The sequence below is a fragment of the Talpa occidentalis genome, unplaced genomic scaffold, assembly GCF_014898055.3.
Source record: "Talpa occidentalis isolate TD23 unplaced genomic scaffold, MPIMG_talOcc4v2.1 talOcc4.3, whole genome shotgun sequence".
Lineage (NCBI taxonomy): Eukaryota > Metazoa > Chordata > Mammalia > Eulipotyphla > Talpidae > Talpa > Talpa occidentalis.
Window position 1 is genome coordinate 34,919,922 of NW_023603184.1, and position 72,089 is coordinate 34,992,010.

Sequence of the window (72,089 nt, forward strand, 5' to 3'; positions counted from 1 at the left end):
GATTGAGAAAAGAAACATGTTGTAGCAGATTAGATATCATTGGCGACCACTTATTTAAATTAATGTTACTTGCATTATCCCTGTATGAGACTGAACCATCTTTGACGTATTTCTTCCTTCCAACTGTCACCACCTTTGATGCAAAATCTAGCGAACTTGTCCAGTAGCAGCAATTTCTCCTTGGCTGCACTGCCTACCCTGTGCAAAGCACCATTGTAGAAGCTGAACATAAGAACATGTACACTGTTCCTCATGACCTCACAATGGGGAATGCAGGTGTAACTCCATCTCATTATAGCCATGAGAATGTTTACAACTGTAAATATTTCTATTAGCATGGCAGTTGCTTCTCTTCTTGCTGTACCACCACCACCTGGCATTAGTGCAATCATCCTCTGTGCCAGGCACATGCGTTATCCTAGGTAGCCCTCACACCCTCATGAGGGGCTGTCATTTTATAGATGAAGAACATAAAGCACAGGAGCTTGGCGAACTCATTCTATTTCACAGAGGCAGTAATGGTGGACATCCTCTGTAACATGAAGCCATCTAACATTTGAGATAGTGTTCTTTAACACTGCAAGCTGGTATTACCTAACTCTCCAAACTTGATCTATACTCACCAATCTATTCCCTTTAAGTTACCTTCTTTTTGCTTCCCTATGTTCAGTTTGATTGAGAGAACTTTTTTTAAATTTTTATTTTTTATATATTTCTTACATCATTTTTCATTTTTGCAGAATGTATGCATTTTCATCTTGGTTATATTCCCCATGCAATTGTACTCCCCTTATTTTGACTCCAATCCCTTCTCTCCCCCACGTCCCCCCTTCCCTCGCAGTGTGTCTCTGGTTTATAGTTTCTTGTTGATTTTGATTTTTTCTTTATTATAGTTATCTTGCTCCTGGTCTCTTATTTAGGTTTTCTAAACTCCTGCTATGAGTGAGACCATCCAGTATTTTTCTTTTTCTTTCTGGCTTATTTTGCTGAGCACGATCCCTTCCAGCTTCGTCTGTGTTGCTGCAAATGGCATGAGTTTATCTTTTTTGATTGCTGAGTAATATTCCATTGTGTATATATACCACATCTTCTTGATCCAGTCATCTATTTTTGGGCATTTGGGTTGTTTCCAAAGCTTAGCTGTTGTAAATAGTGCTGCTATAAACATAGGGGTGCAGGTGCCCTTTGGAATTGATGTTTCTGTATCCTTTTGGTAAGTACTTAGGAGTGGAATTGCTGGATCATATGGGAGCTCTATCTTTAGTAGGTTGAGGAATCTCCATACAGCTTTCCAAAGTGGTTGGACCAGTTTGCTCTCCCACCAGCAGTGCAGTAGAGTTCCTTTTTCCCCACACCCTCGCCAACATTTGTTGAGAACTTTTCTAATAAATCACTTATATGTGAATCTATCTCGATTGTGTATGTGAATTTAGTCTCAATTCTGACGTACCTAATACATGCTAAATAATGGTTAGGCCACTTTGTTAAATTTCAGTTTGATTAGTGCTTGAAATAGCTGTAAGTATTGATGAAGGACATTGCTATATTGAGATGCATTTGTGCTGTAAGATACAATCACACATAATGAGACCTTACTGTGTTCTAGCCCCACCTTGATGGCAGCTTTCTTCTGTTCAGCGTTATCACAGAAAAACCATTAATAATTGACGTATCTCTCTAGTCCTATTTAGTTCTTTCCAGTAATTTATTTTTTTTGATCTCTTGAGCACAGCCCATGGATATCATTTAATAAGTACACAGCTTAAATGCCTGTGGAATTAATCAAAGACCTTTTTTATTGATACACAATAATTTGACTTGAAAATCAAATTAATATATTGGAAACTTGTTAGTCAAAGGCAATTATGAATGCATTAAACATAAAAATTATTCAGCAAATGTTAAGCAAGCATTATAGTTTTCAAGAATACAAAAATACAGGTATGCTTTGCAGGGGCCTGTTTTCGTTCACATTTCAATCTATATCTTTAGGATATAGATTTCCAACTCTTACTGAGATTATTTCCCAAAGAAAAAAGGTAAAATGATACTGTCGACAACACCTGATTCTTTGTGATTTTTCTGTCTAAGATTCTCATGGAAACAGGGATCATTGAACTAAAACTGAATGTTTGCTTGACGCCGTTTGAGGGAACAAAGACAGCAGAGTCAGGACTCCCATCCCCAGCCCTAAAGTCCAAGTCCTCTAACTCCTTTTCTCTGGACTGTGAGTTTTCCCTGGAGGGGCAAGAGCACGAGCCTGCACATGGAAACCTGTGAACACCCGTATTTCAATGTAAAGGATTTGTCTCCTTCCTATTGGGATTCCTTTAGCTCATCAGCTGGGGACACTGCATACGTCACTGTTTCAGAAGGTGCGGGTTTGCCCGGTGTTGACACTTGCCCATATCAGGTCCTTGGTGGGATTCAGCGTGTTCTTCATTTTTATTCCAATCTCGACCACGTGGCAAAATAGGGTGAAAATCAAAAGCACACATGATTTGGAGATAGTATTTTCTTACATAAAAACAAATTCTATTAGGGGCCTCCCTGGTGGCACAAGGGGTTAAGATGCAACCTGTGACTCTGTCCACAGCCACTGCAGCATGAGTTCGATCCCCAGCTAGGGAGATACCCACATGGCGCTGCAGACCTCTCCTGACTCGCCAGCTCCTCCCCTCAGCAGTGTATTTCAGTCAGTCTGCCTGTTCTGTTCCCCATTCTGTCTCTGGTGAATCCTCTCACACCACACACCTCTGGCCTGTACACCAGCTCTTGTATGCATAAGTAAACAAATATTTTAAAAAAATAAATTTTATTAAAATATCAGAATCTGAGTGCCGAAGACCAGCTCCGGCAAAATGTCATGTCAGGGGTTCCTGAAAGGATGAGACAGTGTTAGCCAAACTTGAGGGAGGAGGGGCAGGGGAATGAGGCAGACACAGACACTCTATCTGGTGCAAGTATCTCCTGCTGAGGATCTCAGCGGCTCTTTATTTATACATTAAGGCAAGCAGTGGGATTACATCATCATATGCATAGAAGCAAAACAGAAACAATCGGTACATTCCTTTCCCATAGACATTTGGCACCTATGTGTTTTGAGAAAAGAGGTGACCTTTAAAGTTAATTAGATAATTAACTTTAATTAGATAATTAACTTTAAAGATAATTAAAGCTTATACTCATTATTTCAGCCTAAACAACTACCTAAGACAGCTAATAGTCCTTGGTACATCCCTATCCACCAAGGCTACAATAGCAGGAGACTCCTCTATCTATGTGGCCTGCAGCTAGAGACCACTTGCTTCCCAGTTACCAGTTATTAGAATGTTTTCTACCTAGAGACTCATAGCGCAATCAACTTTATGAATCATTAGAAGGCTTCTTTATGGAACTTCCATATAAGGAAAATTGTGGCCAGCTCTGGGTTGCTTACCAGGTATGCCCTTGCACAGAAATGATTACCTATTATCAAGTGGGCCAAATTATTCAGTGGTTAATTTTTAAGCAAGTAATCTTCTGAGCCATGTACTTACAATATTCTTATATGTATAATTTATTGCCCAATGTAGTTACTGAGAAGTTCTTTCTTGTTATGATCAAGAACAAAAAAACAAAGGGATGTTTAATCTTCAGCCCCATGGTGTGAGGCACAAGGAATCTTCAGACTATAAATTTTTGATATTTTATTCTTGAAGGAATCAATTTTTCAATCATTAATGGCTTACTCAAATTTGACCTTATCCACAGTCTTTATTAAATAGCACTTTTTTGAACTTTTTTAATTTATTAAGATTTATTTAATCGATAAATAAATTCATTTATTTTAAAAAAGCTTAATTTATTAAGCTTAATTAAAAGCTTAATTTATTAAGATTTATACTGTTGTCGACAGTATCATTTTACCAAGTTTAAAAGAATAAATATTTATTATTTAATAATAATAAATATTTAATAAATAATTTATTGTTTAAATTAATAAATCTTAATTTATTAAGATTTAAATAATCCAAAGGTTATCTTTCTCAATGTGTACATTGCACCAGGTTTCAAATACCTGTGCTAATGTGAGTCATTTTATTATTTTTTTAAGAAAAAGTGAGGTGAGAGGATTCACCAGAGATAGACTGTGGAGCAGAACAGGCAAACCCACTGAAATACACTGCTGAGGGGAGCAAGACAGGAGAGGTCTGCTGTGCCATGTGGGTCAGCTGCCTGGCTTTTCCTGGATCAAATTCCAGCTGCAGTGGCTGTGGATAACTTGATAGCACAGTGTCTTTAAGCCCCACACCACCAGGGAGGCCCTAATGTGAGTCATTTTAAAGATGTGAATAATTTTAAGGGCCTCCCTGGTGGCCTAGGGGTTAAGCCTCAGTACCATCATCCCTAATGTCTGAGTTCCAGCCTCATCCCCCGCCAGGGAGCTGGCCCACTTATGGCGGAGCAGACCAACTGCTCCCCTCACCAGTGTATTTCAGTCAGTCTGCCTGTTCTGTTCCCCACTCTGACTCTGGTGAATCCTCTCACTGCATCTAACCCCTACCTCCCCACCACCACCACCACATTTCTGGCTTACACCCCAGTTCTTCTCTGCAAATAAAAATAAAGTTGTGAAAAATTTTAAAAATGCACTGAGTACTGAAAATGCCAGGGAAGAAAGTGATGAAAGGAAAATGAGAATAAAAAAGAATGAAAAAAAAATTTGTTTTCTTTTTCACAGTTACTTGGTTATTTTTCTGAATTGTCACTGGCCAAGTCTTTGCTTACTCTTTTCTAGAACAGAATACATGAAATATGTATGGCCTGGGAAACAGGAAATTCCATGATTATTTTGTAATTTAAAGTTTAGAAACTTATATTCGCAATTTCAGAGGGTGAAAAAATGCACTCATTTTAAATGCAGTTTGTAATTTCAACCAAGAACTGTATCTTAGTTGAAATATTTTTTTTTTCATATTTAAAGAACAGGTTTATTAGGGAAAGGGACAGATTAAAGGACACTTGCATAGACACCAGTGGTCAGGAAGAGCCTCCCCAAAAGGCACAGGTTTGCTAAGAGAAGGCTGCACGGTTGCTGGCGGGCTGCCTTGAGGAGAGCTGCCTCTGCCGAGGGAAGTCAGTGAATGTGAAAAGAGGACCTGCAGAGTCACAGGTGGGCAGATGGAGTGCCTGAAATATTTAAATAATAAAAATTTGTCATGGTCAGCAATGATTTTGATTTCCCATTATGAACCTTATTTTCTATGACTTCATATAGTATTGTGTATTTTAAAATTAAAAGCATTCAGAATAATTTAAAATATGCAGTAAGATTTTAAAATGAATTGATGATATTTCATGTATGTCTATATATATTTTAATGCAGAAAGAATTAAAGTAAATAAAAATGAGCCGTCACAGAAAATCTACTCTTGAAATGTTATTTTCATATGTATTATTTGAACAATGGAAATAGCGAGGATTATGATGTGAGGTGGAAGTACATCAGGATGGCTCAGGCACTGTCACTCTAGCTTCTTCATATCTTGAGACTATGTTACTAGTCGTCGTTTTTATGGATTCTTCATCTTCCACATTTAAGTGCTTTCTAAATCCAAAAAAACCCTTCATTTGGACATGTTTGTTATGATCTATTTGAAATGTCCCCCCAGAATTTTCTTTCACTATGTTCACCACATTTTTCTCCTTGTTGAAATGTTGCAAAAGGATATTTTCTGCATCCACATCAATTTGTGGCTCTGGAATTGGCTGGAGTGTTGAGGACACTTCAGAGACCCATTTTTGCCAGAGTTCATTGAATTTTTCACATAGCTCCTTCTCACTCAATTGTTGGCCCTTTACAGTTAAAGCCAACTCTCGACTTCTTTTTAATAATTCCATTTCATAACTTGATTTTTTGTTATCCAGTTTTTCTTGATTTTTTTTAAAACTGATAAGTTCATTCACTTTTCTTTCGCTCTCTAAAATAAGTTTCTCTTTAAGGATTATTAACTTATTCTCAAAATTTGCTTTCCACTGAACCAGTATTTCGCTATCTGGATCTTCATTAAAATATTTTTCAAATTCTTGCTTGATGGCTTCACATTTTGCTGCGACAGGAACATGAAGTTCTTCTGTCATGAGTATTTTGGTTTTCCCATTCTGAATCTGGTTGATCAGCTTGTCCTGCAAGCCCAGCACATGACTCCTCAGCTCCCAGGCCCAGGAGTTGTACATGGTGTCAGGATTGTTCGTGGCCATGACCTCTTGGGTGTTCCTGAAACTGCAAATAAAGTTCTCACTCACGAGTGCTCTCCACAAGTCTTGAACTCGCAGTTTTACATCCGATATCTTCATGATGCTTCCCCTGGCCTCCTGCTGGGCAGTCAGGAGAATTCTGCTCTTCAGGTCCTGGACGTCGTGACTGTAAAGAGGATTCGGAGGGGCCATTGGGGGGTTGCCATTCCACAGGTGGGCGAAGTAGCAGACATGAGTGTTGACGTCAAGCTTAATGACATCGCTGAAGCGGGTCACATCTGAGCACTGTTCGTGCTCAGCAGCTGTCGCCGCCATCTCATCCAGTCTCTGTTGCAGCCGCCTCCGCCCTTCCATGGTCTGGTCTTCAGCTGTGACTTCTCCCACATTCTGATGGACAAAGAGGCAACTTGGAGAGATTTTCACTTGTTTCATCCTCAGAAAGGCCTGGACAACTATCTGTAGAATGTCTTGCATTTCTGATGGATTCTCTCCAAAAATATTGATCAGAGTCAAGTTTGCAAGTCCAGTGACAAAGTTTGCCAACTCATTGTCCCGATTCTGGGATTTGTTGTTGAGTTCTGGGGCTCGAAGTCCTTCTGTGTCCACCACCAGGACAAAATCAAAGCCAAGTTCTTCTGTGAATGTCTCCTCCACCCTCAGGAGATGCATGTAGGCCCCTCGGGTGCACCTCCCTGCACTGACCGTGAACTGCAGCCCAAAAAGGGCATTCAGCAGCGTGGACTTCCCTGAGCTCTGCAGGCCAAGGACAGAGAGAACAAACAGTCGTTTGTCCCCTAGTTTCTCAGAGACCTTGTCAAACACAGCTGCCACCCACTTCAGGGGCACATAGGAAGCATCTCCATCCATCAGCTCAATGGGAACCCCAGCGATCATCAGATCCGCAGCAATCTGGGGGAGAGACCGGAGAAGATTATCTTTTGTGGAGGAAGCTTCTTCCAGAGCTTCATAGATCTGGCCCACCTCTCTGAGAAGTTGCTCAATCCCCAGGGAACAGTCATTAATCTCTCTGGAGAGAGCGTCTATCTCATATTCCCAGTCTTTCAGATAGCTGTTCTTCGGTACATTTCGCTTTTCTGTTTGTATCCATGACCACAAATTCTTTTTCTTTTTATTCAATTTTTCCAAGTGTCTGGCTGTCATATTGTCCAAAAGCACACTCATCCATTGGAGGAAATAGACTTTGCTATCAGTGTCTGTATATTTTTGGAGATTTTCAAGGACAGATTGCATCAAATCATTGAGAGGAAAGTCTTTGGTCAACTGTTGATGCTGTATTCTTTGCTTCTCTGCCTCAATTTCTGTCTTGTGTTGTTCAATGCTCTGATTCCCCTTCTCTCTCAGATGATACAGTTTTCTGTCTTTCTTACACGATAGGAGCCAAAGTTGTCCCTGAAGGGGCAGTAACTTTTCCTTCACCTGAGATAACTGCATCTCCCTCAGTTGGGCCATTAGATCCTCTGCCTTTGCCTTGGCCTCCTTGCAATCTCTCTGGTCCTCATCAACAAGGAATCCCTGCTGGCGAGCAATCTGGGCACAGACCTGTAAGCTGAGAGCAGCATTAGATTTCTCTAGCAAACACCGGATTGTATTTGCGAGCTCTTCTGTTAATTCAGCCTCATTTCTGTTTCTGAGTCCGATTATTACTCTTGGGCCAGAATTATTATTCACAGGTTTTTTTTCTTTGTCATCAAGCAAAAAGATCAAAGGTTTTGAGGACTTCCAAAGGATTTTTAAAATTTGTTCATTTTCTTTGTTGTCATCAGAAGATGACATGAGGACTACAAGGAGGGAAGAGACCTTCTGCATGAAGATGAGTTGCTCCAGGTGTTCCTTTGCATCTCCATGGAGATTGGTGAAGGTCAGGCAGGTGTGAAATCTGTCCTCCTCTTCCCCCCTGGGACAGAACCAGCAGATTTCCACCACACCTCCCATCAAGAGACAGTCTTTGCTGCTCCCTCTGCAGTGTCGGTGAAAAAAGACATCATGTTTATGTTTACTGACAAGACAGTTCATGATCTGAGATTTGGAAGCAGAGAGGCCATTTCCAACTCGAATAAAGGACACAATGGGGGTAGAGACCCGGCACATCTGCTGATTCCTGTAATTGCTCTTCTCGGTTGCTGAGGTCCTTGACTCTTGCCATGTTTTCCTAATTTGCCTGAGAGACCAGAGAGAGAATTCAATTTGAGAAGTGCAGGGGTTAGGTATTAGAAGGGGAAGGGCAAACTGACAAATGGCAAGTTTGCCCAAAATATATTGTCTGGCAAAATCGTCTGCACAGTGAAGAATTGCCATCTGAATATCCATAGGGTGGATGTGGGGCCTGGGACTAGTGGTTGATGGAGTAGTGGGGCTAAAATTGTCCTTTAAAAACTCTTTAAAAGAATCAAATGCCGTATTTTCCTGATTTGAGTCTCTTGGATGAACTTGATTCTCTGTGTTTCCAACATCTTTGAAGACCAGGTATCTCAGCCCATAATCCAGCATGAGCAGCTTCTGCAGGAAATAGAAGGGAAGGTCCTGTTCACAGCTGGGTTGGGTGCTATATACAGAAGCTTTGTAGATCAAATGGAAGTTAGCTCTGCTCATCCTCCTAGGGTATTAATGCTCTAGGCCTAGACGCTGGAGTAATTCTCTCAAGACTTCATTTTCTGTGACCTCCCATTTGCTCTTTTCATCATCATGTGGATCATGGAGCTGTTTCTTTTCATGGAAGACACTTCTCAATTGTTTTCCCACCTCATCCATTGGCAACATAATCATGGTGGTTTCATCATCCTGCTCGGTGAGCAACCTTAATTCTTTCTCTAGATTTTCCCACTCATGATCTGCTCCAGTTTTGGTGAGGACTTGTACAACTTCTTCAGACAATGATTGTTCCATGTGCTGTTTTATTAATGCCAAGCGTTGTGTTTTCTCCTCAGCAGAAATAGGTATGCCGCCTGCAGGGGCCATCAGTCCTGTGAGCACCAGGAATGCATGAGCCCTGTAGCTGCAAATAGTTTTGAGTTCCTGGTATTTATCATGTGCTCTTTACATTTCAGTCAGTATAAAATGTAACTCACCACACCCCAAGAGATACTGAAAAGTTTCGTGTACTGCATGGTATCCTGCACCCATTGCAATGCAAAGTAGCAAGACTTGTATGTCTGGCTTTTCAGTTTCTTGGAGATAACGCAAGAAGAAGCTAAGAGACATGCTGACTTTATCAGTCGCCCTCCTTTGAACTTCCTGCACTGCTTCTGTGGACTGAGATTTGCCCTTCAATCCCATGAGATCATTCTGGGATTCTTTTATGGTATTAATTAAATCAGAAAATTGGGAGATGTTGATGTGCTCTTGCACAGACTCTGACTCTGAGATCCATTGCATGATGGAATGAGCCTGAGGAAAGTTTGTCACTTGGTGGATATGAGGGTCTAGGAGGATACGCAACTGCAATTTTATAAACTTAGTGTTATAAATGGAAGAATTTTTGCAATATTCAAAAGTGTCTACTAGAAAATCCTGTAGACCCCTATCCATGAGGCATATGTGAATACAAGTGTCATAATTTTTTACTTTTTCATTCAACATTTGCATGAAATCTATGAGTTTCTTTAGTTGCTCTTCAGGATGAACTACCTCCCAGGATTTCACATCCTCTAGAAAAGCCCTAGCCTCTGCCCCAGCACTCAGTAATTCTTCCCCATCCTGGATTTGGGCTGGGAGGCCAGTCAGTGCAACATAGCTTTCTTTCAGGCAGTGAGCTACCTGAACTGGGTCCTTGAAATCACTCCTGTGGCTGGAGAGGATGATGTCCCAGATGGGCACCAGCTGAAGTCCCCTGTCAATGACACACCAGGTTTCATTACTGGCCACGAGGCCATATTTCCACTGAATGAGGCCGTTTGCTTCTGGTGGGCCACCTTTCTGGGCTGTAGATAATAGCACATGGGTTTCAAGGTTTTGGTAAGTGGTTTTCTGAAAATCTGTGCTTGAATGAGAGTCTGATACATCAAAGCCCGAGGCACCTTGCACTCCAAAGCCACTGTAGCTGCCCCTTATGTAACCATCCAGGGCCTTTGTTACCTGCTGTTTCACCTCTGCCAGCTGCTCGCTCTGGAAACCCTCTGCAGTGGCTTTCCACCAGTAGATTCCTCCCACATGCAGAGGGCCCTGGTTAGCATGAGAGCCAAACCCGCGGAAGAAGGCTTCCGCCCTGCACCTCAGCAAAAGGAGTCTGTCTGGGCCTGCAGGCTGACCCAGAAGGCCTTCAATGCATTGCAGTTCCTGGAGAGCAGCCTTGGAGAACTGGAGCTGATCAACAGTAAAGTGGCAGGAGGCCAGAGGGATATAGTTGAATCTGATTGAACAAAAATAGGAATGCTGAGAATGTGATTGTCGGATTTCCTTGGATTCTGAATGTTTGCTGTGATCTATACCAGCTTCCAGGCTTTTCCCCCAAATTCCACCCTTGGCTGCAGCCGTGACACTGAAGCCCCATTTTTCCATAGTCTGGGTGAAGGTGGATTCATCTTCAGAAGATGTAAATTCTTTTGTTTCCATGCGCGTGTCCTGCTCAGGGCCAGAAAGTGTGAACTCCATGGGGACACTGAGTAGCTCTTCTCTCTTCTCTAGCAGGCCTCTTTCAGAGCTGGTTTTGTAAATTCCCCGCAGGGCCAGTCCTCCGGATGCCCTTCTCACCAGCTCTCTGTCCAGGAGGTTTTGTCTGTGGGTCAGTGTCCCCTCCGTGAGGTGAAGCTGTCTCTGCATGTTTTCCATGACCTCTTTTAGGGACGTTTGAGGCGGTGGCCCGTACTCTTTGGGGATGTCCATTGCTTGCCTCAGCTCTGCCTCTTCCCTCCTCACTGCCTCTTCCTGTCGCTGCCTCGTTGCTGACAGGAGGTTTGTCAGCTCCTGCTGCAACTGCTCCGCCTCCTGAGCCTCCTGTGACTCTGAAAGCCTCTTTGGGTGTGACAGGTGCAGCAGTTTCTCCAGGGCCCTTGCCTCCCAGAGATGTTGTGCCCAGGAGTGTAGCCTCTGTAGGTCCTTTTCTTCTAGGTGTGGTAAGGCCTGGGCACAGGTGACTCCGAGGTGTTCCTGAAGCTAAGGCAACCAGTACTCAGCTGACAGCCCCACTTCATTCAGCATCTGCTGGAGGTCTTGCTCTTTCTCCCCTGGGTGCTGGGAGTCCTCAGGGGTTGTCTGTGCTGTGGCTATGGCTGTGGGAAGAGAAAACTCTCAGTTAAGCTGGATCAGGACCTTACACATTACCAGCCACATGGTCAAAATGGTGAGTGTACTAAGGATGGAGTTCGGCAATTTTTTCATTTCCACCTGTCATTATTTTAAGAAATATATTTTATAGCATTGATTCATTTCTTTTTTGTGGAGGGCATCTTTGTAGGTTTTCTCAACATGGATCTCTGTATGCAGCCTGGCTTTTATTACATGCTTATGCTTTATTATGTTTCTTATTACACAGAATCAAGTGGAAGGAGGACATTATGCCAAGTTTTCGCATTTGAAAATATGCATGAGTTTGGCAACTATATTTATTTGAACATAAGAGTGGTACCAAGTACCTTTTTCTCGATTAGTTTCTACCAGCCTATGTTGATTGGTGCCCCTCCTATCTCTGCCATTTAATTTTAGATCACTTCATAATGTTATTCATTCTCCCATAAATCCTTTTTCTCTATTAGTTTCTACCAGCCTATGTTGATTGGTGCCCCTCCTATCTCTGTCATTTAATTTTAGATCACTTCATAATGTTATTCATTCTCCCATAAATTTAATTTTTAAATTTATTTTATTTCATAATTTTTAAAAAATGTTTGACATTAGAATCCTTTCCATTAGGATTTGCCATCTCTGCTACACTTTAAAATGTCCTTGGAGTTACTCTTATTGTGGTAGCATAAGCAGTTCAGTCTTTTTAGTTTCATTGCCTTTAAATAACTAAAAAATTTTATCCACAAGCAAAGTGTCCCTGTGGGAGATGTACCCTTAGGTACACCAAGTGCCTAAGGGCCTGGAAGGAATCATACCCCCTGTTGATCCCATAATAAGCAGATGAACTTGCCAGAGGCTGTAGAACCAGAGGAGTAGTTAACCTGCCCCAGCCTCTTTCATTATGGCTGGAAAAATGTGGGTAGTGGTGACCTGGGCAGAGAACTACAGATGAGAGAGAATTTATAGAAGTCCAGTCTCTCTAAGAAGGTATTCCAGCATGAGTTTGGTGACATGCATGAGACTGAACTGGTTAGTGCCATGACCTTTCCAGTGGGGCAAAAAGAGTGGTATCTGAGTGCCTGACCACCCCATTTGTGTGGTTCATGGCTGGAGGAGAAAAGGGATCGAACAGAGGCAGATGAGAATATCAATGGTCACTGAAGAGAAATGATTTCTATTGAGTGAGCCAAGGGCCTCAGCAAGGACTCCACCCTCGAGCTCTGGAGAACCTCACCCATGGATTTCTCTAGTGAGTCTATGGGTGACTCGAGTCCCCTTCCTTTGGGATCAGCTGCTGCTACTTGCGTTGAGTTCAGTGGGGAGAGCTATTATGATGAATGGACACTGTCAGAAAAACAGACCAGTATCTGTGTGCTAGGGAGAAAGCAGTCTTGAGCTATATCGCCATCTTCTGGAAAGGAAAAGATAATCTTCCAAATGTCAGATAGTAGGTTTCAAGAACTAGGGAAGAAATGAAAGTTAAATAATACTACAAGAGACACTTAGGTTGTTTCCATAGTTTAGCTATAGTAGCTGGTGCTGCAATAAACTGGGAGCGCAAATTTCCCTTTGATTTAGTGGTTTTGGAAAGATGCCTGGGAGTGGAATTATTGGGTTGAATAGAGATCCACATTTAATGTTTTGAGACACCGCCATGTGGCTTTCCATAGACTGGCTGGACCCGATTGCATGCAATGTAAAACCCGTTGCAGCAATGTAAAACTATAATACAAGAACATGAAAATTAAGAAAACATCATCAAAAGATAATAATTCATCAATAACTAGATCAAAAGCATAGAATTTTGAGACCTGGGTGATATATAATTCAAAAATAGTTGTGTTAAAGAAACTGAACAAGTTATCACAAATCTCATGATAATAATATAGGGGAAAATTCATGAGCAAAACAAAGTACCCAAGAAATATGAATCATAAAATAGAAAGAGACACCAATTCTGGAGTTGAGCAATTGAATGATGAAACAAAGAATGCAGTAGAGAACATCTCAAAGAAGAGCAAATGAAAGAGAAACCAACAAGTGGGTTAGACAGCAGATAATTTTAAATAACTGAATAGATGAGGACAAAGAGGGAAAAGTTGAAAAGTGAAAAGAGAGGCTATATGAACTATAGGATTCCATAAGAAGAACAAAGATTAGAATAATCAGGATCCAATGAAGTAAATATTTACAATATTCTTATTCTGTAATAGGTATAGTTGTTAACCATGTAATTATAGTATACTGGTTAAAGGTAAAGAGTATAAAAACAGCCATAGTTACTATAATAGTTACTGAATACACAATGTAAAGGAGGTCAATTGAACACTTAGTTTTAAAAAGGGGGTGTAAAATGGTGGAGACTTTGTATGTGGTCCAGGTATGCTGCTATAAGCTTAAAATGCATAGTTTACTCAGTGAGAAACTATGTAAGCCTCGTGGTAAGCAAAAAGCAGAAAACTACAGTAGATTCACAAAATATAAAGAGAAGGAAAACCTACAATCAGGGAAATTCACTAATTTAGAAAAGTTTGCAGAAACAGAGGGAAAAGTAGAAGTACAAACAACCAGAAAGTAATTAATAAAGATGACATTAGTAAGTCCTCACCAATATTTATTCTCATTGTAAGTGGATTAAAATAGCCAATCAAAAGGCACCTAGTGGCTAATTGGATAAAAATATCAAGACCAGCTATAATGATAATACAGGAGACACATTTCAGCTTTAAGAAAACATATAGTCTCAAAGTCAGGGATAGAAAAAGATTCCATGCAAGGAGAAAACAAAAGAAAGTAAAAATACCTAGAATGTAGCAGGCAGGATAGACATTAAGCCCAAAGTGGTAAGAACAGACAAAGAAGGTTAATATATAATGGGAAGGGGGCCTATTCCTCAGACGTCATAATATTTATAAATATAGATGAACTCGGTATTAGAACTCCTACATATATTAAGCAAATACAAACAGGTTGGATAGACAATATAATATAGTGGAACCTCAGCACACCATTTTGACTAAAAGACAGGTCACCCAGACAGAAAATCAACAGGGAAATGTTGGATTTGAACCAACAATTAGGCCAAATGACCAGAGACATATATAGAACATACCATGCAATAATAGTACACGAATTATTTTCAAATACACAGAACATTCTCCAGTGTATATCATGTGAAATGATACACTATATGTCTCAACAATTTACGATCATAGAAATTTTCCCTCTATTTTTTTCCGATCACAATGGTACCAAACTGGAAATGAACAGAAAGAAGTTTGGAAAAATCTACAAATAGTTGGAAATTATACAACACAATCCTGACAAACCAGGGCATCAAAGAAATATCAAAAGGGATACAAAAAATACTTGAAACAGGTGAAAATACAAAATACAAAGCATGTGAGTTGTTGCCAATTAGCTCTAGAGGGTTGTTTACCATGATTCATGCATATATGAAGAAAAAAAACCTCAAACAACCTAATTTTACACCTCAAAAAACTAGAAAAAAAAGAACAAAGTGAGCTTAAAGTTAGCAGAAGGAAGGAAAGAAGAAATCACAACATAAATAAATGAAATTGAGCTTAGAAAAGCAACAGAAAAAATGTTTACTTTGAAATAGTTTTTCAGATAGATAAAGGAAAATGATGAAACTAGCTAGAGTAAGAAAAAAAGAAAAGACTCCAATGGAATCAGAAATCAAAGAGGAGATTTTACATGTTCAGCAAAACAAATATAATTGAGATAGACAAATACAGGGTTTTTTTTCATTCATGTGGAATATAAAGAAACAAAACAGACTAAATTGAATTAAAAAAACACATAGATATCAAATTGCTGAATTGAAGCTCCTAGAGGGCATTGTGGGGAACAGTACAGTGTTTTACGTTGGGGGATTATGGGGGCTTTGGTGGTGGGTGTGGTATGGTCACATACATTGAAGAGGTGCGACCTAATCCCCTAAATCATCAGCAGTGCTATAAACTTGTTACTGCAATAAAAAAAAGTTACAAAAAATAAAAGACAAAAGCAATTAAAATATGTATAATAATATAAATAATATATCAACTATATAGAATAATGGAACACTGTAATATTACATTATTTATATGCTATACGTCACATATATAATTTTATATATCATTTTACATATGATATATAATGGAATATTATTCAGTCATGAGAAAAATGAAATCCTACTATTTGGAACAACATGGATGAACCTTGAGGGTATTATACTAAGTGAGATAAATTAAAGACAAATACTGTACATCTCTTACATATAGAATCTCATAATAATCAACCATGTAAGAGCAGAGAGTATATTGGTGGTTACCAAGGGCTGATCAATTGGGGATCAGTATTTTTATATATTACTTTATTTTTATTATGTATTTAGTTTTTGTGTGTAGAAGAACTGGGGTGGAGGCCAGGGTTGTGGGGGTTGAGAGGATTCACCAGAGCCAGAGTGGAAAGCAGAACAGATGGATTTGTAACAGGATGGTCCCCAGGAAAAGGGGAAGTTCCAGGTTTCCTACCCCACCCAAAGGAGGGTGGAGCTGAGCAGGGAGAGAAGAAACTGCAGAAGAGACTGAGGAAGGAAGGAAGCAGGATGGAGTCAGATGAGACCTGGAGGAGGCACATGGAGCAGAGAGACATGTGAAGAAACTGCGCTTGCTCCTTGGTCATGGACTGGGTGACACAGACATGGGTGAGAGACCCATTGGGAGGTGACAATGGCAGCTTTTATCTTGGTTTCAATTTTGTTCTTTTCCTCCAAGATTTGTCTGGCTGTTTCTGACCCTTTTCTGTGGGTCCCCACTAGAAGTTGCTTCAGTGGCAGGTTTTCAGCCTCACTCTGGGCCAATCCTGTTTGGGTGGACTTCTACCCATGAGGTTATGGGTAATGATATTCTTTGTCTTTTCTGTATTGTTCACTAATTGTATCAAAGTTCCTTCCCATTAAAGTCTTACATGTTTTGTGTTGATGCGGAGGATGGCAGAACCTATTTAGAGCAGGCAGATTTGGGGGTTCTAAGGTACCCTTCTCCCTGCCCTGTAACAGATTTGCTGAAAGGCACTTCTAAGGGGAGCAGTGGGTGAAACAGGAGAGGTCCACTGCACCATTGGGTTAGCTCGCTGGCCAGGGATTGTACTCAGGCCCCGTGGTGACAGTGCTGAGACTAACCCTGAGGCCATTCTGGAGGCCTGCAGGATTTTTTTTTAGGATCACAAACTTGGAACCAGGAGATAAATAAGTCCTGAACACCTAATTTACAGTGTAGTTATTATGAACCACACTGTCATATTATAAACATGGAGGTTACTAGAAGCATGTATCTTATTTGTCTCACCACACACAAAAAATATTATGTGATACGATAGAGGTGTTCACTAAGTCTGGTGGTAACCACATTGTAATGAATAAATGAATGAAATTAACACATTGTGCACCTTGGAATAATGTGATATTATATGTCATTTATATCTCAATAAAAATATATAATCTTAACCTTTGTCAACATTATCTTTGTATTATGAAGAACCATGTATGTTTTATGAGCTGTGTATGTATACTGAATTACTGTGTATATACTCATGTGATCTTAATTTGCGTATGTAGACCCAATGGCTCTCTTTTATTCAGTATTTCATCAAATTTTCTACAGTTGCCTTCACGCTATATCCTGGATAGCAGGTGAGATGAGAGTTCCCATGTTTCAACCTCACAAGTGGCTCATCTTCCCTTCTTCCTATAAACCCTGTCCTCCTGAATGTCCCTGCCATACTTCTAAGTCAGTGGGTATCCAATTCATTCCTTTTTCTCCTTCATAAAGTTCACAAATATTTTCAGTCTACCCAATGAGACTTCTTTCAATTTCACTTCTTGTCATATGCCACCAACTCTCCCTTTGATCTTGCCTTCATCATGTTTTTATTGGGTTGCTGTAATCATTGTCTCATTTTCAGTTATTTTCTTTTTTCTTTTAAAAGATTTATTTTATTTATACACAAACTGCGGTACACAGTCAGTGGGGCTTCTCTTTGTTTTGGTTATAGTCTCTTTTGCTGTTCTCAACCTACTAAAGATAGAGCTTCCATATGGTCCAGCAATTCCACTCCTAGGTATTTACCCAAAGGACACAGAAACATCAATTCCAAAGAGCACCTGCACCCCTATGTTTATAGCAGCACTATTTACAATAGCTAAGCTTTGGAAACAACCCGAATGCCCAAAAATAGATGACTGGATCAAGAAGATGTGGTACATATACACCACGGAATATTACTCAGCAATCAAAAAAGATAAACACATGCAATTTGCAGCAACATGGATGAAGCTGGAAGGGATCATGCTCAGTGAAATAAGCCAGAAAGAAAAAGAAAAATACCGGATGGTCTCACTCATAGCAGGAATCTAGAAAACCTAAATAAGGGACCAGGAAAAAGAACAACTATAAGAAAGAAAAAATCAAAATCAACGAACAACTATGAACCAGAGACATACTGTGGGGAGGGGGACAGGGAAAGGAGGGATTGGGGTCAAAATAAAGGGTTTGCAGTTGTGTGGGGAATATAAAAATAAAAGAAAAAAAATAAATATGCAAAAAAAAAAAAAAAGAACGGGGGTACAGGCCAGATGCACAGGAGGGTGAGAGGATTCACCAGAGACAGAGCAGGGAACAGAACAAGCAGACTGATAAAACACATTGCTGAGGGGAGCAGCTGGTGAGACAGGAGAGGTCTGCTGTGCCATGTGGGTTGCTCTGAGGCTAGCAGGGATCAAACTGGCACTGCAGAGGCTCCGGACAGCTTCACAGCGCTGCGCTCAACCGCCTGCATCACCAGCGAAACCCCTCATCAGTTATTTTCATCTGTGCTTTCCATCTTCCTCATGCTCACTAAAATTTGTAACTAAACTGTAATGGCATCTCAGCAACTGAAGCTGTGGACGGCAAAATAGGCTGCTTTCAATGTCACTTTGGGCTATTGTTTGTTTTGATTTAAGGTTAATTAAGAACCAGTCAGTATAAGAAGGACTGTGATCTTCCTTTGTGTCCTTGAGCAGGAGATAGAGCCTGGATGAAATATACCCTCCTGTAACAGAAAGATAGAAGGCATTCTCATCACCAGGTGTAGGGAATTTATGGCTGAGAAGGCAGTGAACAAAATTCGTTACTTCTTTTCTAGTCTATAAACCCAAATCTTTCTTTTTCCTGTCAATTCTTTGTCTGAAAGTTATACAAGCTGGATGTTTTGTTCGTTTTGCTGGTTCCCATAATTCTGGGAAACCTGTACATGTAGAATCAAATTTCCCCAGGCTGGGGCCTCCCTGGTGGTGCAAGGGATTAAGACACAACCTATGAAGCTGTCCCCAGCCTCTACAGCACCAGTTCGATCTCCTTGCCAGCCAGGGAGCTACCCACATGGCGCAGCAGACCTCTCCTGACCCTCATGCTGCTCCCCTCAGCAGCGTACTTCAGTCAATCTGCCTGTTCTGTTCTCCACTCTGCCTCTGGTGAATACTCTCACCCCCCCACACACACACCTCTGGCCTGTACCCCAGCTTTTGTATGCATGTATAAATAAAACTTTGAAAAAAAAAAACAATCCCCCCATGCCCAAATCTATTTATCTCCCTAATGTCAATTTAATTGTTTTATTAGCCGAAGAACATAGATTTGGGAGAAGGTAAACGTTTCTTTCCCCAACAAGGCCAAACTTTCCAACTGAACATACCTATAATAACCAGAAAAAAAAAAGTTAGAAAGGCTCAAAGAATTACTCAGTACTGAAGAATATTTATTGGATAGAACATAAATAATTGGAAGCATTAGTGACTGAACATTCCCATCACAAATTAAAGCAAAATTTAAGACTTCACAAAGGACCAAACAGGACAGACAAAAGAAATCCTCATTCAGGCATATAGTGAAACCATAGAAACTATAGAAGAACACCAAGAGCAAAGCATTCAGAGAACAGTTTATCTTCAAGCAACTAACAATCAGAGAGCGAGCTGAATCCTCAATAGAGTGGGTGGAAGTCAGGAGACAGTAGAATAAAATAATTTATTTTTTTTGTGATAGCATCAATTTCAATTCTAACACTTGAAAAGAATATAAGGTTAGTCTGGTAAACTTCAGGAGACTGTTGTACACATGCAGTGAAGTACAGCTGTGCAGTACCACTACTCATTGTCCTGAAATCAGCAACATACTTTTAAAATGCTTAATCACAACATCAGAATTAAAAGCAGAAGCAGAGGCCAACCCCTGTTATACCAACAGCAGTGAAAGGTTTTACTTTTCCTACTTGCCATAACAGTCAGAATCTTGTAGGGGAAGTTGGAAGTAATTTCAGATTCTCAGCCTGTTGTACTCAACTGGGAAGTTTTCTTGAGAAGATGTGACCTGTCAAAGGTGGTACAACTGGACCAGAACAGCAAGTAAAGTTTGACCAAGTTTCAGTATTTTCTCTTTTTGTTTCTGTTAGTTAAAAGTGAACAGTGAACATGAAACCCTTATCTTTACATATACACAAGGTATGCTGTGAAAGCATATATGCTTACAAACTTTATAAAAGTACCTGTTGGGGGCCTCTATGGTGGCGCAAGGGGTTAAAATGCAACCTATGAAGCTATCAGCAGCCACTGCAGCTGGAGTTTGATCCTTGGCCAGGCAGGGAGCACCCAGATGGCACAGCAGACCACTCCTGACTCTCCAGCTGCTCTCCTTGGCAGCGTACTTCAGTCGATCTGCCTGTTCTTTTCCCCACTCTGTCTCTGGTGAATCCTCTCACCCCTCACACCTCTGGCCTGTACCCCAGTTCTTGTATGCATAAATAAATAATTTTTTTAAAGTACTTGTTAAGTAGTTTGATAAAAAAAGAAATATATAGGGGACTCCATGGTGGCACAGAGGGTTGAGTGCTGCACTGTGAAGCTGTCTGCAGCCTCTGCAGCACGGGTTTGATTATCAGCTTACCAGGGAGAAAACCCATATGGCACGGCAGACCTCTCCTGCCTCGCCCGCTGCTCCCTTTAGCAGTGTCTTTGGTCCATTTGCCTGTTTTGCTTCCCACTCTGTGTCTGGTGAATTCTCTCATCCTCCTGTGCCTCTGACCTGTACCCTAGTTCTTATATAAATAAATGTTAAAAAAAAGAAAGAAAGAAATATATAAAGGTTGGGCCTCCCCGGTGGTGTGGGGGATTGAGTGCAGTGCTGTGAAGCTGTCTGCAGCCTCTGCAGCATGAGTTCGATCCCCCGCCAACCAGGGAGATACCCACATGGCACAGCAAACCTCTCCCGTCTCGCCCACTGCTCCCCTCAGCAGTGTCTTCAGTCCATCTACTTGTTCTGCTCTCCACTCTGTCTCTGGTGAATCCTCTTACCTCCCATGCCTCTGGTCTGTACTCCAGTTCTTGTATAAATAAAAAATAAATCTTTTAAAAAAAGAAATATATAAAGGTAATAGTAAAAACATTAATCATCTTTGACCCTAGAAATATCAACTCCATATTTCATTTTATAAATATACTAAGAACTAAATATACTGAGAACATAAATATACCCAAGTCCTGAATGAGTCCAAATATTGGGCTACTTAGAATTATTATCATTTAACAAGTAGGAGTGATAATAAAGACTTTTAAAGTAGTTTTTAATCTTTAACTTGAAAGATATGTCTGCATTGTGGGCACTGGGAGACAAAGGTGAAGGATCGGTACAGGTTAGATGTTTCTCATGTTACTGGAGTCATTTCAGTATATTTAAGCTTAACTAAAGTTGACAACAAATTTTAATTAAAATTAATCATTCACATTATCGAAAGCTCCCTTATGTTCATATAAAAATCATATTAAAAATTAACACAAAACTGCCTATGTTTGTAAGCAGAGTAACAGTAGGTAATAGGAATCCAGAAGTTAAAGAGTTCACAGCCTAAGTCCTGGGCTTGGCAAACAACTGTTCAGTCATAACTGGAAACTCTCTTGTCCTGCGGTACACAGATTATCTTGCTGGGCTCTGCTCTATCACTCATCATACACAAGATCCTATGGTTGGTGATAATCTGTCACAAGAGAGACCTGAAAGAACTGGATGGTGCACAGCCACTTGTCCATGCCGCCTCCACCAACCAACAGAAGCTGGTACTTCTGATCAGAACTGCCCTGACTATTGGTTGTCTCCGTGGGGAAGCTGTCAAGCCCAGTCTGGTTGCTCTGTGCTGCTGCCTGCCCAGGTGGGGCTCTGGGGCCATGTTTGGCCCCAGCACAGGCTACTGGGGCTGGCTGGTCCCATCCCACAAGCAAGGAAGTGCGCTAGAAGGACCAGGGGCACCAGTGGCAGGGGTCATGCACCTCTAAAGGTCTCTGCAGTGCCTGCTGAATGCAGCCTCCAGCACTGCCATCTCCCATGGAATCCTCAATCTATCGAAATAAAATTAAAAAATTAGGATTCTATCAAGAGAGATGTCCTTAAAGAACTGCAGTAGAAAAACAATGATTAGAAACAACAAATTCACAATTTGCCACTAGGTGATACACACGGAAGCATACTAAAGTGTGTTTTTCAGAAGGAAAATGTCACCAATGAAATTGAGAGGTGAAGGAAGAAATGATGAGAAACAAAATGGATACATATATAGAAAATTACATAAATCAGAGGGTTTGACATATTTGATATTGTTGAATGCAAGTGGGAATGTGTGGAGAAAATTTGTCTTGCCTCCAGGTCCATATAATTTTAGGGGGAGAGGTCAGAGATCTTATTGACCTCCCTTATTGATATCTTTTGTCAAGATGCAATTTCACATGCAATTCATGTTGCAATATTTAGTATAGTTTCCAAAAAGAAAAGAATGTATAATTATCAGAGGAAAAATGAATTAATAAAAAAACTTAGTTACACAACTTATCAAAACTTCTGTAGTTTAGTTAAACAGTGTGTAGAGGGAAATTAACAGCAGTGAACATACTTATTGGAAAAGAATAAAGATATGAAATCAATATCCTGAGCTTCCACCATAGGAAATGAAAATTAAATTAAAACAATTAGAAAAAGAAATAATGAAAATTAAGTCATAAATCAATAAAATTGAAACAATAAAGAAAATCAAAATCAAAAAAGAAAAATAACAAAAACAAAATCTGGTTCTCTGAAAAGTTTGCTGATAAGCAAACTAGGAAAAAAATGCACAAATTATTGTACTAACATTAAAGGATAGCATTAAAGGCACTATCCTAGAGACATTAAGAAGATTTTTAAAAAGTGGCTCTAGGAACCACTCTCCATTATGAGATGATCCAATTCCTTAGACTCTACCAAACTTTACGGGAAAAGAAAAATAGCTTGAATAGGCCTGTGCCTACTTAGAATTTTGAATAAATGATCAGCAACTTTCAAAACAGAAAGCACCAGCTCAGATGAGTTCACTAGTGAGTCTACCAAACCTTCACAGTAGAAATTGTACCAGTTATCTACAATCTCCTTCAAGAAGAGAAGTGGAGGGAGTGTGTACTAAACGTCTCTGTGAAGCCAACATTACCCCAGCACCAAAGCCAGACAAAGACACTGCAGAAAAAGAAACATAAACCTGTAATTTTCATGAGCAAAGTATTTGCAAGTTGAACCCAACAGTGTATAGATGAGTTACACACCAGGACACAGTGAGATTTGTCTCAGGTAAACAAGCTGGTACCACATTTGAAAATCATTTAATGCAATACATCACAACATCAAGTTAAAGAAGAAAAATCACATGGTCATATCAATAGTTGAAGAAAAAAAAATCTGACAAAATCCAATACCCATTCATGATGAAAACGCGAACTAGAACTAGAGGGGAGATTTCTAATTCTGATAAAGATTTTACAAAACCCTCCAACTAACATTTTAATCAATGGTGAGAAATTAAGAACTTTATCCCTAAACCCAGACTGTCCCTTCCCTCATTCTATCAACATCCAATTAGAAGTCCAACTAAACACATTCTAAGACTAGAAAAGAAAATAAAAAATACACAGAACGAGAAAGAAGAAATCAAACAGTCTCTGTTTGCATATAACATGCTTGTCTATGTAGAAAACTCAAAGTATTATTTCATGTACAATAACATAGCAAGGTTCAGAATCAAAGGCTAATATTCATAAATCATTGTTTTCCTATATACCAGCACTAAGTAAATGCAATTTGAGATTCAAAACACAGTATTATTTACACACACAAACTATGTAGTTAAAAACTTAACAAAATGTGTACCAGATCTATGTAAGATTAACTACATACACTATATAAGGAAAGCTACAAAACTGATGGAAAAAAATCAAAATTGTACATAAATGGAGGGAAATTTCATGTTGAATAGAGTTGTCAGTTCTTTCCAACTTGATCTAGAGTCAATGAAATCTCAGTCAAATCCCCAGCATGGTATTTTCTGGCTGTCAGCAATTTGATTCCAAAATTTTTATGGAAAAGCAAAAGGCCTAGAATAGCCAAGAAAATAGTGAGGTGAAAGACAAAGGCAGTACCGATACTCTTGGACTTCAAGGCTTACATTAGTCATAAAGTTATGAAGACAGCGTGGTAATGATGAAAGAATGCACAAGCAGATTTGTCACATAGCACAGAGGATGCCAAACTAGACCCCCAGTGATATAGTCAACTGATGTTGAGAAAGAGTAAAGACAAGCCAGTGAGGAAAAGGAGTTTTTAAACAAATTGTGTGAGGATAACTCGTACGTGGAAAAAAAAAAAAAAACCTAGGCGGACAATCCTTGTGAGCAAGCTGGCAGTGGTCCTCTACCCTGCATTATCTCTCCTTTCTAATTAATATGTAATTAAAACTATTGGAAATAATAAGGAAAAGCTGTCTATATGCAAGAAAAGCAAGGTATATGTTTCCAGAAAGAGAAGGGATGTGGAGCACATTATGTTAAAGGAAAAGAAGGTGGTTTTTGTCCTATATAGGTACATAGGAAAAAAAATGGGGAAAATCTGAACTTGAGAAAAAATTGAAGAGGGTTTACGGAAAAGGAATTATATATATTGCCAAAGTGAGTAAGATTAAATGAGTTTGTTATAAGGATTTAAAAAGTAAATTTTAATATCAATAGTATACTTATGTAAAATTACTTTAATTTCTTTCATCTGTTGAAGGGCAAGGTTTTCTTGGGCTGTGGTCTACTCTTTTTTTTAAAATTTTTTTTATTTTTTATAGAGGCATGTTTGTTTATTTGTTTATTTGTTTGTTTGTTTGTTTTGTTTACACATGCACTGGGTACAGTCAGAAGCACGGGAGGGTGAGAGAATTCACCAGAGCCAGAGTGGGGAGCAGAACAGGCAGAAGGACCGAAGTACACTGCTGAGGGGAGCAGCGGGCAGCAGGAGAGGTCTGCGCGCCATGTGGGACCCTCCTCTGGTGGCCGGGGAGCAGCCGGGGATCGAACCAGCGCCGCAGAGGCCGCGGGCAGGTTCGCAACCCAGCACTCAACCGCTGCGCCACCGGGGAGGCCCTGGTCTACTCTTGATAACATATTGTGAAAGGTTTTTCCTTACTTTTTTAGGTAATCAGCCTAAAAGGCAAAGATTTTGTGTTTGATCAAAATAATGCACTATTCTATTTTTATCATCAGGTCTTTGCTTATTTAGGTAGACCTAGTGTTCTTAATATCACAAGAGCCTTGTGATATGACTAAGCTTTAGCTTATCTAAACAAGTTACGTTTCAACAGGGTTGGGTAGCAGGCCAAGCTGGTCTGTCTCTCCAAGGCCATCCCTGAATACCTGCGTATTTCCCCCTTTGCCTGTCTCCCCTCTCGCCCTCCCCCCTTGTCTGGGGACTTTGCAGCAAATGGGCAAATGGTTGTGCCTGCTGTAAAACTATGAAGACAGTTTTTTTAATGTATAAAAGAAACCCTCTATCTTGAAACCAGGGCTCAGACAGCATGGCGTTCCCAGGTCTGAGACCTCATGCATGGGTATATAATAAAGCTTTTCCTGACCTCACCATGCCTGAAGTACTGCTTGTTCTTCCTCTGCCTGAGTAAAAGGCCAGAATTTCTGTAACATTGTTACAGTAGATTTCACTCAGGGAAGCAGGCATCACTCAGAGGAGGAGGGAAGCTCTTCATTTACACTGGTGGGCTGGCTGGTGGGCTATGCACTGCTGGCCCAGAGGAGATAGCTCTCTCTCTCAAAGTCTGAGCTGTGAGCAATTAGATTACAGAGTATTTATTGACTAAAGCAGTGGTACTGTCAGCAGGGACACAGGAAACAGGGTGCATGTGGCCTTGAGGGCACTTACAGCTGTTCCCTGAAACTGTCAGTCCACAGTCCATGTCCCAACTTCAGCTTCTCAATAGGTCAGCCTGACATTTTCTACTTGACTCCCACCCACCCACCAACAGTCTTCTGAGATAATCCATTTGTTTTGTTCTTCAATGAAATTCATCATATTGAAAGGCCTCTGTTTGCTTATCTAATTCTTTTTTGTTTAGATTCTTGGGTTTTGAAATTGCTGAAAATGTAAGTGTTGGATGAAGCCAAGACTGTTGTGGGTGGTGTCCCCTGGAGGGGGTTGCTGGTGAGGACAGATAGCCCCAGGAAAAATGCTAAAAAGTATTAAATTTGGTGGTGGGACAATGGATAAGTAATATAAGGGCCTGCAGAAGGGGAAGTGGATTCATTCAGTCTTTGGGATTTATTTTCTGCTCTTCAGCATCTGGGGTTGGCAAATTTCAGCCCCCACAGTGCTGATCTTCCAGAAGGCTCTTGAGGGCCTCTGAAGGTGGAGACCTCCAGCAGCCAATCTCAGAGAGGAAAAGTTCAGAAGCTTTGCAATTAGCCAAGCCACTGAAACTGTTCCCGGTTTTTGTGCTGTCACAGCCTGTCCGGAAAGGCGAAGACCCAGAGCTGGGCACCTCGCCAAGTTGCGTGAGTGTGGCTATTAGTCAGGTTTCAAGATCAAATGTGTGAGAACATGTGCAATTCGAACCTCCATGATTTTCTGTACAAATGCCAATCTCTTATAGCTTTAGGGGTTTTTCTTTTCTTGTTTCTTTTGCATTCTGTGCTAGGTGTTGTATCTTTTCTGTGTCCCCTCTACTGCTGTGCTAGAGTCTGCAGAGGACAGTCTATCTGGTCCACCTCAGACTCACTCACGTGAGCACATTTTCTCTATAGTAGTTTCCCCCATATCTTTGTTTTTAGCCTCCTGAGGTCAACAACAGCCCCAAAATGGTGTGTACAAGAACATATTTCAGAGAGGGAGACACATCCCCATAACTTATATTACATATATTGCCACAATGGGTCTATTCTATTACTAGTCATTCTTGGTTAGCTCTGCATGTGCCTAATTTATACATTAAACTTCATCACAGGGTGTGGATAAATGATTTTCAGGCTTTTCTGCCCTCCCACCATTAGGATTGCCCTGCCCTGCATTTTGTTACATTGTTATAGTTATGTTGTTTACTTCTGTGGGCCATGACTGCAGTACTGAGATAGAGTCATCAGGAGAAGCAGACACCGGAGGGAAGAAAAGAAGGACCCAACGCCAGGAGAGAGAAGCCCAGAGTGAAGACTTTCTGGGGGCTTGGAGGCTTCCTGGCTCCCTGGCATCCCTGCCTGCCATGTACCTGGCTATACCTGTGCCTTCTTTAAAACAAAGAATAATAAATGTCACAACCTCGGCAGGAGGGCAAATAGACCCTTGGATATTCTTGAGAAAGATGTGATGATTGTTATCTTCCTGCCTTAATGCATATGCTTATGCACTCTCACGGTTTGCTTGAAATGTATAAATAAAGGGCTGCTGAGACCCTCAGCAGGATGATGCCTGCACCCTGATCGAGTGTTTGCGTCTCCTCATTCCCTCTCCCCTGCATTCTCTACAATTGTGCTGATGCCATCCCATCCTTCAGGAACCCCTGACACGCAGGCTGCTGCGGCTGGCTCACAGCATTCCATGACTCAGGTTCAGGTACCTTGCCATCTTGGCTCACAGAACTCAGAGGACACTTACTTATTGGGTTAGCATAATGGATTAGCATAATGGGTTACTTTAACCCATTCATTAGAGGATATGATAAAGGATACAGATGAACAACCAGATGAAGCACTGCCTCAGTAAGTTCTAGGGAAGGGGACCATGAGTGCAAAATCTTCTGTTGTTAGGGGAAAAGGATGTCCTAAAGCTAATTCCATACAGGCTTTGTGGACTCCACCCCACTCCAGACCAAAGCTATCAAGACACTGGGAACTACAAATCCCATCACCACTGAAGGGAAGGTTGCTGGAACCTGAGGGTGGAATTAGGTAGCCAGGTTTGTTATAAACCAGACATGTGGGCTTTGGGGGGTTCCCTTTTTGGCTCTCCACCAGTTCGCAGCGCTCGGCCAGCTCTGGGAGTGCCTTTGGGTTTCCAGGTCAGCGGATCAGGTAGGATGCATTAAAGACTTTATTTCCCTATTTTTTCCCTGAGTTCTACATTTCCTAATTTCCCTTTCCCTTGTAAATAAACCTTTTATTAACCTTTTGTGTGTGCCTGTAGTGGAGTATTAATAAGTCCCTTTGAAGCGTGCGGGTGAGGACCCACAGCCAGGCAACCCGTTCAGTATCGGGGCTGCTCCATAACAGTTTGGCGCCCAACGTGGTTTCCAAGCCACAGCCATGGTGGACTAGCCCAAAGTAATTTTCCTTGCATTGGTCACCATAACACACTAGGTTTGCAGGACTTGCAGTGAAAATCTTTGTTTCACGTCTTGAAAGGTCTGGTTTTTTTTTCCCATGTGTGCGTACAGCTTTTGTGGGTGTGGTTTTGACCCAAACGTGGCCTCAACCATGAGCTTAAGTGGTTTTATCCCTAACTTGAGTTCTTTCAGTTTTTTTCCGGCCTTGAATTTAAGTTGCCTTTTTCCGTTAAATATTACCACCAGTTTTATAAGTGTAAATAATTGGATTAAACCTAGTGTATGGCGCATGATTTTACTTCTGTATACATATGTGGGTGGTTTTCAAGCCATCCCTTTACAGTCTGTGCTTCTGGGTGTTTTTCTGGTAATGTGCATAGGTGCCATTTGTTACATTCTTGTTTCTATGAGAGGTAGATGTTCTGCTTCACATACTGAGAATGTGCTGCAACAAATTCAAGCTCTAAGCTATGCAACAACAAAATTAACAGGCTTTTGATATAACTATTAAGAGTATAAGGGATGAAAACCGAAACGTTGTTGAGTCAGCTTTTAAAAGCATGCAGGATCAAGTGCAACAACAAAATCAGGCTTTTGATTTAACTATTAGGAGTGTGAGGGATGAAAATCATAACGTTTTTGAGTCAGTTTTTAAAAGCATGCAGGACCAGATACAGGCCGCCCTCCATAAATTGGATATGGCAGAGGCTCAGCTGATGGCACAGAGAAAGGATAAACCTTCCCTTTCCCCTGAGGACTGCAGGAGGGTGGAGTTAGAAGAGGAGGAGCATCATTTGCTAAATACCTTAAACACATCAGGACAAAGGCCTTCTCCACATGACGAGGTGCCCCCTGACGCCCCTCCCGCGCAGACTCCTGAGGCTTCACAGCCTCCATTGCCCTCCGGGGAGGAAACAAAAATGGCATCTCCTCCCCACACTAGAAGCAGCACCCATTTTGGCAGGAAGGATCACCCTGAGGCAGGACAGTTTCCTCTCCACCAGTTGCCAATGGGTGGCTTGAATGAACAGGGGCGACCTGCTGGGTACTTTTGGTTGCACCATCCTTTTAGCACTGGAGACCTCCTAAATTGGAAGAGCTCGGTCTCCCCATACCGGCAGGCTCCTAAGAGGATGGTGAACTTGTTTGCCTCCATCTTCGTCTCCCACTGCCCTAACTGGGCAGATATACAGTCAATGTTACATACTTTACTAAGTCTAGATGAGTGGAGGATTGTAGTCAGGAAAGCCAGGGAGGAGGCTGACCATCTCTGCCAACAGGATAGACAATCCCCAGAGCCAGAGATTGCTGTCCCAGAGGTAGATCCTGAATGGGACCCCAACAATGGAGGAATGGCGATGTTGGACCTGTATCAAAAATGTTTATTGGTAGGACTGGAGCAGGGAATCCCCAAACAAAAAAATTTTAACAAAATATTAGAACTTGCACAAGGGGCTAGTGAGGACCCATCAGAGTTCCTTGAGAGGATTATTCAGATGTATACAAACCACATGGATATTAATTCAGATGCCCCAGAAAATGCTCATTTGATCACTATGGCGTTCATCACATATAGTGCTCCAGACATAAGGAAAAAGTTAATAAAGGTGGACGGCGTCACAGAGATGAGTCCGTCCCAGGTGGTGGACTTAGCATTTAAGGTTTATAGTAATAGAGAGAACAGGAGAGAGGACAGGAGACTGAAACCTGCCACTTTTTTCATACAGAGAGCACAGGACAGGGTTTTGGGGAAACAGTAATGGACTGAGACGTGAACCCCTAGGAAGAGATTAGTGTGCTTTCTGTAGGGAAGAGGGACATTGGAAGTACAGTTGTCCCAGGTTACAGGGAAGTGGCAGATGCAGTAATTAAAGAAGGCAGGATAGAAGACTGAGGACACCACGACAGGATAATTCACCCAGGGGTTACAGGAGGGAATATAGAAGGAGAACACAGAACCGGAACCAAGGAGAGAGGAAAGAAGACAAATGTTAGCAAAGAGTAGAGGCTCAGATGATGATAGGGAATACAGACAGAGAAGGAATCAAGAGCCCAGCACAGAGGACAGGAGACAAGTGATAGCACAGAGTAGAGCCTCAGGTGAAGATAGGAGGGAATAATAGACAGAGTAGAAGGAATCTGGAGCCAAGTATGGAGGAAAGGAGACAAATAATAGTTCATGGAGAAGGTTCAGATGATAAATAGGGGTGCCTGGGGGCTCCACTAGATCTTAAGCCCATTAAAATAACCCCCTCAGAGCCCTGGGTAACCCTCACTGTCAGGGATCATCTGATTGATTTCTTGGTGGACACTGGAGCGACATACTCAGTTTTGAATTCAAAGTTAACTAAAATGAGCAAAGAGACTGTAGCAGTCACTGGGATTACGGAGAGGTCACAACAGAAAGCCTTCCTACAACCTTTGGAGTGACGGCTGGGCACCACACAGCTCCAGCACAGCTTCCTGTACATGGAAGAGTGTCCATTCCCTCTACTTGGTCGTGACCTTTTAAGTAAGCTCAATGCACGAGTTATATTCTTGCCCAAAAAGCAGAGGCTTCATCTATAGTTACCTCCAGAGCATGCTCTGCAGTTCCAGATATTACTTACTTCAAGATGCTCCACCAAAAGGTGAAATTTTACCTCCAGAAATTGTTGAAAGAGTAAGTAAATGGGTATGAGCTGATGGTACCCCAGGATATGCATGGAATGCAGAGCCTGTAAAGATGGACATGATAGAGGGGAGCAAAACCCCGAGGAGGAAACAATACCCCTTAAAGAAGGAGGCCTTGAGGGGAGTTGAGCCAGTATTGAAAGGTTCCTTCAATGTGGACTTATTCAGCCCTGCCGCTCACCGCACAACACTCCAATTCTGCCAGTGAAGAAACCCCATACAGGCGAGTACCATTTTGTCCACGATTTAAGGGCTTTTAATGACATTGTTCAGGATTTACATCCCACTGTGCCTAATCCGTACACCCTATTAACTGCCATACCTGGTGACTTTGAGTGGTTTTTGGTATTAGTCCTGAAGGATGCCTTTTTCTGTATCCCAAGAGATGTCCAAGATCAACTGCTTTTTGCCTTTGAGTGGGAAGACTCTAAGTCCAAGAGCACTCTCCAGTATTGCTGGACTGTGCTTCCACAGGGGTTTTAAGAACTCCCCAACTATTTTTGGGGAAATACTGGCCAGGGATCTCAGGAAGATTCAATTAAACCAGGGTGTCTTATTGCAATATGTAGATGATTTATTGATTGCAAGTCCAGACTACGAATCTTGTCTGGAAAATACCATAGTGGTACTGAACCACCTGGCAGAATGTGGCTACAAGATGTCATCTAACAAGGCACATATATCTAAACAAACGGTGACATACTTGGGGGTTAAAATTAAGAAAGGCAGATGGAGCCTGATGACAGAAAGAAAACAGGTAATTTCAGCCCTTAGAGTCCCCAGCAACAGGCGACAGTTGCGCGGATTTTGGGGTATGGCTGGGTTTTGCAGGATTTGGATTCCTAATATTGGATTACTACCAAAACCCTTGTATGATGCTCTCAAAGGCCTGGACTCTGAACCTTTGTCTTGGACTCCGGAATGTCAAAAGGCCTTTGATGAGATAAAAGTAAAGTTGATCTCAGCACCAGAATTAGGGCTTCCAGATCTTAGGAAGCCATTCAGACTTTATGTACATTAGAGACAGGGGTTGGCCTAGGAGTGCTAATCCAATTGTTGGGGCCATTTCCCCTAACACTGTCAGAATGGAGTTGGGGGGTGTCTGAACCTGGTACATGGCTATGTGCACCAACCTGGAAGTTCTCCAAATCCCATGATATTGACATTTTATGGAGGTTTCCTCACACATGGGCCATCTACTCTGAGTTCCATTCTTAGCCTCTCCCCCTTTTCTGTAGAATGGAGAGATGTAGGTAGGACTGAAAATACCAGGCCTGTCATCATGGCTTTGTCTCTCTGGTGACTGGGATGCATCGAAAGCAGTGCTTAGAAGAAAATATTTTACATTGTATGTACAATAGCTATTAGAAAAGAATAAAAATTTAAAATCACTATGCTAAGCTTCAATTAGGAAATGAAGAGAATGTTAGATCCAAAAAAGCAAAGAAATAATGAAAGTTAGAGCAGATGTCAATGAAATTGAAGACAGGAAATCTTTCACTTACAGGTGGAGCATGGGAAAACCAAACAAAGGGTCAAGAAAAACAGAACTCACAAGCTGACCATAGACTTGAAGCAAACAGCAGGGGAGGAGGAGGGAGAGTGGTCAAAAAAGGGAGGGAAGAGCACAGGGAGTGTGGTGATGTGCACGGGTGCTGTGGTGGTGGGAGAACTACGGGGACGACACCTGAAGGGAGAATGGTGATGTAAGAAAATAAATTATATAAAAAAAGAAAGTAGGAAATTGATAGACAAAACAGTGAAAATCATAAAATCTGGTTCTTTGAAAAGATGAACAAAACTGATAAGCCAGACTGAAAAAAAGAGGGAAGACACAAATCACTATTATCAGAATAAAATAGGGTTATGAAGAATCAACCTATAGACTTTCAGAGGATAAAAAAAAGGAGCAATATGAGTAACAGTGCTCACGGAATTGACCAACGGGGTGAAATGGATCAATTCTTTGAAAGACACACTCTACCACTCTACCAAGCCTTAACATGAGAGGAAATAGATAACCTGAATAGGCTCATTAAGAATTAATGACTTTTCAAAAGAGAATGCCCCTAGATGGACCAGATGAATTCACCAAATAATTCAGGAAGAAAAATGTACCAATCACCTGCAACATCTTTCTGAGAGTAGAAGCAGAGGCACGACTTCCTAATATGTACTATAAGGACAGTATTAGCAGATAACAATATCAGAAAAAAAGGTATTACAAGAATGAAAATTATAAACCTTTATCTCTCATGAACAAAATGTTAGCAAATCAATGCAACAATGCATAAAAGAATCACACCCTATCACCAAATGGGTTTTATATCTGATATGCAAGCTGGTTACACATTTGAAAATCAGCTAATGTCCTTTATCACATTATCAAATTAAAGAAGCAAAATCCATGGTTACTACATGTGATGTTATAGATGGTGAAAAAGCTTTTGATAAAATCCAGCACCCACTCATGAAAAAGTCTAACAAACTAGGAGTAAAAGAGTACAGTGCTAAAATTGATAAAGTACTTTTGCAAAACCCTACAGCTAGCATTATTCTCAATAGTGAGAAACTAGAAGATTTCTCTCCCAAACAAACAAGACTATCCAGCATCCCTCTGGAAGTGCTAGCTAATGGTTTAAGACTAGAAAAGAAAAGAAAAAAATACACAGATCGGGGAAGAAGAAATAAAATTGTCATTGTTTGCAGATGACATGATTTCCTGTCGGGGCCCAGACCTGGGGCCCAGACCTGAACATCCAGGTTCTTGCCTGAAGCAGGTACTGAATGTTAGCTCCAGTGAAGGTTTCAAGTTTCCTATGGTGACTGAACCCTTCCCCTGCTTGCTCCTTGTGGCTTGTTTGCATTGGTGGTCTCTCCTTGTTCGAGATAACGAGAGACCTCCTCCTCTGAACCCTATATAACCTTGTACACATTTCTGAATAAATGAGACTGGCGATGATCCTGGCTTTGTCTCCACTCCTCACGTACCCCTGTCCTATACCAAGCCCCTGCTTCCTTCCCCGGGTACTGCGTTGATCTGCCAGGCTGGCCCGGACATTTGTAGCCCAGCGTGGGGCCCGGGTACGAGGAAGAACTACAGAGGGAGAAGACGCCCGAAAAAGAAGCTATAGCTCAGGAGGAAGCCTTACCGACGTGGGACCCTGCTGCGTCGTGGATAAGGTAAGCTCAGGTACAGCGTCTGAATCATGGGACAGGAATTAAGGCAGCATGAAATATATGTGAAGCAATTAAAAGAGGCACTCAGGACGCGAGGAGTCAGGGTCACAAAAAAGGATCTACTCCACTTTTTTGATTTTGTTCAAGACCTGTGTCCTTGGTTCCCTCAAGAGGGCACAATAGATCAAAAAAGGTGGAAACGGGTAGGAGATGCTTTCAATGACTTCTATGAAGCCTTTGGCCCCGAAAAAATTCCGGTGACAGCATTCTCATACTGGAATCTAATTAATGATTTAATTTCAAAAAAGGAAGCCTACCCTGATATTAAAGACACCATTTGCCAAACAGAACAACTGCTTAGAAGTGCTTCCCCCAGCACGGCAGGGGCCCCATCCCCCAACGATCGCTGTGAGGACTTAATTTCCTTTCACAGTGATGCGGAGGACAATCCATCCAAAGAAGAACAAAAAGAACCCTTAGGGGAAAATGAAAGGGCCTCTCCCGACCGCCCCAAAATAGAAAAGAAAAACAGAATATATCCTTCTTTAAGCATGTTTACCTGTGGCTACAAACCCTCCTTGCTCATCTGAAGAAGAGGGCAGAGTGGTTCCACTGCTTAACTCCAGTAACGACACGTAAGTTGCTTTGCAACTCGCTCCGCAACTTCTCCCCCCTCCCGCTAAAGGGGAGGATCCTGAGGCAGGCGAAGCAGATTGGAGCAACCTCGAGGAGGAGGCTGCCCGTTACGATCCCCACTCTCCTCCTTATTACACGGCCGCTGTTGCCTCTGCGCCCTCACAACTCGCTGACCCTAATCTCTACCTTAAAACCAAAATCGCCCACCTGGAGGAGCGCATGCGCCTACAGGCTCGTTGTCATAATCTTTCCCTTCAGCTTCAATAGATCCAATTAACTTCTTCATCCAAATCAGATCCCGCTCCGCCATTACAGGGGAGGGGTGACGCCGAGGCCACTTCAAAGCCGCCGTTAAGGGGCGGGCTTGAAGCTGACGTCACCTTAAAGCCGCCATTATGGGGCGGGGTTAGCGCCGACGCCATTTTATCTCCTCCCCCCACGGCTCCCGCCGCTTTGTCTGCTTTCCCGCCTCCCAAAAAGCCCTTTTCCGCGGCTTCTGTCATTCCTGTTATTGAAGCTCCAGATGTTCAAGGCCACCTCCACCGCTATCACCAGCCACATAATTTTCAACATTTAAAGGAATTAAAAACCGCTGTTACCCAATATGGTGCTAGTGCCCCTTTCACTCTCACAATTCTTGATTCTATCGCAGAAGGGTGGCTCACTCCCCTAGAATGGCAAACCTTAGTAAAGGCTGCCCTTGACGGCAGAGATCATTTACTTTGGAGAACTGAATTTCAGGATCTCTGTAGGGACCTGGCCCGAGAAAATAAACGGGCTGGAAACCCATGGACTTTTGAAATGCTCACAGGCTCCGGGGATTTTCCTAAGTCGGAGGCTCTACTTGTGGCCGATCCTGGCCTTTTTGCTCAGATCTCTTCTGCAGCCACCAGAGCATGGCGCAAACTTCCTGCCAAAAACAATACTGGAATCCCACTGATTAAAATAAGACAGGGTACTGGGGAGTCCTTCTCTGATTTTGTTGACCATCTGCAGATTGCTGCAGAGCGCTCCCTAGGCTCCACCGCTGCCACTGCTGACTTAGTGAAGCAGTTGGCTTTTGAAAATGCCACTCCGGCTTGCCAAGCGGCTATCAGGCCCATAAAAAAGAGATGTTTCTGACTACATCCGCATTTGTGCCGACATTGACCCTTCATATCAACAGGGTTTGGCCATGGCGGCAGCGTTTAGCGGTCAGACTGTGGCTAATTATATTAAATCAAAAGCGGAACGCTCATGGGGTTGTTATAAGTGTGGCAAACCTGGCCATTTTTCAAAGGCTTGCCCTTTGAACCCCGCACAAGCCCAGCAAAGAGTCCCTGGGCTGTGCCCCTGCTGTAAGCGCGGCAAACACTGGGCACGAGAGTGTAAGTCAAAGATAGACATTCAGAGACAACAATTCCCGGCCCAGTCGGGAAACGGGAAGAGGGGCCAGCCCCAGGCCCCAAAACAAGCTCTTGGGGCAATCCCCTTTGTTCCAGCGACACCCACAAATCCTTTTCAAAACTCTGCAGAGCAACACCAGGAAGTGCAGGATTGGACCTCTGTGCCACCTCCTATGCAATATTGACCCCTGACATGGGGCCCCAGGTCTTAAGGACAGGGGTTCGTGGCCCTGTATCACAGGGTATGTTTGGCCTTATCATTGGCAGAGGCAGTGTGGCCTTACACGGTCTTAAGATTTTCCCGGGTGTTGTTGATAATGACTTTAAAGGTGAAATAGGAGTTATCGCTGAGTCAAAAAAACGTTCTTTCTATCGCTAAAGGTCAAAACATTGCTCAGCTAGTGCTGTTCCCCTTGGTGCCCACAGATCATGTCAGCCTCTCCCCCTTTAGAGGGAATAAAAATTTTGGCTCCTCGGACACTTTTTGGGTTCAGCCCATTACTGCTAACAAACCCTCACTTACCCTTATGTTAGATAATAAGCCTTTTACAGGAATAATTGACACAGGAGCAGATGTCACCATCATTAGGCAGGAAGACTGGCCATCTACCTGGCCAACTGTTGCCACCATAACCAACCTTCGGGGTATAGGCCAAAGTCATAACCCTTGCCAAAGCTCAAAATATCTTTCTTGGAAGGATCCCGAGGGCAATTCTGTTCTTTAAAGCCTTTTGTTCTTCCACACTTACCAGTCAACTTGTGGGGAAGGGACTTGCTTTCTCAGTTGGGGATGGTTATGTGCAGCCCTAACGACATTGTCACTGCCCAAATGCTCAATCAAGGTTTTGTCCCAGGACATGGATTAAGGAAAATGGGCCAAGGTATTCGACAGCCCCTCCCTGCCACTGGACAACAAGACAGGAAGGGACTAGGAAATTTTTAGTGGGTGCCACAGACAAGCCTGCACCCTTTAGACATGCCGATCCCATTGTTTGGCAGTCGGAAGACCCTGTCTGGGTTGATCAGTGGCCCCTATCTTATGAAAAGTTACTTGCAGCCTACCGGTTAGTGCAGGAACAAGTGGAGGTGGGTCATGTCGTGCCCAGTTCTTCTCCCTGGAATACACCTATTTTTGTTATTAAAAAACAGTCAGGGGCATGGCGACTCCTCCAAGATTTAAGAGCTGTCAATGCAACCATGGTTCTCATGGGGGCTCTTCAACCGGGCCTCCCTTCCCCGGTTGCCATCCCAAACTGTTTCTACAGGGCGGTGATCGACCTCAAAGATTGTTTCTTCACCATCCCTCTCCATCCTGAGGACTAAAAAAGGTTTGCATTTAGTCTTCCTTCAATTAATTTCAGAGAACCATTGCAACGGTTCCATTGGACAGTTTTGCCCCAGGGCATGGCTAACAGCCCTACTCTATGTCAAAAGTTTGTGGCACAGGTTCTTCAGCCTATTCGTGATTCTTGGACCCAAATGTACATAGTCCATTACATGGACAACATCCTTGTGGCTGGTGCCGATGGCCAGTCGGTTCTGCAATGCCTAACCCAACTGCAGGATCATTTGACAGCTGCAGGACTACAAATCTCTCCTCATAAGGTCCAGCTTCAGGACCTGTTTACCTATCTAGGTTTCCAACTTTCCAGGCCCATGATTACTGTCCGCAAGGTGGTTATCCGCAAAGATCACCTTAAGACTCTTAATGATTTTCAGAAACTTTTGGGTGACATCAATTGGCTGCGGCCATATCTAAAACTTACTACAGGTGACCTCAAGCCCTTATTTGATGTTTTACAAGGGGACTCTGACCCAAAATCCTGTAGGGCCCTCACCCCTGCAGCAGATCGGGCATTACAATTGGTGGAACAGGCCATAGCTGATCATTTTGTCTCAAGCATTGATTATTCTCAACCTTTTGTGTTGCTGATATTCAACACTACCTTTTCGCCCACTGGATTTTTTTGGCAAGACAACCCAATTCTCTGGGTTCATCTACCCTCTTCCCCTAAAAAGGTTCTCCTTCCATATTTTGATGCCATGGCAGATCTCATCATTCAAGCTAGAGAGAGCAGCCGCAGGTACTTTGGGAGGGAGCCTTCCTCGATTGTTCAGCCATACTCCCGTGCTCAGGTGAATTGGCTCTTACAAAACTCAGACTCCTGGCTCATCGCATGCGCTTCCTTTTCAGGCGAAATTGACAATCATTACCCTCCCAATAAGCTCCTGCAATTTTGCAAGTTGCATGACTTCATTTATCCCCACCTGGTTCATAATGAACCCCTCAGTGATGCGCTACTCATCTTCACTGATGGATCTTCTACAGGCCAAGCTGCCTATGTCTGTGAGGGTAAGGTCACACGCTTGAGCACCCCCTTCTCTTCTGCCCAACTGGTGGAATTGCAGGCCATTATCACGGTGTTGTCCACATTTCCAGATAAATTACTTAATATTTACACTGATAGCGCCTATTTGGCGAACTCTATTCCCCTGCTTGAAACAGTCTCCTATATCAAACCAGTTTCTTCAGCTGCACAACTGTTCTTGACCTGCCAACAACTTATTCAAAAAAGGTCGGTTTTTCTGGCCCATATCCACGCTCACTCGGGTCTGCCTGGTCCCCTGGCAAAAGGAAACCTGTTGGCAGATGAAGCCACACGGACGGTAGCCACAGTCCTGACTTGTAATTTCAGCAAGCCCAGGCTGCTCATGAGCTTCACCACCTCAACTCTCACTCATTGCGACTTTTATTTAAAATTACTCGTGACCAAGCCAGACAAATTGTAAAAGCCTGCTCCACCTGCGCGACAGGCCTTCCTATGCCCCATCTTGGTGTTAATCCCAGGGTCCTTGTCCCTAACGCCCTCTGGCAGATGGATGTAACCCATAATTCTCAATTTGGTAATCTTAAGTATATCCACGTTATTGTGGATACTTTTAGTGGGTTTCTCCTTGCCACCCTTCAAACAGGTGAAACCTCTAGACATGTTATTGCACACCTGCTCTACTGTTTCTCCATTTTGGGGATCCCAAAACGTATTAAAACTGATAATGGCCCATGCTACACTGCAAAAGCCTTCAAGAATTTTTGCTCTACCCTGTCCATTCACCACGCCACGGGCATCCCTTATAATCCTCAAGGACAAGGCATAGTTGAGCGTGCCCATCTTTCGTTAAAAACCACCACCCAAAAGATTTTACATGGTTCCTGGTACCCCTCTAAAGGTAACCCCCGCAACACGCTAAACCATGCTCTGTTCATCCTCAATTTCTTGAGGCTTGACGCTCTGGCGAAAAGTGCGGCTGATCGTTTCTGGCATACGGAAACGCAAAATCAATTAGCAATGGTAAAATGGAAGGACCCTTTGGACAATGCTTGGTACGGCCCTGACCCAGTTCTGATCTGGGGAAGGGGATCTGTATGTGTCTTCTCACAGACTCATGATGCAGCCTGATGGTTGCCTGAACGGCTTGTCAGACAAATTGATCACAAGCACCAACCCAGGGACACTCAACCTCCCTGAGGTATCTTTTATTTTTGATTTGTTACAGCATGGTGACCGCTTCCTGGCTCATCCTCTGTGCTGAGGTGTTACTTTTCTCCTCGGCCTTCGCCGGCTTTGGAGACACAGGCCAACTGATGTCCTTGACTGAAGCACTGTACGGTAAACCTTGTGATTGTAAAGGGGGTTACATGAAAATGTCGCCCACCAGCTATACCTCTCAGGTGACCTGTACTGGTGCCATTGCCTACTTGGTAACCGCTTGCTATGGGCCCACAAGCCGTCAGGCCTGTTACAAGTGCCTGAAAACCTCCGTGAACCTCTCTCCGGGCGGGCGGTGCCCCTGCACCAGTTTTCTTTCTTCAGTCTGAGACAGGGCAAGCTAGGGTTATTAGGCAGTTTTAGGGATAGTGCAGGAGGGGACCTCTGAAAATTCAGGAAGGCTTCAGAGATAAGGACGAGCAAGGAAATGAAACCAATTCCACTGGGAAAAACAAACATCCTAGCACCACAGATAATCTTGTTAAGGATGGTCCTGGTTTTCTTCAGATGATAAGATAAAGTGTAAAGATGCTCACCGGGAGGGCTAGACCATAAAGATAAAGATATAACAAATGGGGAAAGACAGACCTGTTAGATAAGGAATGTGAAGATCTCCCACTCAGTAGCAAATTAAGTAAAACAGCCAAAAACTGACCAATCACAAAGAGACTGGTAGAGCTTTAGAATAATCAGGGAAAGAAAGTATATATTCCCTGAGATACGACTTCACTTTGGCTTCCTTGCCCCTCCCAGGCCTGGTTCCCTGGCCTGGGAGTCCCACTTTATTTCTGTTCTTTTTTCTCTTCAATAAACTTTTTCTTCTAAACAAACCTGCGCTTCTCGCTTGCTTGCCTGAGCGTCTGCGAAGTTCCTGCTGCGGCTTCGTGAGACACCAACCCGTGGGGGGGTCTAGCGGCTGGGGCTCAGCACTGCCCTGCAGCCTGAAATCCCATCCTGGCTGGGAGACTAGGCCTGACAATTCCAGCATCAAGTCCACTCCTTGTGTTACAAGACTTTTTCTCAATGCACGGCCAATTATAATAATAATGTTATAGGACAGGGAGAGGGGCAGCCCAAGCCCCGCAAACCTGCCTATTCTAAATGGGTTCTGCCATCCTCCGCATCAACACAAAACATAGGAGACTTTAATGAAAAGGAACTTTAATAAAACTAGGAAACAATACAGGTAAGGCAAAGAATCTAGTTTCTAAATCAAGCACCCAAAGTTACCCATCCCCTCGTGGGTAAAAGTCCATCCAAATGGGATTGGCCCAGAGCAAGGCCCCAAGGCCTGCCACAAGTCTAAAGCATCTTCCAGTGGGGACCCACAGAAAAGGGTCACAAACAACCGGACAAGCCCGGAAGGAAAAGAGCAAAATCAACATCAAGATAAAAGCTGCCATTGTCACCTCCCCATGGGTCTCACCCACATCCGTGTCACCTAGTCCACGACCAAAAGACAAGCGCAGTTTCTTCACGTGTCTCTAGGCTCCATGCGCCTCCTCCAGGTCTCCTGGCTCCATCCTGCTTCCTTCCTCAGTCTCTTCTGCAGCTTCTCCTCTTCCTGCTCAGCTCCACCCTCCCTTGGGAGGGGCAGGGAACCTCCCCCTTTCCTGGGGACCACCCTGTTACAATAAGACTTATTATACTGCTGTTCTTATCAGGAAATCCCCTGCAAGTCGGCCACTGGCCTCTACCTTGCTGACCACCTGTGGTGCTAACAAAAAGGAGAAATGCTGTTTCTACGCCAACAAATCAGGAATCGTCCACAATAAAATCCGACAGTTACAAGATGACCTGGAAAGAAGACACCAGGACCTAGCTGAAAACCCACTCTGGACCGGTCTCAACGGACTCTTACCCTACCTTCTTGCCCTCATGGGTCCCCTATTAACCCTTTTGATATTGGTTGTCATGGGTCCTTGCATTTTTAACAGGATAATCTCTTTTGTAAGACAACAGATTCAGGCCCTTCAGGCAAAACCCATTCAGGTACATTACCATAAGTTGGAGATGCGAGATAAGGGAGGCTCTTACTCAGACATATGCTCAGTCTGAAGAAATAAGACCCCCTTCCCCTGTGCGATGGACTGGTCAGCCAATGACGGGTAAGATCGGGGGCATACTCAAAATGGCTTGAGGTGACAGGCGCATTCCCCGAGGGGTTTTGTCTTTTCGCTCTCCCATCAGAAATAATACAAAAGGAGGATCTGTCTGGGCCCAGACCTGGGGCCCAGACCTGAACATCCAGGTTCTTGCCTGAAGCAGGTACTGAATGTTAGCTCCAGTGAAGGTTTCAAGTTTCCTATTGTGACTGAACCCTTCCCCCTGCTTGCTCCTTGTGGCTTGTTTGCATTGGTGGTCTTGTTGTAGAGCAACCCTGATACAAAACGGGGTGCCTGACTGTGGGTCCTCACCCGCGCGCTTAAAAGGACTTATCAATGCTCTACTGCAGGCACACGTGAAAGGTTAATAAAAGGTTTATTTACAAGGGAAGGGGAAATGAGGAAATGTACAGCTCTGGGAGAAAAGTGGGAGACAAAGTTTTAAATGAGTCCTACCCGATCCACCGATCAGGAATCCCAAAATGGCGCTCTCAGAGTTGGCCGCCAGCCAGGAGCGATGAGGCCAGGAGGCGAGCGATCGCGAGCCAGCGAGACCCCAAGGCCCACGTGTTTGGTTTTTATATCCAACCTGGCTGCCCAACTCCACCCTCAGGTCCCAGCCACCCTCCCTTTGGTGGTGATGGGATTTGTCTTTCCCAATGTCTTGATGGCTATAGTCTGGAGTGGGGGTGGGGTCCACAAAGCCTGTATGGGATTAGCTCAGGACATCATTTCCCCCTAACAGTCTCTCCTTGTTAGAGATAACAAGAGACCTCCTCCTCTGAACCCTATATAACCTTGTACACATTCCTGAATAAATGAGACTGGCAATGATCCTGGCTTTGTCTCCACTCCTTGCGTACCCCTGTCCTATACCAAGCCCCTGCTTCCTCCCCCGGGTACCACGTTGATCTGCCCGGCTGGCCCAGACAATTTCCTATTTATAAATTCCCAAATTGTCAACAACAGCAAAAGCCCCAGACTGATAAGTGATTAAACAAGTTCATAGGACAGAAGGATTAATATAAAAAAGCCAATTGTTTTTCTATCCATTAGTAACGAATAAGTGGAATGAGAACTAAAAATACAGTGCCATTTACATTAGCGTCTCTCAAAATAAAATACTTAGGTAAAAACTGACGTTATATGTACTAAATCTATGTGAGGAAAAACTGGAAGACTGTTGAAAGAAATTAAAGAACTAAATAAAAGGAGACAATTCATGTTCATCAATGGGAGGATCAATGCTTTCACTATATCAGCTCTCAACTTTTCACTGTAGATTCAATGAATCACAAAATTTCAGGAAGTTATTTTGTGGATATTGACAAAGCAAGTCTATTTTTATATGGAGAAGCCAAAACCTAGAACAAAATTGTAGGACTGATACACAAAATTGAAGAACAAAATTGTAGGGCTGATATACCCGACTTCTATATTTAATGTAAAGAAAGAGTAATCAACAAGTGTGCTTTCACAAAAACGTGGAGTAAATGGACTAGAGCCCAGAAATAGATCTACATAAATATTGTCCCTTGACCTTTGACAAAGGAGCAAAAGCAAAACAATGGTGCCAAGATAATATTTGCATGAAATGGTGCTGGAACAACTGGAATCCACATACAAATAAAAATGTATCTGGATACAGCTATTATGCTCTTCAAAATAAATTAAAATGATATACTTAGGGCCTCCCTAGTGGCCCAGATTCAGCGCTCTCACTGCTAAGGCTTGAATTCGAGCGAACCCACATGGCACAGCAGACCTCTCCCTTCTGTCTCACCCGCTGCTCCCCTCAGCAGTATATGTCAGTGAATCTTCCTGTTCTGCTCCCCATTCTGTCTTTTGTGGATCCTCTCATCCCTCACACCTCTGGTCTGCACCCCAGTTCTTCTATGCATAAACAAATAAACAAATCTTTAAAAATATAAAATAAAATGATACACCTATATGAAAACTGCAAAATTATAAAACTCTTAGAAACAAAACAGTAGAAAATGTAGATGACTCTAGGTATGCTAATGGTTTTTCAGATATGATACCAAGGACATGATCTATGAAAGAAAGAATAGATAAACTGGATTTCATTGACTATAATATAAATACATAAAGTTTCTGCTTTGTAAATAAAAAGACAAACCATAGGTTGGAAGAAAATATTTGCAAAAGACACATTGACGAAGGATCATTATCCATAATAGCTGCAGAACTCTTAAAACTCAACAACAATAAAAAATAGCCCTATTAAAAGTAGGACTCGGGCCTGCCTGTGACTATGTAAGTACCATTCTTTTTCTTTCTCCTTTGCCTAGCCAGTCCTTTTAAAATGTAAATAAAAAAAAAGGGTCTCGTATATTCCATCTGTCTACCTAGGTGTTTGTTTCAGTCTTTGACACTTTTATATATATGTGTTTGTGTGTGTATATATATTTACATAATTATAATGTATTATAAATATGTATCAATAATATATTTATGTAGATATAAATATATACATATAATGTAATTAGTACAATTTATATTTACATAAATAAAAGTAACAAATATATATTTATATGTGGTAGAGATGTTCCACCCCTTATATTATTAAATAAATTAAGTAACTTAAAACAACACAACACTGATTTACACTTGTACACCTAGTACAATGGTCAAAATCAAGATCACTAACAACAAATGCTGACAAGGATGTGGAAAAACAGGAACTCTCATTCTTGCTGGTGAATGAGATGAAATGAAAACTGTTGCAGTCATTTTGGAAGACAGTTTGGTTGTTTGTTATAAAACTAAACATACTTTTCTATAATTCAGCAGTTGTGCTCCTTGATTTTACCCTAATGATATGCAAACTTATGTGCTCACAAAAACATATACATGGATGTCTCTGGCAGTTTTATTCATAATTTCAAAACTGGAAGTAAGTAATATGTCTTTCAGTAGGTGAATGGATAAATAAACTATGATTCATCTAGACAATGGAATGTTACTCAGTTCCAAAAAGTAATGTAAAGACATGGCAGAAACTTAACTACTTCTTAAATATTACTAAGAGTAAAGAGCTAGACTGAAATCTATATGGGAAGGTCCATTCAAAAGAAAGCACATTTTGAAGAATTACTCGGTGAAATTTTTAATCTCCAACTACTTTACGAAGACTCAGTCTGCCTTTTTAGTACCCGATAAAATAAGCCGACAACAATAGCAACAAAGTCAGTAAATATTGCTTCAACAATAGGGCTAAAACATATTTAATGTCCACATTTAGAACACTGCTTACGACATGGTTGTCATTGTGTCTGGAATGATTTAAAGAAAACCTGAGGCTGGCCACAAGGGAACAGAGCATTTGGGCAGGGGCAGCCAAGTGTTTGGGGATTATTGGTGGATAATTAAGGCGAAGGGAGGAGGAGATGCTGAAGGTGTAAGGTGAGGGCATGAAGACATGCCCTTGGAGAGCCTGTCAAGGGGTCAGCCTAAGACAGAACCGACTTCACTAGTCACAACTCTCCTCAGGGTTGGATCAAAATAAGATGATTCAAGTTGCCCTCATCTCCTGCTTTCTAAACTTCTTCATCCCTTTGTTTTCTCAAGACACTTACCCTATTCAGTATTTTCAGCACTTGAGGTTTCAAGTAGTTATTTTTGATTTCTGCCTTTAACTCCTTACAGACAGCTATCACAACTTCGTCTCGTATCCAATTTAAACACATTTGTCACTGGCTGTGTGCCAGGTGCTCTTGTGGAAAATGGATTACAGGCATGAATAGGATATGGTCAGGGAGGGTCCTGCATCAGTCTAGGAGCAGGGAAAAGCATAAGCGTATTTTAGAAGTAGGGAGAGACAAAGTTGTGACTGGAGCTGCTCTGAGTCTCAGATGACTTAACTTTCGGGTTCTGCAGAAAATAGGGAAGCTCTACCCACCTTCCTGGAATCATGCTCTTTCCTTTATCCTTTCTTTCATTTCTGTCATCAATCTTGCTCTGCTGGTTGTTTCATACCAACCTCTAAACATGCTCAGGTGCACCATTCTAAATGCAGTCTGGTTTCTGTGTCCTTGGGCTCCCAAACCCCTTTATTCTTTGCTCTACAATAATTCTAACAAGGGGTCCTTTCACATCCATTCTTTTCCAAATATTTACCTCATGCTTTTCCTTAGAATCCAAACCCTGACACCTTCCTTTATTTTCATGGCATTTCTAGACTCTAAATATTACACTGCATAAGGCTTTCCCCACTTTCTCTGTTAGAGGCTCTGTACCCCAGACCTAGCTCTAGTTTCTCCTCATTTGTGAAGCTAGTACCTCTCTTTTCTGTGCTTATAATGGCACCCATTATGTATTGTGAATCATAATAACAATTTTAAGCTTTTCCTCAGGTTTTAACTCCTGGATAACAGTGATGGTTAAAGAAATCCATGTACCCTGGTATGCTGTAAAAGACTGCTGCTGCATGAACCACACTTTCTCATGAGACTTAGATGAAATTCTGCACAAGGGGCTCTGCACATTCAGCATACAACTGTCCTTAAAGAGCCCTCCTGTGACCAGCAGGTCTCTGGGAAAAAATTCCCTGATGATTCTGCTCCCTCCCTAACCTGTTTTCTGAGCTGTTGGACCTTCCCCAGAAGAGTAAATTCCTTTCTGTCTGGCCTTGAAGAAGTTTGCAGCTCTGTGGTGAGTTTGTTATAGGACAGGGAGAGGGGCAGCCCAAACCCCGCAAACCTGCCTATTCTAAATGGGTTCTGCCATCCGCCGCATCAACACAAAACATAGGAGACTTTAATGGGAAGGAACTTTAATAGAACTAGGAAACAATACAGGTAAGGCAAAGAGTCTAGTTTCTAAATGAAGCACCCAAAGTTACCCGTCCCCTCGTGGGTAAAAGTCCATCCATATGGGAATGGCGCAGAGCAAGGCCCCAAGGCCTGCCACAAGTCTAAAGCATCTTCCAGTGGGGACCCACAGAAAAGGGTCACAAACAACCGGACAAGCCCGGAAGGAAAAGAGCAAAATCAACATCAAGATAAAAGCTGCCATTGTCACCTCCCCACAGGTCTCACCCACGTCTGCGTCACCCAGTCCACAACCCAAAGACAAGCGCAGTTTCTTCACGTGTCTCTAGGCTCCATGCGCCTCCTCCAGGTCTCCTGGCTCCATCCTGCTTCCTTCCTTCCTCAGTCTCTTCTGCAGCTTCTCCTCTTCCTGCTCAGCTCCACCCTCCCTTGGGTGGGGCAGGGAACCTCCCCCTTTCCTGGGGACCACCCTGTTACAAGTTGTTTCCCCTATTGAATAATCTCCCCTTACTGCAGTAATGCTTTCAAATACAGTTTTTATTTTTAACCTGTCCCTATGTTTTGTTTATCTGTCTGGGTAGATATGTGCACCTTTCCTCCCAGATTTGGAAATGGGTTTTGGAACAATGATAATTAGAGTCACGCTTGCGTTCTAGCATGTCCTGCCCTGCCTGTGTCTCTCTTGCTCCCATGATGGTTTCCATCAGTTTGTTGCTATGTCGATCTCAGAGTCTGCTGTTGTAGCTCCCTGTCTACCTGGTCTCCCTCCTTCCTCACCTACCTGTCTCCTGGACAGCAAACTCCAGACTTCAGCTTGATCCAGAGAGAGCTGCTGTAGAGTAGATTCTGTCAGAGTGCGGAGTCTGACAGGCTTCTGACTCATGTGGGAGGCACAGACTTTGATTTCCTGTGAAAGAGGAACTGAGCTCATCCTCTGGGCAGGAAGTGGTTTCACTATTGGGTTTTTTTTTGTTTTTTTTTTGTTTTTTTTGGAACTGATCTAAAGGAATTGTGTTAGTCTGCTTATTTTATTGTGATTTCTGAGTTTTAATATATCACAATTTGAAGACTAATATTGGGGTGTCTGTGTGTGTGTGTGTGTGCATGTGTGTGCCAACGGTAGGGCTGGGGTGAGCACAAGATAAAGAACATAGCAGAAATAGGATAAGGAAAGAATTTGGGAGAACAGACCTGGGCACAGAGGGTGTCTTCCTCAGGGAAAGAGCTTTAAAATGCTCCCCCAGGTTGCAATTGTATGGGGAATATAAAAATAAAATTTATTTAAAATAAATAAACAAATCAAAAGTTAAAAAAATAATAAAATAAAATGCTCCCCCACTGTTCGCATTTTCAGGGCACCCAAGGACAAAGGGGGAGGCACATCCCAGTGCTGAGACAGCAGGTTAGTGTTTATTTCCCTCCACAGGGCCTTTTTACTGGAGGTAGCTCTTTTCCACAGTGGTTGTTTTGGAAATTAGCAGTTTCTATCCGTGTATTGGCTGACCTGGGTGCTGTCAACAGGTAAAGTGAGATCAATCTAAGAGCATACTGTGTTTTTATGGCAGGAAAGTGAACTTCCCCATTCTCTCTGACTTTGGAACTTTTTAACAATATTATATCTGACAGTTTTCCCTCACCCTTACTTTCATGCAGAGCTTTGTTTTGTTGGTTACTGTCGTTCTCCATGTTCTTATTCATGGTAATGTTGCTTGTAGATCAACACCCCTGCCCCACGGTTCTGTTTCCACCTTCAGATGACTACACACGCCTGCTTCCAGGGAGACTCCACTCTCACTTTCCCATTTGCTCCGGAGATCCTCCCCACGCCATCTGTGTCCTGCTCCCACCCTGGGCACCTGCGTACCTGGCCTGCGAGGACCTGCCCTGCTCTCCTCTGCGCTGCGCTCCCAGAGCTCTTCCCTTGGTGCAGAGCCCCTCTCACAGGCCACACTGTGGGGTTCGCGGGCTGCCTGATGTCTCCAGGCCCCAGACTTCAGCCCTCCCGCTTTCCTAGGCCCTCCCAGTCGTGGGAGACTCTGTCTCAGTCATCATCACACCTCAGTTCCCACACAGTACCTGAAACAGATGAGCAAGAAATGTGTGATGAGTGAATAAGGAGGTGAGCCTGTCTAAGCTGGTTTCCTCGTGTGCTTGTGCGTGCGTGTCTGCGGATGAGTCACGTGAATAAATGGGACAATCGGGAATGGGCAGAGTCTTACCAGTGAGATTTCCCTTAGAGGGGGAGCACAGGTGTTTTCTACTAAGCAGGAGTTTTCATGTCAGTCGGAGATTTAAGTCTAGGATCCAACAGCTATATAACCTGAGTCTTGGGTGTGGAGTCTGGGTGACCTACATAGTTTGGGGGGATGTTTTTCCCATTCTATGCTGAGTCTTGTATCCTGGCCTGTTTTTCCTATTAGCTGTGCTAGACTCTCTAGATGATAGAGTCTGTTCCAAAGTACCCTGTATTCTCTAGCATGAGCATATTTTCTGTAGATGGAAAAATCTCAGGAAATGTTGGAAAAATTAACAAAGAGGGTAAAGCAATCTCTTGGCCTCAACATCAGACTCAAAGACAAGTTCATTTCAACACAGTTGGCACCTGTTCCTCATGTCAACCCCCAATACAGAGAACATCCTGTTTCACTTTCCAGAAATGTTTTGTTTTTTTTTTTAAATTTTTTTTATAGAGGCATGTTTTATTTATTTATTTGTTTGTTTGTTTGTTTGTTTGTTTTGTTTATACATGCACTGGGTACAATCAGAAGTGCAAGCACAGGAGGGTGAGAGAATTCACCAGAGCCAGAGCGGGAAGCAGAGCAGGCAGAAGGACCAAAGTACACTGTTGAGGGAAGCAGTGGGCGGCAGGAGAGGTCTGCGCGCCATGTGGGACCCTCCTCTGGTGGCCGGGGAGCAGCCGGGGATCGAAACCGGGGCCACAGAGGCCGCGGGCAACTTCGCAACCCAGCACTCAACCGCTGCGCCACCGGGGAGGCCCTACAGAAATGTTTTTTTAGTTAGTTTCATTTCTTTGTTTTTTTTAACAAGAAGAATGTCTGCTCAGTGATTAATGAATTTTTTTAAGGTGTTTTTGCTAGGCCTTCTGGTTCTTCTGATAGTTTTTAATATACCTTAGTACATCATTTAACACTACCAACATAATTCATGATTCATGAGAATGTACATTGATTTTCTGTTCTATTTGTGTCTACATAGGCCACAAATGGCAGGCTGTCTACCCCAGAGAGTGTCTGTAGTGACGAGCTGTCCAAAGGGTGCTTGTGCAAGATGGTGCTGTCCCTTTGACTAACTCTTGCTGCTGGTGGCACACTGGTAAGCAGTAGACTGGAATCCATCCAACTCACGGTGGCAGATGGAGGTGTTGCCAGGTGTGGCTGCTGAGGTGACACTGCAACCTCTAAGGGGCAACCATTAAAAAACTAAAAAGGTTAATACATTTAATTATTTTTTTTACTATCAAAAAAGCCCCACTTTTTTCAAGCCCTCAAGCTCGGTAAATAATACTATCCTTCTTTGATTTCACTTCTCTTCCTTAAGATGTAAGTTAGATATCTTTTGAATTTGGTAAACAGTATAATCTCATCAATTATAAGTTTATAAATGTACAGTGAGATAACTAAAATAAGATCTTGCTTTCAAAGATCTTATAAAAAATTTTTTAAAGTCAATTTAAAGGGTTGACTTTTTAGTCACTTACTCTGAAAATAATGTTCTATAAATGTGCTGAGCAGAATAGTATCCTCCAGCAACGGTCTGAAGGCCGGGCTAGACATTAACTGAGACAATGCCAGGAGGCATTGTCAGAGGATCAGAGGTGCTGGGCAGCATTCAAAGGTGGCCAGACACTGGATGGCAGTGCCAGCCACAGATAGCACTGGTGTTAGAGCATTTAGAGAGCTGTTGGTAGAAATCAACAGCAGGCAGGCATTGTCAGAGGCAGAGCCAGAACCAGGTGCAGTGGTCAAGGCTGCAGATCAGATAGGAAGGTCTGTGGCAGTCTCAGAGGTCTCGGAAGGTTGCCGCAAAGGTCTTGAAGTTTGCAGAGGTCTTTCTAGGAGTCCTGACGAATATGATCTGAAGCCATCTGATGAACTGCTCCAGCTGGACCCCTCCAGGATCCCTGCCTTTCAAGCCTGAGTGTTCTGTTCATGGTGTTCTGTCCAGCTGTTTGATTGGTGCTGGTCAAGTTCCAATCAGGACTGGTTCATTTATAATCCTGACTACTCTCCAAAACCTTGAATGGCACCAGTGAAAGCTTGAACCTGATTGGTCCATTTAAAATACCACTACAGTATCCATAAGTGGAACCCTGTCCTGTGTGCCCAGACTGAGCCTACAGTACAGTCAAGTACAGGAGTGAGTATAGGCTGCGGTCTTCCGAGCCTGCTAGACTGGCCCACAGGCTGTATGTGTGGAGGCCTCTCTCCTGGAGGCACAGGAACTAGCTTTAGCTGGGCACCCCTTACCTAAGCATCTGCAGGATGTGTATCACATTTGGAGCCCCAGGGGCTGGCCCACAGGGGCTCTGGTAGCAGTCCTCAAGCCTGGCTGCTGAAGAGCTGCAGTGGGTAGGTAAACACTGGCCTGCCCTGTGGCAGTAGCTGACAGGCTCCTATTTCACCTCTGCTGAAGACGCCAAAATGAGACCCCGAAGTGTTCCTTGCCTACTTCCTGTCCTTTGTTGTGTTATCCCCTTTTTCCATTCCATGAATGTGCTTATTCTTCCAGTGCCTCTTCACAAGCTACCTAACAGTCCCTCAGGAATTTACACATGGACTTTAAGTATTTGCCAACTATAGACTCAGTCTAATTATTTTCTGCAGGGTGGTGACTGGTTTTACAATAACAAGTGAAATGTACTATTCTTGTATCCCTCATATTTTTCAAATGTCTGAATCATCACTTTGGTAAGGGTATTCTGAGATCACCACCGGTAAAATCTTCAGCCATTTGCATGCCATCTTGAGTGAGGGACTGTGTCCCCGTCACATTCTGTCAGGATGGGTCCTTACCAGCTTGGGGTGGGAGGTGAGTCAGTCATTCTCCAAATTCCATTTTATCTCCTGTTTTCCAGGACCACACCATTACCACCTATATGAATTTGAGCCTTTCAAGATATACTCTAAGATGGGATTAGACGTGTAAGTGATTTCAAGGGAGACATGCCTGTTTAAGATTAAGTGGTGGGAGGAAAAATAGCCAGGGAACTTTCCAGATCACCATGCCAGTCTAACACCTGTGAAGGGGAGAGGGAAGAAAGGATGAGGAAAGACAAGTTTCAGACTACAACTCTCTTCTGAAAAAGTCTCAGGTCCTTAGCAAAGATGACTTGCTGGAAGAGCACGGCAGTGTTCAGGGACAGGTCAGCTCTAACAACCCTACCGTGGTCAGTTACTGACTCGGGACAACCTAGGTAGGGACGCCATGTGGGCATGATGAGCACCTTGGTGGTCCATCGGTAGAGCAGCACAAAGCTGTTTTGTGCAGCTTCTCCTGACGGAGAGCTAAGTGGTGAACATAGTGCAGCAGGAGGGTGTGCCATTGAATAGGAGCCGGCATGTAGGTTTTGGTTCATAACCAGGTGTTGTGTGAAAAGAAATACAAGTGGAATGAAGGGAGGAAGATGAATTACTAGAGAACTTGTGAGAATGAAGCTCAGGGAAATAGGTAAGCTGATGAGTAGAAGGCCTGTGCAATAATCCAGCAGCGAACATCAAACTCAGAATGTTGTCAGTGGTGCTCTTCAAGCCTTTTCCTTACACATCCTCCAGGGCTGTTCCCTTTAGAGGAGTTCACTTCTGGAATGGCCGTGTGAGGGGCCACATGGACCCATCCTTCAGGGAAACAGCACACGTGAGAATATTTCAAATATCAACTAATGAAAGTTTCTAAGGTCATCAGCCATGAAAGAATACTTATCCAGGGCCTCCCCAGTGGCGCAGCGGTTGAGAGCTGGGTTGAGGAGCTGCCCGCGGCCTCTGCGGCGCAGGTTCGATCCCTGGCTGCTCCCCGGCCACTGGAGGAGGGTCCCACATGGCGCACAGACCTCTCCTGCCGCCCGCTGCTCCCCTCAGCAGTGTACTTCGGTCCTTCTGCCTGCTCTGCTCCCTGCTCTGGCTCTGGTGAATTCTCTCACCCTCCCGTGCTTCTGATTGTACCCAGTGCTTAAATAAATGAATGAATAAATGAATAAATAAATAAATAAATCTTTAAAAAAAAAAAAAAGAATACTTATCCAGGAAAATCTATTTAAACTCTATCGCTCAAATCTACCTTTATGCTTGCTTGTTATGCTTATGCTTAACTTAGGAGGTAGGGTTAATAAAAGCCAAATGAATTGTCAGGTCACTCATTATTTTTTCTTTTCTTTTCTTACACAATTGTTCATTTTTGTACAGTATTCGGATTCTCCCCTCATGTGTAGTCCCCATAGTTCTCCCACCACCACACCCCCCGTGACCACCCCCGTAGTCCCCGGGGCTCTATCTCCCCCTGTTTTGACACCCTCACTCCTCCTTCCCTTGTGTATGCCTGAGATACATGGCCAGCTTGCTAGTGCTGTTTTTTCCTCTGTCGCCCATTATTATTTACCATCTCACTTTAATATAGTCTTAACTTTAGATAATGATGTTTTCCTGATGATTGATGTGGCTATATACATGCTGACGGAAGTTCTGTGCATGTATCTGTTCACTCCAAAAGCATCACGGCCCCTATATCAGTAACTAGTGAATTACTTAAGAGACACTTGCATCATATTTAAATGAAAAATTTTAATGATTGTAGAATTTCATATACATTATTATAATTTTTAAAAATGCCAAATGTCATTGCCTCTATATAAACTGCCAAAATTAATAGAGTTCTATTAATTAAATACCTGCATCTCTATAGAGAAACTCTGTACTGTGGGAATAGACCTCCTAAGAAAAATAACACGCAAAACTTTTATTTTATTTAAACGTTTTTATTTTTTTTTAAAGAGGCATGTTTTTTTTTTAATTTATTTATTTGTTTGTTTGTACATGCAGTGGGTTCAGTCAGAAGCGCGGGAGGGTGAGAGCATTCACCAGAGCCAGAGCAGGGAGCAGAACAGGCAGAAGGACTGAAGTACACTGCTGAGGGGAGCAGCGGGCGGCAGGAGAGGTCTGCGCGCCATGTGGAACCCTCCTCTGGTGGCCGGGGAGCAGCCGGGGATCGAACCGGGGCCACAGAGGCCGCGGGCAACTTCGCAACCCAGCGCTCAACCGCTGCGCCACTGGGGAGGCCCTATTTAAACATTTTTAAAGCATATTCACAAGCCCAATCACGACTAAAGAACTGAAAGATTGTACTGCATTATATTCATTTGCATTTCTACTTTAAAAATAATGGAAAACAACCAGATTTTAAAATAAGAATGAAATGATTTCATGTAAGTAAACTACAAAACCAACATAAGGAACAAGATTCTGCAGGATTGAGATGAATAAAGAAAAGAATGTTTGTGTGAAGTGTTATTTTGAAGACTCACCTAATACTTCCTTAAGAAATATTGATAGTCCTTAAGTAATTCCTGGGCCCTGTGGGAATCAGTGTTACAGAAATTTGCCAGGCCCCTACACAATGCTAGAAATAAATCTGTCCAACTGAGATAAATGAAATATGTTTCACACACACAAAACAACAACAAAACTAACTCATAAAACAGTGTAAGAGTCTATGGCATGAGCCATGACCTACTGCTTTCCTCTACTCTGAGCAGGTATAGTAAGTTCTGGCTCCTTCTTCCTCGGTTCCTGTGAAGGGATATGGTATCTTACTGGGAGGGTCAGGCAGCTGGTGGTTCTCATCCCCTCCAATTCCAAGTTGCACGAAGCTACTGTTGTGGGTTAGGGTTCCTATTGTGCCAGCATGCACAGGACAGGTTACTATTCAGCAGACAGATTAAGGAGACTCCTGGAGCCCTGGGTGTATTTTTCAGGCTCTAATGCTCTCTCAGGGAACCAGGAACGCAGGCACATCAGGCAGGGAGGCCCTTGGTGTGCAAGGAGGCAGGCATAGGCCGTGCAGTGGGAACTGGGAGGCCGGCAGGCAACCGAACCTTCCAGAACCCCCACAAATCTTTATGCTCTCTTTCTCTCTTTGGCCTCTGGCTTTCTCTCTCATATCCTCGTGTGGGCTCATACTCTGGTAGCGACTTGTCCCTGAGTGATGCCACCTTATATCCCTGACCACTAGGCTCAGGTGTGTACACTTGCACATGCACGTGCACACCCACATACCAGGTGTCCACAATCAGGCCCTCATGCCTGGTAACCACACTCCTGCATCAAGACAATCAAGGACACAGGTGATAGCCATAGAAGCTAGTGGTGAAAAAAACCTGATTTATTATATTTACCCTACAGTTCCCTTCTTCCACCAAGTTCTACCCTTAGGTGTAGAGGTTCTACCACAGGATTGGCAGTTGCAAATGCTGGGGTCTCAATGGACCTTGTCTCAGATCACTTGGAGGCCAGAGAAGCTTGATACCTAGCAAGAATGGCCAATTAAGAAGATTAGTCTCACTCAGTACTTGTATATCAGTGTAGGGTAAGGTAAAAAGTATCAGGCTTTTCTGCCCTCCCACCATTAGGATTGATGATAGATCCCTGGGGTCCTGAATGCATGCCTGATGGCCAGCACCTGGAGTAGGGTGTGGGTATGAGTTAGTGGGTACACCTGGGCTGAGAAACTGAGCTTATAAGGGCGGCGTCATGGGGATGCCAGAAGAACGAGAGAGAAGCAGAGAGAACCATGAGGAGAGCAGAGAAGCAGAGACCATTGGAGAATGCCGGAGAGCCCAGGTAGAGTGAAGACATGTTGGACACTGGGAGGCCTGCCAATCCCCTGGCCCCCCAGCACCCCTGCCTGCCGTGTACCTGGTAAATCCCAACAAAAGCCTGCAAAAGCCACTGAGGGCTCCAGGACTCTCTCCTCCTTCACTCCGTCTGCTCGGGTCATAGGGATCCTGCTCCGTGTCCTTTCTCCTTTACAATCAGCAAATCAGGATATATCCCAGGTTAAAAGGCAGTTCATCAGGGCCTCCCTGGTGATGCAGCGGGTGCTGTGGAACTGTCCTCAGCCTCTGCAGTGCCAGTTTGATTCTGGCCGGCCAGGGAGATTCCCACATGGCACTGCAGACCTTTCCTGTCGTGTCCGCTGCTCCCCTCAGCAGTGCATTTCGGTCCTTCTGCCTGTTCTGTTCCCTGCTTGGTCTCTGGTGAGTCCTCTCACACTCCTGCGCTTCTGGCTTGTACCCCAGTGCTTGTATAAATAAATAAATAAATCTTTTAAAAAAAGGGAAAGTAGAATTTCAGATTGAGCAAGATTGAATTCTAAAAAATAAAAAGAAATATATTTTACAGTAGTATTTGAATTTTTTTTTTTTTTGGTGGAACACATCTTTGTGGATTTTTTTCACCATGAATTTTTATTTTAGTTGCCAGGCTGTATGCAGCCTGGCTTCTGTACTTCCTATTATATAGAATCAATTGCATGGAGAACATTAGACAAGGCTTAGCATTTAAAAAAACACATGAGTTTGGCAACTAATATTTATTTTAAACATAAGTGGTGCCAATTGCCTTTCCTCTGTTAGTTTTTACAAGCCCGTGTTGAGGGTTTTCCTTTCTATTTCTCTGCCATCTAATTTTACATCAGTTCATGATGTTTTTTTATTTGCCTACACATAATGTTTGAATTTTAAAATATTTTGTTTTTAATCAATTAACTTTTCAAAATGAGGTAACATTGGGATCCTCTCATTACATATCACCACCTCATTTGCTCTTTTAAATGTGCTGGGAGATATTAGCATCGTGGTAGCTAAGATTTTCCTGTTTTTGGTTCCGGTGTCTTTAAACAAATAATTAGAATTTTATTCACAAACACAAGTGTCCTCGTGGGAGATGTGGGTGTAGCACTAAATGCCAAAAGAACTGGGAGGAGTCATGCCCCCCTGTAGATCCCGTAATAAGCAGGAGACCTTGATACAGGCTATAGAAACAGAGGAATCAGTGAACCTGCGCCAACCTTTCATTGTGGTTGGGAAAATGTGGGCAGTGGTGAGCTGGGCAGAGAACTACACATGAGAGAGAAGTTATAGACGTCTAGTCTCTCTAAGCAGGTATGCCAGCAGGAGTTTGGTGACTGCATGAGACTGAACTGTTCAGTGCATGACATCTCCTGTGGGTCTAAGGAGAGTGCTGACTGAGTGTATAAACACTCCAGTTGTGTGGGACATAGCTTTGGGGACCCATGTCCCCCTAGCAGGACCCAGAATTCTGAGGGAGGATGTCTGTGATTAGGAGGATGAAAAGGGTTGTGACAGAGGAGATGAGACTATCAAAGGTCACTAGGAAAGGGAACAGCTAAGCAAATCTTTCCAGCTCCCTGCTAAGGGTCTGAGGCCTGGTGCAGTTAATAATCCAATGCAATTGTAAGTAACAAGTTTGCTTAATAAATCTTTTCTTGGAGAGCTTTCTATCTAAGTTTTAGTTTATCTAAACAAAGATATAGCTCATATAATGGTTAATGTATATGTAACTAAAGGAAGCAAATTTTGAGCCTAAATTTTTAAAGGGGGAGTAAAATGGTGGGGTTTTTGTATGTGGTAAAGTAACTTGCTGTAAACTTAAAATGAACAGTTTCATCAATTAGATGCTTTATGTAATCCTCATGGTAACCACAAAATAGAAACCTAGATTAGATTTACAAAATATAATTAAGAATGGAAAACAACCTATGATCTTGGAAAATCACCAATTTAGAAAAGGTGGGAGAAACAGGGGGAAAAAAATGGAAATACAAACCACCAGAAAGTAATTAATAAAGATGACATTTGTAAGTCCTTATCAATAATTACTCAAACTGTAAATGGATTGAATTCAACAACCAAAACGCACTTAGTGGCTAAATGGATTAAAAAAACAAGACCAGCTATATGATGTGTGCAAGAGACTCATTAGAGCTTTAAGGAAACACAGAGTTTCAAAGTTTAGGGATGAGAAAAGTTTCCATGCAAGGGCAAAACAGAACAAAGTAAGAGTAACTATACTCGTATCAGACAGAATAGACCTTGAGCCAAAAATGGTAAGAAGAGACAAAGAAAGTTAATATATAATGGTATGGGGATCAATTAATCAGAAGTTAAAACATTTACAAATATACATATACCCAGTATTGGAATCCCTAAATATATTAAGTGAGTACTAACCAATTAAGGGAAAAATAGATAATAATATAATATAGTGGAACTTCAATACACCATTTTGAACAGTGGATAGATCATCCACATAAAATCAATGAGGAAATGTTGTTTTTTCAACCAAATATTAGACCAAATGACCAAACAGACATAGACAGAGCATACTATGCAATAATAGCATCAAAAAGTTGAGATATATTTACACAATGGACTATTACTGTCCAAAAAGGACAAACTCCTGCCATCTGCGACAACAGAGATGCAGCTGGAAAGGGTTATGTTAGCCGAAATAAGTCAGAAGGAAAAAGATAATATTGGATGCTCTCGGTTATATGAGGAATATAGAGAAACTGAACAAAAGGTCAAGAAAAATGAGCAAGTTGACCATTGATATAAGGCATACAGCATAGGAGGGAGAGAGAGAAGCCACAGTAGGGCGGCACCGCATGGGAACGTGGTGACGTTTCACGGGTGATGTATTGGTGGGATAACAATGAGGACAAAAAAGATGTAAAAATTATGCAATGATAGAATACATTGTTTTCAAATTCACAGAACATTCTCCAGAGTAGATCATATGAAAGAAACATAAGTCTCAACAATTTAAGAAGATAGAATATCCCCAGAAGTTTTTCCTATCACGGTGGTATGAAACTGGAAATGAAGAAATCCATACAAATACTTGGAAAGTATACAACATTATCCTGACAAACCAGTGCATAAAGAAAAATCAAAGAGTTCGGCCTCCCCGGTGGCACAGTGGTTGAGCGCTGGGTTGCGAAGCTCCCCGCAGCCTCTGCGGTGCCGGTTCGATCCCCGGCTGCTCCCCAGGCCACCGGAGGAGGGTCCCACATGGCACGCAGACCTCTCCTGCTGTCCGCTGCTCCCCTCAGCAGTGTACTTCGGTCCTTCTGGCTGCTCTGCTCCCCGCTCTGGCTCTGGTGAATTCTCTCACCCTCCTGCGCTTCTGACTGTACCCAGTGCTTGTATAAACAAACAAACAAATAAATAAATAAATAAAAAGAAAAATCAAAGAGTAATAAAAAGTATGTTGAAACAGATGGAAGTACCAAATATCAAAACATATGAGATGCTTGAAAAAAACTTCTAGTTGATGTTTGTGGTGATAAATGCCCTGGCAAGATGATTCCAGGGGTGAGCACAGACAGGATTGCAGAGACAGGCCTTATTGGCCTGGCTCCTGACATCCTGGAAGAGCTTTTCTTCCTGTCCCCAGTGTTACCCTCATTGTTTTGTAAAATTCCAATTCCTGATCACCGTGGGTTTTTATTGGACTGTGTAATAGAAAGTGTCCCTCTGGTTCCTAGTAAAAGCCATTGTTTTAGTTAAAAAAGGTTTGGTCCCTGGTGAGCTCTGTCTTCCTGGCTTGCAGGGAGGGAGGGAGGAAGGGAGGGGGGATTGAGAGGGAGAGAAGGAGAAGCAGGAGGAGGAGAAGAAGAGAAGAAGTAGTTGTGGGGAAGGAATGACTCTCTCTGGGTCTGTTCCCATAAGGGCAATTATCCCACCATGAAGGCCTTCACCATGAGCTCATCTCCCCTAATGATCTCCCAACACACTCTCTCAATCACCCCGGGAGTTAGTGCCTCAGCAAATGAATTTGATGGGAGGGGGACACAAACCTTTAGTCCTTAACACGCCCCGTCCTCTATTCTTTCTTATATTTATGTCCTGTTCCTCTGAGAGAGACTTTCTTCTCTGTCAGTGCAATTTTACATCTTCATTTAACCAATTCCCGTTTTATTCTTGTTGTTTGGTCTTGCCTTGGAATCCATCGCCTTCCATCCCTATCCCTTAAGGGACATTCTTTCCCATTGCATTTGGGGGTCACTTACCAACTTATTCTGGAAATCCCCTAAATCTGTTGATAAGGTGACCTCCAATTTCTGTGTTTCTGGGAACCCCACTTTCAGTGACTCATTCCACTCACCATGTGAACATAACCTTCACCAACCTGATAATTCGGGACACCTCTAATCCTGCTCCTATCCTTGGCTCACTGTCCCCCCACGTTGATGATCTTGTGATTCCCATCCCAACTCCTTCCATTCCCTATTACATTGTTGTTCCTGAGGTCCATAGCAACTGCAATCACAGACACGGTGTAATCCTTTAATCCTGACCCTGCCTTGATGGCAGCTTTTCTCACTCTACTACCATCTCAGAAAACCCTGTTCCTGCATAATCACATTCTCTATCCCAGTTTGCTTCTTCCCAGTTCTTTAATTAATTAATTAATTTATTTATTTATTTTGAGATCCATTGAGCATAGCCTCTGATTCTCTTAATAATCATACTGCTTAAAAGCCTGAGGCATTTATCAAAAATTTTATTCATACACAGCAATTTTAGCTTGAAAACACACTTTAATCTTTGATATATGATACTTCTTAGTTAAAGGCAATTATAGATTCATTTACAAATATCCAACAAAGAGCATTCAGCAAATGTTAATTAGACATTGTGGTTTTCAGGGCACAGCATAGTGAGAGGCAGGCATGATGCTCTGTGGGGTTCAGCTTCTATTGCCATTTTAACTTATCACATTAGGACATCCTCCAGCTCTTACTGCCAGTATTTTCCAGGTGACAAGAGCGAAACTTGCCCTTCAAGAATTATGTCTTTTAAATAGGATTTCTTCTGCAGATAGGGTCATTTGATCTGACACTGGGATAGGCTTGAAGTCCTTTGGGGACAATGACAGCACAGGCAGCACTCCTGTCTTCCACGCTGAAGAGCCAAGTCCTGTGACTGCTGTTCCATGGACTGTTGTCACTGCTATGGAGGGGTAGAGAGAGTTACTGTAAATGGAAGCCAGTAGATGATGCGCTTAGGTCCGACATAAAGGAATTCTCATTTTTGTTCAGGATTCAATGCAAAAATACTGATGTGAAAAAATATGTCCATTGCAGCACTATTTACAATAGCCAACTTACAGAAACAAGCTAAGTACCCATAGAGGAGTGGGTAAAGAAGATGTGACATCTATTCAGAATGGACTACTACTCAGCTAGAAAGAGATGAAATCTTCCCAAACTGTTGAAACAACCAATAGCTAACTTATGGAATGCTATAGCAGTCTGTAATGACTTGATTTCCCTCTATGAAAGGTACATTTTCTGATAATTGATGATGTGCTGGGGAGGTTGGGAAGTTTAGCGTGGGTTTAGAATCCAGAGACCTAGAGGTTAGAAGTAAAGCAGATTTTTATTGAAAGTATTTTCTAAGAGAGGACAGGGCAGAGGTCAAATTGCCTGCCTGCACGTGAGTAGGGGCAGGATCTAGCGTTTACAGTTAAGCTTATTCTGCCTGGTGGTTTCTGGTTTTGCTTAGTTAGCAAGTTCTGCGTGCATCCCCTTCCCAGAATAAAGGAGCAGGAACTTTCTGTGAGAACTGTGGGATAGGAAATGTTGCTGGTGGTTGGGGTACTGATATGGCAACAGCTTTTGACCCAGTTTAACCTCATCAATTTATATAAAATTGCATATTTAAAAAAAGCAATATTCTGTATAATAGTTTAAACTATGAAGAATATATATATTTAGTAAAATGTTTTTAAAGTAGAAGGAATCGTGGCAAAGTTAAGTGAAGGCCTGTCACAGAAAATCTTTAATTCTTGAAATATTAGTTAATTTGTTTTGAGATGTTTCATTGGATATGTGGAAACAATGAGGATTCTCCTTGTGAGGAGATGTCTGAGCATTGTTCATTCTGGGGCTCTTTTGTGGTCACTGAATATTATCTTTTCAAGTCATTGAGCACATCCTGCTTTGTGATTTTGGTCCAGGCATCAGGGATTTCACCCCTCCCAGCAAACTTTTTCTTATATCTTTCTTGTAACTCTGATCTGAAGTGACAGACAAACCATTTCCAGTATGACTGGGAGGAAGAGTCTGGGGTGATGCTCCATGTGGCATATTCCCCTCCTGCCTGTCGGTAGGTCTTCCACGGGATTTCTCTGCCATCTGGAAAAACTATTGCACAATCACTTGCTACCAAACTAGTACAGAAATCAATGACAAAGTGGTCTGTGTTGTGCCATTTCCCTCCTTTGGCAGCCGAAGGACGGTGGAAGGAAACACTGTGGTCTCCTTCGTGTGCAGGGATTGTGTTTGTACAAATTGCCCCACAGGAGGGACACTGTTTCCAGCAGCCACAGAGATGTTCAGAGAGCATTTTTACGATTTCAGGAACCATTTCTTCTACAGACTTGCTCAGACACTTCTGTTCCACTGTCTTCATTGCAGGATCCAAAGCTTCACTCATAGCTTCTTTGAGGAAATCATTATCTTTTATCTCCTGGTGTTCAATGCCTACCAAGTCCTTTCGAGGCAAGATCAGTTTCTCTCCCAGCTGATCACAGAACATATCCAGCCACTGAGACACGGTGCTGCCTTTATCTTTAGCTATTTCTATGGATTTATGAATGGCTGAGAGAATGGTATTTTTTATTTCATCTAACCTTAGTTTTAACATATCCTTCACTTTGTTACTTTCTTTGTCTGAACAATATCTTCGAATATGACTTTCAATGTAATTCCTGAAAAATGATTGTGGATGATGAAGGTACTGCCAGTAGTTATCAAAAGTCTCCTCTTCTGCTAGAGAGATAAGAATGTGTTTCTCCAGGTTGGCCCTGTTTCCATTGAAAGCGGAACAAGTTGCTCGAATGTCACCTGAAATGTCACGAACCATTAGCCCCCAGATGGTAGTTAAGACAGCAGGAGTGAGCTTGTTCCACAGAAAATCAACAAATGTTTTGATTGAAGTTGCTCCCTGACAAGAGATCTTAAAACTCATGAAGAAATCATCTTTCTTACTTTCCAGGTAGTTGACAGGATCATTTGCTTGCTTGAATGCCCTGTGTATATCCTTAAATTCTATTGATGCACTTTGGAATAAACTCAAAGATAAATCCATTTTGTATCTACTTGTAAATGTGTATCTTTCCTTAGATGGTGCAGATTGCACCCCTTGCTCCATTATTGTCAGGATTTCATGGAAGTAACTTGAATTGTAATCATGCTGATGCTTCCTAATGTTGGCATTAGCTTCTTCATATCTTGAGACTATGTTACTAGTCGTCATTTTTATGGATTCTTCATCTTCCACATTTAAGTGCTTTCTAAATCCAAAAAAACCCTTCATTTGGACATGTTTGTTATGATCTATTTGAAATGTCCCCCCAGAATTTTCTTTCACTATGTTCACCACATTTTTCTCCTTGTTGAAATGTTGCAAAAGGATATTTTCTGCATCCACATCAATTTGTGGCTCTGGAATTGGCTGGAGTGTTGAGGACACTTCAGAGACCCATTTTTGCCAGAGTTCATTGAATTTTTCACATAGCTCCTTCTCACTCAATTGTTGGCCCTTTACAGTTAAAGCCAACTCTCGACTTCTTTTTAATAATTCCATTTCATAACTTGATTTTTTGTTATCCAGTTTTTCTTGATTTTTTTTAAAACTGATAAGTTCATTCACTTTTCTTTCGCTCTCTAAAATAAGTTTCTCTTTAAGGATTATTAACTTATTCTCAAAATTTGCTTTCCACTGAACCAGTATTTCGCTATCTGGATCTTCATTAAAATATTTTTCAAATTCTTGCTTGATGGCTTCATATTTTGCTGCGACAGGAAAATGAAGTTCGTCTCTCATGATTATTTCGGTTTTCCCATTCTGAATCTGGTTGATCAGCTTGTCCTGCAAGCCCAGCACATGACTCCTCAGCTCCCAGGTCCAGGAGTTGTACCTGGTCTCCAGTTTGCTCATGGCCACGACCTCTTGGGTGTTCCTGAAACTGAAAATGAAGTTCTCACTCACGAGTGCTCTCCACAAATCTTGAACTCGCAGTTTTACATCCGATATCTTCATGATGCTTCCCCTGGCCTCCTGCTGGGCGGTCAGGAGAATTCTGCTCTTCAGGTCCTGGACGTTGTGACTGTAGCGAGGATTAGGAGGGGCCATTGGGGGGTTGCCGTCCCACAGGTGGGCAAAGTAGCAGACATGAGTGTTGACATCAAACTTAATGACATCGCTGAAGCGGGTCACATCTGAGCACTGTTCCTGCTCAGCAGCTGTCACCGCCATTTCATCCAGTCTCTGCTCTAGCCGCCTCCGCCCTTCCATGGTCTGGTCTTCAGCTGTGATTTCCCCCACATTCTGATGGACAAAGAGGCAACTTGGAGAGATTTTCACTTGCTTCATCCTCAGAAAGGCCTGGACAACTATCTGTAGAATGTCTTGCATTTCTGATGGATTCTCTCCAAAAATATTGATCAGAGTCAAGTTTGCAAGTCCAATGACAAAGGTTGCCAACTCATTGTCCCGATTCTGTGATTTGTTGTTGAGTTCCGGGGCTCGAAGTCCTTCTGTGTCCATCACCAGGACAAAATCAAAGCCAAGTTCTTCTGTGAATGTCTCCTCCACCCTCAGGAGCTGCATGTAGGCCCCTCGGGTGCACCTCCCTGCACTGACCGTGAACTGCAGCCCAAAAAGGGCATTCATCAGGGTGGACTTCCCTGAGCTCTGCAGGCCAAGGACAGAGAGAACAAACAGTCGTTTGTCCCCTAGTTTCTCAGAGACCTTGTCAAACACAGCTGCCACCCACTTCAGAGGCACATAGGAAGCATCCCCTTCCATCAGCTCAATGGGAACGCCAGCGATCATCAGATTCGCAGCAATCTGGGGGAGACACAGGAAAAGTTTATCTTTTGTGGAGTAAGCTTCTTCCAGAGCTTCATAGATCTGGCCCACTTCTCTGAGAAGTTGCTCAATCCCCAGGGAACAGTCATTAATCTTTCTGGAGAGAGCTTCTATCTTACATTCCCAGTCTTTCAGATGGCTGCTCTTTGGTACATTTTGCTTTTCTGTTTGTATCTGTGACCACAAAGTCTTTTTCTTTTTATTCAGTTCTTCCAAGTGTCCAGCTGTAATATTGTCCAAAAACACACTCATCCATTGGAGGAAATAAAGTTTGGTATGAGTTTCTGAATACATATGAAGAATTTCAAGAATAGATCGCATGAAATCATTGAAAGGAAAGGCTCTGGACAACTGTTGTTGCCGTATTCTTTGCTTCTCCTTCTCAATTTCACTCTTGTGTTGTTCAATGCTCCGATTCCCCTTCTCTCGCAGATTGTACAATTCTTTGTCCTTCTTACACCAAAGGTGCCAGAGTTGTCCCTGAAGGGGCAGTAAGTTTTCCTTCATTTGTGAGATCTGCATCTCCCCCAGTAGGGCCATTAAAATCTCTGCCTTATCCTTGGCCTCCTTGCAATCTCTCTGGTCCTCATCAATGATGAATCCCTGCTGGCGAGCAATCTGGGCACAGGCCTGTAAGCTGAGAGCAGCATCAGATCGCTCTAGCATACACTGGATTGTAGTTGCGAGCTCTTCTGTTAATTCAGCCTCATTTCTGTTTCTGATTCCAATTCTCACTCTTTGGGCAGACTTATTGCCCATTATTTTTTCTTTGTCATCAAGCAAAAAGATCAAAGGTTTGGAGGACTGACACAGGTCACCGACAATTTTTCTGTTCTCTTTATTGTCATCAGTGGTTGACATGAGGACCACAAGGAGAGAAGAGACCTTCTGCAGGAAGGTGAGTTGCTCCAGGTGTTCCTTTGCATCTCCATGAAGATTGGTGAAGGTCAGGCACCTGTGAAATCTGTCCTCCTCTTCCCCCCCGGGACAGAACCAGCAGATTTCCACCACACCTACCATCAAGAGACAGTCTTTGCTGCTCCCTTTGCAGTGTCGGTGAAAAAAGACATCATGTTTACGTTTACTAACAAGACAGTTCATGATCTGAGATTTGGAAGCAGAGAAGCCATTTCCAACTCGAATAAAGGACACAATGGGGGTAGAGACCTGGCTCATTTGCTGATTCCTGTAATTGCTCTTCTCGGTTGCTGATGTCCTTGACTGTTGCCAGGTTTTCCTAATTTGACTGAGAGACCAGAGAGAGAATTCAATTTGAGAAGTGCAGGGGTTAGGTATTAGAAGGGGAAGGGCAAACTGACAAATGGCAAGTTTGCCCAAAATATATTGTCTGGCAAAATCATCTGCACAGTGAAGAATTGCCATCTGAATATCCATAGGGTGGATGTGGGGCCTGGGATTAGGGGCTGAAGAACTAGTGGGACCTTCACTGTCTTCAAAAAGGTCTGCATATGGATCAAAAGCTTCATTTTCATGACTTGTGGTGCTTGGGCAGTCTTGCATCTCTGTGTTTCCATCATCTTTGAAGACCAGGTATCTCAGCCCATAATCCAGCATGAGCAGCTTCTGCAGGAAGTAGAAGGGAAGGTCCTGTTCAGAGCTGGGCTGGGTGTTATGCACAGAAGCTTTGTAGATCAAATGGAAGTCAGCTCTGCTCTTCTTTTTTGGGTAGTAATGCTCTAGGCCTAGACGCTGGAGTAATTCTAGCAAGGGCCTATTTTCTGTGACTTCCCATTTGTTAATTTCATTTTCTTGCAATTCATTGGGTGGGTTCTTTTTATAGAAGACATTTTGCAATTGTTTCATCACCTCATTCTCTTGCAATGGAGACCTGGTGGCTTCATTATCTCCATCAATGAGCAATTTCAAGTCTTTCTCCAGGTTCTTGCAATCATGAAATGCTCCACATTTGGTGAGCACATATGCAACTTCCTCAGATAATGATTGTCCCAGGTGCTGTCTTATTAATTCCAAGCGTTTTGTTTTCTCTTGTGGAGAAAGAGCTGTGACTCTAGCGGTGGCCGTCAGCCCTTTGAGCACCAGGAATGCATGAGCTCTGCAGCTGCAAGTACTTTTGAGTTCCTGGTATTGCTTGTGTGTTCTTTGCATTTCATTCACTAGGAAGTCTAATTGTTTATACCCTAGAATAGATTGGAAAGTTTTATTTTCCGCATGATATCCTGCACCCATTGCAATGCAAAGTAGCAAGACTTGTATGTCTGGCTGCTCATTTTCTTGGAGCTTATTCAAGAAACAGCCAAGAGCCAAGCTAACCTCATAAGTAGCCTTTCTTTGCACTTCCTCTACCATTTCTAGAGACTCCAATTTGGGCTTCACATCATTGAGATCATGCTGGGCTTCTTTTAAGATTTTCATTAGTTCAGAAAATTGGGAGATGTTGACAGGCTCTTGTGCTGACTCTGACTGGAAGATCCATTGCATGATGGAACGAGTCTGAGGAAAGTTTGTCACGCTGTAGATGTGGGGATCCAGGAGCATGCGCAACTGAGATTTAACAAATTTGGTGTTATAAGTGGAATTGTTTTTGCAATGGTTGACAGTGTTTAATAGAAAATTCTGCAAACCCCCATCTGTTAGGCATATTTTAATCCAAATATCATAACTTTTTACTTTTTCATTCAACACTTGCATGAAATCGCTCAGTTTTTTAAGTTGCTTTTCAGGGTCAGCTACCTCCCAGGATTTCACATCTTGCAGGAAAGCTTTGGCCTCCTTCTCATTATGCAGTAATTCTTCTCCATCCTGGATTTGGGCTGGGAGGCCAGTCAATGCAGCGTAGCAGTCTGTCAGGAATTTCGCTACCGGCAGCGGGTCCTTGAAATCACTCCTGTGGCTGGAGAGGATGATGTCCCAGACGGGCACCAGCTGAAGTCCCCTGTCAATGACACACCAGGTTTGATTACTGGCCTCGAGGCCAGCTTTCCACTGAATGAGGCTGTTTGCTTCCTGTGGGCCACCGGTCTGGGCAGTAGATAATTGTACTTTGGTTTGGAGGCTTTGGAAGGTGGTTTTCTGAGAAGCTGCTTTTGAATGTGAGGCTGACAAATCCACACCTGCAACACCTTGCACTCCAAAGCCACTGTAGCTGCCCCTTATGTAACTATCCAGGGCCTCTGCTGCCTGCTGTTTCACCTCTGCCAGCTGCTCGCTCTGGAAACCCTCTGCAGTGGCTTTCCACCAGTAGATTCCTCCCAGATGCAGAGGGCCCTGGTTAGCATGAGATCCAAACCTGTGGAAGAAGTCTTTAGCCCTGTCCCTCTGCTGGAGGAGACTGTCTGGGCCTGCAGCCTGACCCAGAAGGTTTTCAATACATTGCAGTTCCTGGAGGGCAGCCTTGGAGAACTGGAGCTGATCAAGAGGAAAGTGGCAGGAGGCCAGGGGGACGTAGCTGAACTTGGTTGAACAAAAATAGGAATGCTGAGAATGTGATTGTCGGGTTGCCTTGGAATCTGAATGTTTGCTGCGATCTATACCAGCTTCCAGGCTAAATCCCCAACCTCCACCCCTGGCTGCGGCAGTTACACTGAATCCTAGTTTTTCCATAGCCTGGGTGAAGGTGTACTCGTCTTCAGAAGATGCAAATTCTTTTGTTTCCATGCGCGTGTCTGCTCAGGGCCAGAAAGTGAGAACTCCATGGGAACACTGAGTAGCTCTTCTCTCTTCTCTAACAGGCCTCTTTCAGAGCTGGTTTTGTAAATTCCCCGCAGGGCCAGTCCTCCGGATGCCCATCTCACCAGCTCTCTGTCCGGGAGGTTTTGTCTATGGGACAGAGTCCCCTCTGGGAGGTGAAGTTGTCTCTGCATGTTTTCCATGAGTTCTTTTAGGGGTGTTTGAGGCGGTGGCCAGTACTCTTTGGGGATGTCCATTGCTTGCCTCAGCTCTGCCTCTTTACTCCTCACTGCCTCTTCCTGTCGCTGCCTCCCTGCTGACATTGAGCCTCTCAGCTCCTGCAGCGCCTGCTCCGCCTGCTTCTGCTGCTTTCTTATCATTTCCACCTGAGCCTCCTGTGACTCTGAAAGCCTCTTTGAGTGTGACAGGTTCAGCAGTTTCTCCAGGGCCCTTGTCTCCCAGGGATGTTGTGCCTGGGCCTGTAGCCTCTGGAGGTCCTTTGTGTCTAGGTGTTCTAAAGCCTTGGCACAGGTGACGCCAAGGTGTTCCTGTAGCTGGGGCAGCCAGTACTCAGCTGCCAGCCCCACTTCTCTCAGCATCTCCTGGAGCTCTTGCCCTCTTTCCCCTGGGAGCTGGGAGTCCTCAGGGGTTATCTGTGCCGTGGCCATGGCTGTGGGAAGAGAAAACTCTCAGTTTAAAGGGATCAGGACCTTACAAATTACCTTCCACATGATCAAAATGGTGAGTGTACTAAGGGTGGCGGTTGCCTTTTTTTTTTTTTTTCATTTCCACCTGTCATAATTTTGAGAAATACATTTTATAGCATTGATCAATTTCTTTTTTGTGGAGGGCATTTTTGTAGTTTTCCCAACGTGGATTTCTGCATGCAGCCTGACTATTGTGCTTCTTATTCCACAAAATCAAGAGCATGGAAACTATTACGCCAAAGTTTAGCATTTGAAAATAGCATGAGCTTTATAATTATTTGAAACTTTATAATTATTTGAACATAAGAGTGGCACCAAGTGCCATTTTCTCTATTAGTTTCTACCAGCCTGGGTTGACTGATACCCTATCTCTGGCACTTAATTTTAGATAATTTCATAATATTTATTTATTCTCCTATACTTTATTTTTTAATTTCATTTTTCATCTTTTAATTTATTTTATTTCTTTTTTTAAGATTTATTTATTCATGTATACAAGAACTGGGGTACAGTCCAGATGTGCGGGAGGGTTATAGAGTGGGGAACAGAACAGGCAGACTGACCGAAATACACTGCTGAGGGGAGCAGCGGGTGAGACAGGAGAGGTCTGCTGAGCCATGTGGGTATCTCGCCAGCTGGCTAGGATTGAATCTGTGCTGCAGAGGCTGCAGACAGCTTCACACTACTGCCCTCAGCTGCCTGCGCCTCCAGGGGAGGCTCTTATTTCTTAATTAATTTTTAAAAAATGCTTGACATTAGAATCCCCTCCATTAGGTATTGCCATGTCTCCTACTCTTTAAAATGTCCTTGAAGATATTTCCATCAAAGTAACATAAAAAATTCCATCCTTTTATTTCCATTGCCTTTAAACAACTAAGTAAAATTTTATCCACAAGCAAAGTGCCCCTGTGGGAGATGTGGGTGTAGCACCAAATGCCAAAGGATCTGGGAGGAGTCATGCCCCCCTGTCAATCCATAATAAGCAGAAGACTTTGGTATAGACTTAGAACCAAAGGGTAGTTAACCTGCCCCAGCCTCTTTCATTGTGGCTGGGAAAATGTGGATAGTGGTGGCCTGTGCAGAGAACTACAGATGAGAGTGAATTTGTAGATGTCCAGTCTCTCTGAGCAGATAGTCCAGCATGAGTTTGGTGACTACATGAGACTGGACTGGTCAGTGCCATGACCTCTCCGGTGGGGCTAAGGAGAGTGTCGACTGAGTGCATGACTCTCCACTTGTGTGGGACATGGCTGAAGGGAAAAGAGATCAGTACAGAAGCAGATAAGAATATCAAAGATCACTGAAGAGAAGTGATTTCTATTGATTGAGCCAAGGGCCTCAGCAAGAAATCCACCCATGAGCCTCTGGAGAACCTCACCCATGGATCTCTCCAGTGGGTCTGTGGGTGACTCAAGTACCCTTCCTTAGGTGTCAGCAGCTGCTATAAGCTGCTACAGCGGGGAGAGCTATTGTGATAAGTGGACACTGTCAGAAAAACTCTGTTAGCATCAGTGTGCTAGGAAGAACGCACAGACTTGAGCTATAGCACCATCTTCTGGGAAAGGAAAAGATAATCTTCCAAATGTCAATGGGTTACAAGAACTAGAGAAGAAATAAAAGTTTAATAATATTATCACACTTAGGTCATTTCCATAGTTTAGCTATAGCAACTAGTGCTGCTATAAACATGGGAGTGCAAGTTTCACTTTGATTTACAGGTTTTGAATTTTTTGGGAATGGAATTATTGGGTAAATGGAGATCCTCGTTTAATGTTTTTAGATACGTCCATGTTGCTTTCCATAGACTGGCTGGGCCAGTTTGCATTTCTACCAACAGTGTGGAGGGTTCTCTTTTCTCTACACCCTTGGCAGCACTTGTTATTTCTGGTCTTTTCTATATGGGCCATTCTCACAGGTATGAGATGGTAACTCATTGTGGTTTTAATTTGCATTTCTCCAAAAATAAGTGGATGTGAACATTTTTTTCTTGTGCCTGTTAGTCACTTTGGAGAGATGTCTGTTTCATTCTTTCACCCATTTTTTGATTGGGTTATTGGTTGTTTTGGTAGAGTTTTGTGAATTTTTTGAGTTATTTCTATAACTTTGATATCAGTCCTATGTCAGATGTATGGTATATAGATATTTTCTCCCATTCAGTAGGGTGTCTTTTCATTTTAGTTAGTTTCTTTTGCTGTACAGAGCTCTGTAGTTGGATGTAGTCCCTCTGTTTATGCTCTCTTTTGATTTCCTTGCTGTTGGGGACATATCCTTAAAGGCATTACTAACTCTTCCATTATGAAATATTTTGTCTATGTTTTCTTCGCCTGACAAGGATCCTGAAACATACCCTGGGACAAGGATAACCTCTTTAATACATAGTTTTGGGGGCCTCCCCGGTGGCGCAGCGGTTGAGCGCTGGGTTGCGAAGCTGCCCGCAGCCTCTGCGGCGCCGGTTCAATCCCCGGCTACTCCCCGGCCACTGGAGGAGGGTCCCACATAGCGCAGACCTCTCCTGCCACCCGCTGCTCCCCTCAGCAGTGTACTTCGGTCCTTCTGCCTGCTCTGCTCCCCGCTCTGGCTCTGGTGAATTCTCTCACCCTCCCGCACTTCTGACTGTACCCAGTGCTTGTATAAATAAAAATAAATCTTTAAAAAATAAAAAAAATTTAAAAATAATAAAAATTACATAGTTTTGGGAATACTTAACAGCTGCATGCAGTGAGAAGAATGGAGCTGGTGTACCCACACCTGACACCACCCCAGATGTAATTGTTGCAACAAACACACACCACATTTTAAGGCAACTAGTAAAGATTTTAGGAGGTGACTGCTTCTACAATGAGAAAGCAGCAAAGCAAAGCTATAATATATAAGAACATGAAAATAAAGAAAACTTCATGAAAAGATAATAATTCATCAATAACTAGGTCATAGGCATAGGATTTTGTGACCTGGATGATATAGAATTCAAAACAGTTGTGTTAAAGAAACTCAACAAGTTATCACAAATCTCAGAATGATAATATTATAAAACAAGGGGAAAATTCATGAACAAAACAAGGTACCCAAGAAATATGAATCATAAAATAGAAAAAACCACCAGTTCTGGAGTTGAGCAATTGCATGAATGAAACAAAGAATGCAGTAGAGAACATCAAATCAAAAAAGCAAATGAAAGAGAAACAGAAAATGGGTTAGATGGTTGATGATTTTAAATAACTGCATAGAGGAGGGCAAAGAGGAAAAAGTTGAAAAGAGAAAGGAATG

At 42.8% G+C, this 72,089-nt stretch overlaps 1 long non-coding RNA gene and 2 pseudogenes across 1 annotated transcript; 1 reads left to right on the plus strand and 2 right to left on the minus strand.

Moving 5' to 3' along the window:
- Positions 1-4,011: 4,011 nt before the first annotated feature.
- On the minus strand, positions 4,012-35,120 carry LOC119255551 (interferon-induced very large GTPase 1-like; annotated as a pseudogene).
- Positions 33,795-42,598, plus strand: LOC119255552 (uncharacterized). Its single transcript, XR_008553495.1, has 3 exons — positions 33,795-34,029; positions 39,603-39,715; positions 41,260-42,598. It is a non-coding gene; the product is annotated as an uncharacterized LOC119255552 (long non-coding RNA).
- An 18,881-nt stretch (positions 42,599-61,479) lies between these two features.
- LOC119255554 (interferon-induced very large GTPase 1-like) overlaps positions 61,480-72,089 on the minus strand; it is a 20,217-nt pseudogene continuing 9,607 nt past the window's right edge.